Here is a 72,089-nt window from a genome sequence, read left to right as displayed (position 1 = left end):
ATTTTCCCATTCAGATGGTTGTTTCTCTACCTTGTTGATGACATCTTTTGCTGAGCAAAGCTTTTTAATTTGATGTAGTCCCATTTATTTATTTTTGCTTTTACTTCCCTTGCCTTTGAGGTCAAATTCATAAAATCCTGTTTAAGTCCAAGGTCCTTGATTTTAGTTCCTATGTTTTCTTCTATGCATTTTATTGATTCTGGTCTTATATTTCGGTCCTTAATCCATTTTGAGTTAATTTTGCAGATGGCTTTCCAGTTTTCCCAGCACCATTTATCGAAGAGGCTTTCCTTTCTCCATTGTATGTTTTTGGCTTTTTTGTTGAAAATTATTTGCCCGTACAAATATGGGTTTACTTCTGGACTCTCGATTCTGTTCCACTGGTCCATGTGTCTGTTTTCCTGCCAATACCATGCTGTTTTGATTACTGTTGCTTTGTAGTATAATTTAAAATTAGGCAGAGTGATATATCCAGCCTTGCTCTTTTTTTCTCAGGACGTCTTTGGCAATGGGGTCTTTTTGCTTCTATACAAATCTGATGATTTTTTTTCTATTTCTTTAAAAAATGCTGATGAAATTTTGATGGAGGTTGTATTAAATCTGTATAATGCTTTAGGTAATATGGTTATTCTAGCTATGTTGATTCTACCAATCCAAGAACACGGAATATTTTTCCATTTCTTTGTATCTTCTTTGTTTTCTTTTAATAAAATCTTGTAGTTTTCATTATATAGGTCCTTCACATGTTTCATTAAAATTTATTCCTAGGTATTTTATTCTTTTTGTTGCAATTGCAAAAGAAATTCTTTTTTCCACTTCTTTTTCTGACACTTTGTTGTAAGAGTTTAGGAATGCTATGGATTTTTGAACATTGATTTTGTATCTAGATACTTTACTGTATTTGCTTCTTGTTTCTAGTAGTGTTCTTGTGGAGTCTTTAGAGTTTTCTATATAGAGAATCATGTCATCCACAGATAGTGACAGTTTGACTTCTTTGTTTCCTATTTGGATGCCTTTTATATCTTTCTCTTGTCTGATTACACTCACCAGGACCTCCAATGTTATATATTGAATAACAGTGGTGATAGTGGACAGCCTTGCCTTGTTCCTGATCTTAGAGGGAAGATTTTTAGTTTGTCACCATTAATTGTAATGTTGGCTGAGGGTTTGTCATGTATGGCCTTTATTATGTTAAGGTACTTTCCTTCTATACTAATTTTGTGAAGTGTTTTGATCATAAATGGATGCTGTATCTTGTCAAATGATTTTTCTGCATCTATTGATATGATCATATGATTCTTATTTTTTAAATTTGTTTAAGCAGTGTATCACATTAATCAATTTGCATATATTGAAACATCCCTGTGCCCCTGGGATGAAGCCCACTCAATTGTCATGTATAATCTTTTTAATATGTCGCTGTATTCAGTTCATTAGCATCTTATTTAGGATTTTTGCTTCTGTGTTCATGAGAGATATCGGTCTGTAGTTTTATTTTTTGTGTTATCTTTACCGGGTTTTGGTATCAGTGATATTGGCCTCATAAACTGAGCTGGGAAGTATTGCCTCCTCTTCGATTTTTTGGAAGAGTTTGAAAATAGGTATTAAATCTTCTTTGAATGTTTGGTAGAATTCACTGGTGAGCCCATCTCATCCTGAACTTTTACTATTTGGTAGGTTTTTGATGATTGTTTCCATTTCCATACTGCTGATAGGTCTATTTAGATTTTCCATTTCTTCTTGATTCAGTCTAGCAAGTTTGTATTTCCCAAATACTGATCCATTTCTTCTAGGTTACTAAATTTGATGTTATATACTTTTTCATAGTATTCTTGTATGATCCTTTGTATTTCTGCAGTGTAATTTCCCCTATTTCATCGTTGATTTTGTTTATTTGTGTCCTTTCTCTTTTTTCTTTAGTGAATTTATCAAGGGATTTGTTAATTTTACTAACCTTCTCAAAAAAACAGCTCTTCTTTTGTTTTCGTTTGTTTGTTTCCAATTTCATTTATTTCTGCTCTAATTTTGATGATTTCTTTCCTTTTGCTAACTTTAGGCCTCATTCGTTCTTCCTTTTCTAGTTGTTTTTTTTGTTTGTTTGTTTTTTGTTTTTAGATGAAGCATTAGGTTGTTTATTTGGGCTCATTCTTGTCTTTGGAGATAGGCCTGTAATGATATGAACTTTCCTCTTCTGACCACTTTTGCCGTGTCCCAAAAGTTTTGATATGTTGTACTATCATTATCATTCGTTTCTGTGTATCTCTTGATCTCTCTTTTTAGTTCTTCTCTGACCCAGTTATTCTTCATAGTATGTTGTTAAATTTCCATGTATTTGTGGTTCTTCCTGCTTTCTTTCTGCAGTTGATCTCTAGTTTCAAAGCATTATGATCAGAGAATATGGTTAGTATGATTTCAACCCTCTTATATTTCTTGAGACTATCTCTGTGTCCCAGTATGTGGTTGATTCTTTAGAATGTTCCATGTGCACTAGAGAAAAAAGTATAAGCAGCTGTTTTGAGATAGAAGGCTCTGTAAATGTCAATTATGTACAGTTGATCTAGTGTGTCATTTAAGGATGTTATTTCTTTATTGATTTTCTGTTTGGATGATCTGTCCATATCCAACAGTGGGGTGTTTAGGTCCCCTGCTATGATGATGTTTTGGTCTCTTTCTCCCTTTGGTTCTGTTAGTAATTAATTGCTTTACATATTTTGGGGCTCCCTAATTGGAAGCATAGATATTAATAAGTGTTATTTCTTCTTGATTCATGATTCCCTGTATCATTATGAAGTGTCCTTCAGTATCTTTCTTTACTTTTTTTATTTTGAAGTCTATTTTATCTGATATTAGTACTGCCACTCCTGCTTTTCTCTGAATGTTATTTACTTGAAATGTCATTTTTCACCCTTTCACTTTGAGTCTGCATTTGTCTCTGGAGCTGAGATGTGTCTCCTGGAGGCACCATATGTTTGGGTTTTGTTTTTGATCCATTCTGCAACTCTGTGACTTTTAATTGGTGAGTTTGGTCCATTTAATTCAGGATGATTATGAAATATAAAGTCTTCTTATAGCCATTTTATGTTTTGCTTTCTGGTAGCTCATTGTTTCTATTGCTTCTTTACCCATGAGTATCTGTTTTCTTTATTTTGGTTGACTTTTGTGGGGTTTGCCTCTGGTCCTTCTTGTTTTATGTTATATACTTCAGTTCTGAATTCTTGGTATGTGGTTACCATTATGAATATGAAAAGGATAGGTATAAATATACAGTCGTGCATTTTCTTCTGTGCATGACTTATCTCCATTCTCCTTTATGAATTTGGATCTTTGAATCCTCCTCTTAATTGTCATTGTTGTCTCAATTTGTCCTTATGTATGCTGAATGTTCATTACTACCTTGTTATAACAATTCACTTATTATTATTATTTAAGCTATAATGCCTTGTTCTTAATAAGGGTTGCACTCCTCTGCTTCTTTTTGCCTGATAGTCACTTACTCCTAATTATGCATTTTTGTTGTTGTTGTTATTTTGTTTTAGGTGAGCTGACCCTTTTTAGTATTTCCTGTAGTGCAGGCCTCATAGTGGAGAATTCCATTACTTTTTGTACATCTGGAATGGTCTTAATTTTTTCTTCATATCTAAAGAAGAGCTTAGCTGGGTACATTATTCTAGGCTGGTAGTTCTTTCACTTAATAGTTTAAATATTTGGTTCCATTCTTTTCTGGCTTGTAAGGTTTGTGCTGAGAAGTCTGATGATAATCTAATGGGCTTTCTTTTATACATTACCATTTTCTTTTCCCTGGCTGCCTTGAGAATTCTATCTTCATCATTGATTTTTTTATAACTTTAGTACAATGTATCTTGGCAAAGACCTTTTTGGGTTGAGATAATTGGGTGTTCTGTTGACTTTTTGAATTCCAAGCTTCAGCTCATTCCTTAGATTTGGGAAATTCTCATCCACTATTTGTCTGAAAATGCTTTCTAGTCCCTGCTCCTTTTCCTCGCCTTTGATAATGCCTATTATTCTTCTTTCGTTTCCTCTCCTGATAGTATAAGCTAGTTCTTGTATTTCTCTTTCATTATTTTTCATTCTTTGGTTTCTTTCTTCTAGCTTCTGATGCGTTTCTAGATTTCTGTCTTGAATATCACTGATCCTTTCCTCCATTTGGTCCACTCTATTTCCCAGGCTTGCTATTTCATTTTCAACTCTTGCAATATGCTCTTCATCTGCAGAATATTTATTCTGTTCTTCTTGAGGAGTTCGATCTCCTTGCTCTGCTCATCTCGTTGTTTTTTAATTCCTGAAGTTGTTGATAAGATTTGTTTTGGATCTCAATGAGTTTTTTCAGAAGTACCATCCCGAAGTCTTTGTCATTTAAGTCACATATTTTTATGTCTGTAAGCTTATTTTCTGGAGATTTTTCTCTTTCTTTCTTAGATGCTTTGTCACTTTGGTTGTTCATGGTGTTTAATGGACTATTTCTCTCCCTGCGCCTTAATGGAAGTGTATTCTGTTGTTTTTCCAGAAAGATCTATTAAATAAAAGTATCTGTTTAGCCTGCCGCAAAGAAGGTGCTCTTTTTTTGGTTTCCACAGGTGATGTCTAAACCTCTTGGATCCCTAGCAATTTCAGTAGTGTTTGCTCAGATTCTCCTGGGACTCTGCAGGGCTTCATCTGAGGGTAGGGGGTGAGTGGCCCTCTCAGTCGTGGGGTAGGGTCTGTGGCTCAGCCTCCATTTTGCAACTGGGGCCAGTAAAAATCAGCTGTTCTTTCTCTGCAGTCCTGCCCTGCTTCTCTGCTTTCTGCCCTGATTACCTGGCCTTCTGGTCAGCTGCGTACAAGCCCCAGCACTTCCAGGTATGGTTGTTCAGGAAAGTCACAGCACCTTCACCCCTCCTCCTCCTCCTATAGGGAGCTCCAGCGGCTGTGAGAGGCAGCTTTTTATTATTCCCAGTCCCCCGCCCAACACCCGGGATTCTGACCTGAGGTAGCTCCTATGCGCAGATCCCATGCTCTGATGTTAGGTGTTCAGTTTTGGTGTTTTGTTGTTGTTGTTGAGTTTTAGATGTTCAGTTTATTGTTGTCACAAGGGGAAAGATCTAGGGACATCTCTCACCCACCATGTTTCCACTGAATCTCTTAAATTCTTTTTTGAAAAAAGGAATTTGCATCATTTGCAGCAACATGGATGAACCTGGAGGACGTTATGCTAAGTGAATGAGCCAGACACATAAAGACAGATACTGCATGGTATCACTTATATGTGGAATCTAAAAAGTTGAATCATTGATATTTATTCATTTTCTTTATATGTATCTCTCTCACTTTTTTTTTTTTTGTTCATTCTTCATCTGATGGACATTTAGGTTGTTTTCATATTGTGACTATTGTGAATAATGCTGTAATGAACAGGGGAGTGCAGACATCTTTTTAAGATCATGATTTCATTTCTTTTGATACATATCCAGAAATGGGATTGCTGGATCTTATGGTAGTTCTTTGTTTAATTTTTGAGGAATCTCCATTTTGTTTTCCAGAATTTATCATTTTATATGCCCACCAACAGTGTTTATGGTTTCCCTTCTTTCCACATTTTCATCAACACTCGTTATCTTTTGTCCTTTTTATAATAGCCATCCTAACAGGGTGAGCTGATATCCCATTGTGGTTTTGATTTTGACTTCCTTGATTTGTGAAGTTGAACATCTTTTCATATACTTATGTGAAAGATCCATAAAAAATAATTAATTAACTAGACTTTATTAAATTGAAAAACTTTCGTTCTGCTAAAGTTAAGAGAATAAGACTGGGACAAAATATTTGCAAAAGACACATCTGATACAGAACCATTATCCAAAATATACAGAGGACTCTTAAAATTCAATAGTAAGAATATAAACAAACCAATTAAAAATGGCCGGAAGACTTTAATGGACATTCCACCAAAAAAGATATTCAGATGGCAAATAAGCACATAAAAAGATGCTCCACATCATTTGTCATCACATAAATACAAATTAAAACAACAGAGAGATAGCACTACATACCTATTAAAATGGCCAAAATCTGTAACACTGACAACACCAAACTCTGGCAAGGATATAAGTAAGGACTCATTCATTGCTAGTAAAAATGCAAAATGGAACAGTCACTTTGGAAGATAGTCTGGTGGTTTCTTACAAAACTAAACATACTCTTACCATACAATCCAGCAATTATTATCCTTGGTATTTACCCAAAAGAAATGAAAACTTATGTCTACACAAAAACTTGCACATGGATGTTTATTGCAGCTTTATTTATAATTCCAAAAACTTGAAAGTAACCAAGATGTTCTTCAGTGGGTAAATGAATAAATAAACCATGGTACATCCAGATGATGGAATATAATTCAACACTAAAAATAAATGATCAAGCCATGAAAAGACATGAAGGAAAGCTAAATACATATTACTAAGTGAAAAAAGCCAATCTGAAAAGTCTACATACTATATGATTCCAACTATATGATATTATGGAAGAGGCAAAACTATGGAGTAAAAAGTAAAAATGTCAGTGTTTGCTAGGGTTTGAGGGGGGAGGGATAAATAGGCAGAGTTTAAAGGATTTTTAAGGTAATGAAAATACTCTGTATGATACTATAATGATAGATACTTGTCATTATACCTTTGTACAAACCCATAGAATGTAATAATAAACTGCAATGTAACTATGGACTTTGAGTGGTTATGATGTGTAGGTGTAGGTAAATCAATGTAAGAAATGTACCACTCTCATAGGGATGTTGGTAATGGAGGATGCTAAGCTTGTTTGGGTCAGAGAGTACAGGCATAGCTCGATGATACATAGTTTCTGTTCCAGACCACCACAATAAAGTGAACACCACAATAAAGTGAGTCACAAATTTTTTGGTTTTACAGTGCATATAAAAGTTATGTTTAAATTGTACTGTAGTCTATTAAGTGTGCAATGGCATTTTGTCTTAAAATGTACATACTTTAAAGAATAATTTATTGCTAAAAAATGTTAACCGTCCTCTAAGCCTTCAGCAAGTCATAATTTTTTGCTGATGGAGGGTCTTGCCTCAATGTTGATGACTGCTGACTGACGAGGATGGTGGTTGTTGAAGATTGGGATGATGGTGGCAACTTTTAAGAATAAGATAACAATAAAGTTTTCAGCAGCAATTGAACCTTTCTTTCATAAACAATTTCTCTGTAACATGATGCTGCTTGATAGCATTTTACCCACAGAACATTTTTCAAAATTGGAATCAATCCTCTCATGTCATTGTTTTATCTATTAAGTTTATGTAATATTCTGAGTCCTTTGTTGTTATTGCAGTAATCTTCATAGCATCTTTACCAGGAGTAGATTTCATCTCAAGAAAATACCTTTTTTCTTCATCTGTAAGAAGCAAGTTCTCATCTGTTAAAGTTTTATCGTGAGAGTGCAGCAATTTAGTCATATCTTTAGGTTCCACTTCTAACTCTAATTCTCTTGCTATATTTGCATCTGCAGTTACTTCCTCCACCAAAGTTTTAAAACTCCTCAAACTCATCCATGAAGGTTGGAATCAACTTCTTCCAAACTCCTATTATTATTGATATTTTGACCTCTTCCCATTAATGTTCTAAATGGCATCTAGAATGCTGATTTTTTTTCCAGAAGATTTTCAATTGACTTTTTCCAGATCCATGAAAGGAATTCTCTCTATGATGTTATAGCTTTACAAAATGTATTTCTTAAATAATAATACTTGAAAGTTGAAATTACTTCTTGATCCACGGGTTGCAGAAAGGATATTCTGTTAGCAGGCATGAAAACAACATTAATCTCATTATACATCTCCGTCATAGCTCTTGGATGACCAGATGCACCGTTGATGAGCACTGTTCTGAAAGAAATGTCTTTTTCTGAGCAGTAGGTCTCAACAGTGGGCTTAAAATTTCAGTAAACCATGTTTTAGATAGATATGCTGTCAACCAAGCTTTGTTGTTTCATTTATAGAACACAGACAGAGTAGATTTAGCATAATTTTAAGGGACCTATGATTTTTCTGAATGATAAAGGAGCATTGGCTTCAACTTAAAGTCACTAGCTGCAATAAACCCTAACAAGAGAATCAGCCTGTGCTTTGAAGCCAGGCATTGACTCTCCTCTCTAGCTATGAAAGTCCTACAAGCCGTCTTCATCCAATATAAGATTGTTTCATCTACATTGAAAATCTGTTTGTTTAGTGTATCCAATTTCATTAATTATCTTAGCTAGATCTTCCGGATAACTTCTGGCAGCTTCTATACCAGCACTTGCTGCTTCACCTTGTACTTTTATGTTACGGAAAAGGCTCTTTTCTTAAATCTCATGAACCAACCTCTACTAGCTTCAAACTTTTCTTCTGCGGATTCCTCGGCTCTCTTGGCCTTTATAGAGTTGAAGAGAATTAGGGCCTGTCTCTGGATTAGGTTTGGCTTAAGAGAATGTTGTGGCCGGTTAGATTTTTCATCCAGACCATTAAAATGATCTCCATATCAGCAATAAAGCTGTTTCACTTTATTATTCATGTATTCACTGGAGTGGCACTTTTAATTTCCTTCCAAAATTTTTTTTTTTAATTAACAACTTGGCTCATTGTTTGACACAGAAGGCCTAGCTTTTGACTTATTTTGGTTTTTGACGTGCCTTCTTCACTAACCTTAATGATTTCTATCTTTTTATTTAAAGTGGGAGACATATGACTTTCCTTTCACTTGAACACTTAGAGGCCATTGTATGGTTATTAATTAGCCTAATTTCAATATTGTTGTTATTCAAGGAATAGAGGGGCCTGAGGAATGGGAAAGAGATTGTGAAATAGTGATTGGGGAGCAGTCAGCCCACACACAACATTTATTGATTAAGTTTGTCATCTTACATGTTCGTGGTGTCCAAAACAATTACAACAGTAATATCAGAGATCACTGAACAAGATCACCATAACAAATATAATAATAATGAAAATATTTGAAATATCATGCAAATTACCAAAATGTGACACAGACACGTGAAATGAGAAATGCCTTTGGAAAAATGGTGCCAACAGACCTGCCTGATACAGGGTTGCCACAAACTTCCATTTGTAAAAACCTGCATTGTCTGTGCAATGCAGTGAAGTGAAGTGCAATAAAACAAAGTATGCCTAGTGTGTGGAGAAAGAAAGATAGTCGTAGTCAGGCTCTCTCCCAACACCCGCAGCTAACTTCCTAGTGGAGGAAACTCAGCACTTCTCCACTTATGAGCCCAGAACCCGAGTATGGGCTTCTAACTTGGCAGTGTGCCACTATTGTTTAAACTGTGTATAAAAGGCGCCGCCACCATGCGAGGCTGGCCGTGCCCTTGCTGGATAACCCTGCCACCCTGAGCAGTTGGCTGTGCCCTTGCTGGAATAAAGAGCTGTGTCACAGTGCCTATGGCTCCCTGCATTTTCTTCCAACTGCCCGAGCCTCGTACCCTTTACCCCAGAACAGTGAATCTGCAGCAACACACCTATATATGTAACCTCTGTACCTTCCTCTTAATTTTGCTATGAACATAGAACTGCTCTAAATATATAATCTTAATAATTTTTTTTAAAAAAGCTGAAATTTAGAGTGACCACGAAAGTTCAAATTTTCCACATCCTTGCCAACACATATTATCTGACTTTTTGATTGTAGCCATTCTAGTGCATGTGGTTTTGACTTACATTTTCTTGATGACTAATTATGTGGAGCATCTCTTCATGTGCTTATTGTCCATCTTTTTTTTCTTTTTGAGAAATGTTTATTTAGGATCTTTTATTATATTCAGAATTTTTTAATTGGGTTATTTGTCTTTTTGTCATTGAGTTGTAAGAATTCTTTATGTATTATACATACAAGTCCTTTACTGAATATATAATGAATAAACATTTTCTCCCATTCTTTTCACTTTCTTGATGATGTCCTTTGAAGCACAAAAGTTTTTAGTTTTGATGAGGTTCAATTTATCTATTGTTTCTGTTGTTGATTGAGCTGGTGTCATATTTAAGAATTCATTGGCAGATCCAAGTTCATGAAGATTTACGCCTATGTTTTCTTCTAAAAATTTATGTTTTGCCTTCACATTAAATTTTGAACCATTTTGAGTTTATTTTTGTATACAATGTGAGGAAATGGTCTAATTTAATCTTTTTACATGTGACTATCCAGTCATCTCAGTGCCATTTGTTTAAAACCCTTATGAAGGTCTTGGTACACACAAAAAAATCAGTTGTCTTTAGAGCAATTGGTTTATTTCTGGACTCTCAATTCTGTTGCATTGATCTATGTGTTTATCCCTGAGTCAGTACCACTAGATTGCCAGTGCTTTGTAGTAAGTTCTAAAATCAGAAAGTATGAGACTTCCTGTTTTATTCTTCTTTCTCAGCATTGTTTTTGGCTACTCTGGTACCTTGCAATTCCACAAAAATTTTAGAATAAGCTTGTTAGTATCTACAAAAATTTAGCTGAGATTCTGATAGAGATTGTGTTGAAAATCATTTTGATGAGTACTGCCATCTTAACAATGTTAAATTTTTCAATCCATGAACATAGGATGTTTTGCTATATATTCAGATATTTTTAAATTTCTTTCAACAATATTTTGTATTTTTTGAGTGTAAGTTCTGCATTTATTTTGTTAAATTTATTTCTAAGGAAAATTGACAAATATAATTGTATATATTTGAAGTTTACAACATGATGATTACATCGTAGAATGGTTACCAAGGTCAATATAATTAACACATTCATTGCCTCACATAGTTAACATGGTTAACTCTTTGTGTATATGTGTGTGTTATAAATGCTTAAAGTCTACTCTCAGCAAACTTCAAGTACACAATACTGTACCATTAACTATATACAACATACTGTACATTAGTTCCCTAGAACTTATTCTTTTTAATCGAAAGCATGTACACTTTGACCTACATCATCCTATTTCTACTTCCCCCTAGCACCCCTGTCAACCACAATTCTGTTCCCTGTGTCTATGAGCCTGTTTTTTTTAAGATTCCACACGTAAATGATATCATATAGTATAGTGTCCTCTAATTCTAGTCATGTTGATGCGGTTAGCAGGATTTCTTTTTTTATGGCTGAAAAAGATATACAATAAGATTTATTATCTATCATCTATATCTATATTTATATCTACTTATATCTATCATCTATTATCTATCTATCATCATCATTATCGTCTATCATATTTTCTCATATATACATACCTCTATGTCTTTTAAGTTAAATCATTTACTTTTAGAATAATTAGTAATAGTTAGAACTTACTATCATATTTTAATTGTTTTTTGAGTCTTTCGTAGTTCCTTTGTTCTTTTCTTCCTTTCTTGCTGTATTTCCTTGTGACTTGAATTTTTGTAATGTTATGTATCATTTGGTTTTATCTATTATAAGTTTTTGCTCTGTGGTTACTATAAGGCTTTTATAATACATTTTGTGGTTATAACCATCTATTTTAAGCGATAACAATGTAAATTTAATTGCATAAAAAGTTCTACAAATTTACCTGCCCTGTTATTTATGTTGTTGTCCCAATTTATATCTTTTTATTTATGAATCCATTAAAATAATGCAGCTACAGTTATTTTTAACACTTTTATTTCTTAACCTGTATGCTAGAGTTCAACATGATTTACACACCACTATTGCAATATTGAAGTCCTTTGAATTTGACTATATAATTTCCTTTACTAGTGAATTTTATACTTTCATAGATTTTCATATTACTAATTAGTATTCTTCCATCTCAACTTGAAGAACCTCCTTTAGCATTTCTTGTAGGGCAGATCTAGTGGCGATACGTTCCTTCACCTTTCATTTATCCAGGAAAGTATTTCTACTACATTGTTTGAAAGGTATCGTTGCTGGATAAAGTATTCTTGGTTGACAATTTTTTTCTACCACCTTGAATATATCTTCCCACTGTCTCCTGTCCTACAAGGTTTCTGCTGAGAATCTGTTGATAGCCTTATCAGGAGTCCTTTGTGAGTGATGAGTCTTTTTCTCTTGCTGTTTTAAAATTTTTCCTTATCTTTGAATTTTGAAAGCTTGATTATAATGTGTCTCAGTGAATATCTCTTTAGATTAAAACTATTTGAAGCTTCATGCACCGAGATGGCTATATCTTTCCCCGAATTAGTAATATTTTTAACTACTATTTTTTTAAATCAGTTTTTTTTTTGTCTCTTTCTCTCTCTCTCTCATTATTCTCAGACTCTCACAATGTTCATGTTGTTTCTTCTGATGGTACTCCATAATTCATGTAGGCTTTCTTTATTCGTATTCATCTTAATTTCTTTATTCTCCTCTGATCGTATAATATCAAAAGGTATGTCTTAATTTTAAATGATTCTTTCTTCTGCTTGGTTGAGCCTAATATTAAAGCTCTCCATTGCATTTTTTTAAATTTTATTCATTGTGTTCCTCAGCTCCAGAATTTCTGTTTAATGCTTTTTCTTCTTTTTAATTTCTACCTCTTCGTTGAAATTTTTATTTTCTTCATGTATGGTTTACTTGAGCTCATTGAATTGTCTGTGTGCTTTTGACTCTTACTGAGCTTTCTTAAAATAATTATTTTGAAATCATTTTCAGATAACTTGCAGATCTCCATTTCTTTGGAAGCAATTACTGGAAAGTTATTGCATTTCTTTTCTGGTGTCATGTTTCCTTAATTTTTTATGTCTCTGATGGCTTTGCATTGATGTCTCAACATTTGAGGGCACAGTCAGCTCTTCTGCCATTTTAAGCTTGCTTCAGTGGGAAAAGACTTTCATGTGAAGATGGCTGTGATGGTGCCAGTTGAGTGGGATGCAGCATCTTGGTTCCTTGGAAAGTACAGTGGAAAGTCCCTGTGCAAGTCTGCCAGCTTAGTTCAATGTCAGCCATTCTGTGGTGGTTTTCTGTGACCAAAATTTCAGAGGTTCTGTGGGTGGCAGTATCGGGTAGGGCTATTGGTATCCACAGAGGCAAAGGCTTCTTGGGTCTTTCTGACTTCCTTTTTGCCCATACGTAGAAGTTCTAGTTTAGTATCCTTCTTGGTATCTGCTGTAGTCTTCTGTAACTGAGCTAGGATTTGGGGGTCAGCTATATAAAGAGCTAAATAAAGAGTGTCCTGGGGCACATATGAGTTTTTTGAGGCAGTGGCACTGATTTCTAAGGTGTGGATGTGTGTATGTGTTCTATGAAATTGGGATCTGGGTCTCAGGGGCTCTCTGCAGTGATTCTGACAGCTCCAGAGCAGACAAGGGTGTTATACAGAAGCAGCATGAGTACTTGGATGACAAGGTATAGCAGTGGTGTGGCCCCAGGGGGCAGGGAGCAGTACCACAGCCTGGGGATAGTGGATCAAAGATCTAACTCTGGCCTTGGAGGGATTCACAAGACAGAAAAAACATGCTCTGTTAAAACTATGTGTCGGGACACTTGGAGTGGGGGCTTAGGGCAGCAACAATAGTACTGCCAGTAATGATGGCTCAGAGAGGCCACCTAGGACAGGGGTCGTGCTCAGGGCAGTGGAGGCTTCTCTGATAATGGGACAAAGTCATGATCTGGGGCTTGAGTGGGGTGCAGAGCAGTGAAAACTCTGGTCTTATATATGGTGAGGTGCCATGGTATGCTGATAGCAGACAGTGGGGCACAGCAGTAATTGGGGTCCCTGAAAACAGGTCTCCCTTCAGTGACAGCTTCAGCCCTGGAGAGAAAATGGGGGAGAGGAATTCCAGGTGGCTTTGTCAGCTGGGATCACTGTTGGCGAAGGCTGTGGGAGACCTTTGTAGCAAAGGCTGCAAACATCCACACTGATGAGGTTTAGTGGGGTTCTCCTGCTCCTATCTTCCCTGTGGAGTATACTTTCTCTTGAGAGATCCTTCCTGGCACCAAGCTGCTCTGGACTAGGTAATGGGGTGACATAGGTAAAATTCTTCCTATAGTTTTCTATATAATCATCCTTGATTTTTGAGCTCCGCAGATTCTTTGTTGTATTCCAGAATTTTCTCTGAACTATTTTGGTTGGTCTGTAGTTGTTTATTTATTGTTTTTGTGGGGAGACAAACATTGGTACTTCTTAACCCTCCATCTTACTGACATCACCCCTCTCAGTGTCTTAAGGTGCAAAGTTAAATTATCGATCTTCAAAATCTTACTTCTTTCTTAATGTAGACATTTACAGCTATAAAATTTCCTCTAAGCACTGTTTTTATTGTATCCCATAAGTTCAATATATTGTGTCTTCATTTTCATTCATCCAAAGTATTTTCTGATTTCCCTTTGATTTCTTACTTGACCCATCGGTTATTTAGAAATGTGTCGTTTAATTTCTACATATTTATTTCATTCTCCCTGTTTGATTTTTAATTTTATTCTATTGGGGTCAGAAAATATATTGTGTAATATTTCTATCCTTTTAAACATGTTGAAGTTTGTTTTATCACCTACCACATGGTTTACCCTGGAGAACGTTTCATGTGCACTTGAAAAGAATGTATATTTTGTTGTTGGGTGGAATGTTCTACAGATGTTGGTTAGGTCTGGTTGGTTTATAGTGTTATCTAAGTTTCTATTCCTTTGTTAATCTTCTGTCTAGTTGTTCTCTCCATTATTGAAAGTAAAGTACTGAAGTCTCTAACTATTATTTTTGAATTGTGTATTTTTCTCTTAATTTTTGTCAAGTTTTTACTTCACGTATTTTGGTATTCTGTTATTAGCTGCATATATGTTTGTAATTGTTATATCTTCCTGATAGAACAATGTTTTCATCATTATAAAATGTTCCTTTTTAACTGCTGTAAGATTTTTCATTTTAAAGTCTATTTTTCCTATTAGTATAGTCATCCTAGCTTTCCTGTGATTGCTGCTTACATGATATGCTTTTTTCTTTTTTTTTTTTTTTGCTTTTAATCTATTTGTGTCTTGAATATAAAGTGTCTCCTATAAACAACGTACAGTTGGGTTTAAATATGCCATTTTATTTTTCATTTTCTATGTCTCATATCTTTTCGGTTCCTCTATTGCACCTTTACTATACTTTTACATTGAGTAAATATTTTTTAATGTAGCATTTCAATTAAATAATGGCATATATATAATATATTTATCAGTGATCAATCTAGTGTTTACAGTATACATATTAACTTAAAATAATTATTTTAATATTATGCTAGCTTAATTTTAGTAATATGTAGAACTGTTCTTCCTACAAAGCTCTACTCCCTTCCCCCCTATTATATTGTATTTTTGTTATGTGTATTACATCTATTTATGTTGCAAACACAGTGCATTTCTGTAATGATTACTTTAACATCTGTCATTATTTCCTTAGCCTGGTATAGCTTTGCTCCCACCCATTTTCTTTGTGTTGTTATTGCCAAATATATTTCTGTATATAACTATTATAAACCCATAGAATATTATATGTTTATTTTTTGCATTTATTTTCAAATCGGTTAAGAGAAGGATTGAAAAAAACTTTTATAGGTAATAATTACATAATTACCTTTAACAGTGATATTTGTTTGTGCAGTTTCAAATTACCATCTCCAGATCTTGCTTCACTTGAGGAACTTCCTTTAGTCTTTTTTGTAAAGCTATATATTTGAAAAACATATTACTTTACACCCAAAAAATAAAGGTCCCATTCCGTGATTCTATGTTAGGTAGCAAAGAGTGCTAACAGTCATTCCGGCTAACTCCTGAATGACAACGAGCACCTCAATAGTTTCAACAAATAATATCCTTGTTTTACTTGTTAAGAAATGCTTGAAAAAGAATTCAAAAAGGACTAATACTTTTATTAGTTTATATTATTTGGTCATATTAAAGAAGTATTTTTCTTTGGATAATTAAAAATGTTATCCTTATTTTTTTTATCGAAGTCAGTTTTCAGGCCATTCCCTTCTCCTTCCTGTAATTATTTTCAGTTGCTGAAATAATTAATGACAGTGGAATAAAAAATTAAGTGTTTATTTATATTATCATATCCCAGGAACCAGTTAGATGTTAACATGGGAAATCATGTTATTCAGTCTCTTAATTTTGCTAATGAAGAAATAGAAACTCAAAAGAGTTTCATTGGACCAAAAGTATAGATCAGGTGTCAGAATTCAGATCTCATGACAGTGAACACAGTGCTTTTTCCACCATATACTATCTATTAACTAACTGAGCTCCAGAGTAATTCTGATTAAATGAAATATTGCTTTGTATTGGAGGGATATTGGAAAAGGAAATATTAAGTTGAGGGTGTGAAATCTATAGAAAGAAAGTTCACTCAGTTTTAATTCCAGATGCTCTTCTGAGCTCAGATAAACTTATATTTTAATTTCTGGATTTTGGACTTAGGCAGAACTGGGTTTGAATCTTAATAATTATAATTTTATATCTCTTAAACTCACTAATTCTTGGTATTCTATTCACTTATTAATTAATTGATCAGATATTTACTGAATGCTAAGAACTACTCCAGGCGCTAAAGATTCAGCAGTTAACAAAAATGCAAGTCTGTCATGATTATTAATTGAAAGATAATACATCTAGAAATATTAGAAGTACTTCTTCACTAGAGCAAAATAATTTCTATGTTATATGACTTCCTCAAATTGTCCTGTGAGAATCAGTAGGTAGGATCACAGGCTTTTCCACAATTACCATCTCATTCACCACAGGTACTTATGCATCATCACTAGCAGTGAGAGATTGGCATCATAACCATTTCTTTCTTTCTTTCTTTCTTTCTTTCTTTCTTTCTTTCTTTCTTTCTTTCTTTCTTTCTTTCCTTCCTTCCTTCTTTCCTTCCTTCTTTCTTTCCTCTTTCCTTCTTTCTTTCTAAATTATTTATTTATATTATTTTTATTGGAGTGATATTGGTTAATAAAATTACCTAAGTTTCAAGCATACAATTCTAGAATACATTATGTGTATGGTGCATTGTGTATTCACCACCCAAAGTCAAATCTCCTTCCGTCACCATGTATTTGACCCCCTTTACCCTTTTCTAACTTCCTTCACCCCTCTTTGCCTCTGGTAACCACTATAGCATTGTCTGTGTCTATGAGTTTTTCTTCATTAGTTTGTTTTGTTCCCTTGTTGCTTTCAGTTTTATACGAGTGAAAAAATAAGCAGGGACTTCCCACAGGTGCATGACAAATATCAGGTACCCTCCCCTCCCCCACCTAACACTAAATACTTAAATCCTCACTTTCCATTCTGCTTCACAACTATAGAATGTGTGTGATTTTTGTTTTTGTTTGTGCAAATTCCGGGTTTTGTTTTGTTTCTGGTCTTCGCATGGCAATTAATTTCTTTCCATTAAAATAGCTGTTCCTCTCACTACTTATTGGTCATCCTGCCCCTTTTCCACCTTCCCCTCAAGACCTGAGATCAAATCAAACTATCTTAGTAGATACTTCTGCTAGAGATGAATGATGCTGCTTCACTTTCTATTTCTATTGGTTGAAGAGAAAGGGGGATGAAGGGACGGGGATTTCCAGGAATGCTTTTTATTTTTAAAATGCCTCAATGCAAAAATCTGGAATGTCTTCTCAGAAAGGAATTAATCTGAACCTGAATTAACTGATGAGGCAGATTCTAGGTTTGAGGGCTTAGCCTGTAAGTGCTATCTCTGAAAAAGAAAGAAGATGCATGCTTTCTAAAAGGACTCTTTCTCCTCTTCATTGAATGATATATTTCCTAGCACAATTTTGAGAGAATTAGTGCTCAGCAAATCCATTCTGTCACTTCCTAGACTCGTAACTACACTGGGATTACCAAAGTGAATTTTTGGTTCATTTTCATCTACAGATATATAATTCTTTTGCTTTGATGGAGGTGATTCTAATGTAGGAAGGAGGCAAGAAAACTAAATGTTAAATCAAGCTATATTCAGAGATTGCAATGTACTGATCAGCCCTTCGGCCAGACCACAAGGAAACCCACAGAACAAAGGAAGATTTCTGCTGGGATTGCTAATAAACCGTTTAACCATACCGTGAAGGGAAAATAGGAAAACAGTTTTTAAGTCCCACCCTACACAAAATAAATACAATCATTCCTTCTCTATGTCTAAAACCATCCCGGAAACTATAGATCTAAGGCTGGGAATTGCCAGCAGGCCTTTCTCACTACATACTCTTATCCTTTCACATTGTATACCCACACCATCAAAGGAAAATGGGTAAACAAAGTTTTTAAACTGTAATTCATAGAAACTAAGCACGATATGTAAACTGAATTCCCTGAACACTTGGGGTTCCTCTCAGTGTCTTTTTCTCAGTCTCTCTTATTGTCTCTGTCCCTCTCTCTCTGTCCCTCTGAGTCTCTCTCAGGCTCTCTCATTCTTTGTCTCTGAGAGGAGACCATGCTCTGTCTACGGAGTGTTAACTTTTCTCTAATAAACTTTCTTTTTGACTCTAACTCTGGAGTGCACTTGAATTCTTGGCTGCACTCAGTCAAGAACACTTCCTCTCTTATTGAAGCGTTACTCGGGGAATTTGCCCTGTCCTGCATCAGTTCCCCTCCTTATATCTGTTTCCATTTCTTAAGAAAGGCTTTCTCTCATATCAGCTAAACCTTTCTCCCTGCCTGCATCTTTTTCATTCTTTGTTTTCTCTACCTGTCATTGTATTATCGGGTTTTTTTTTTTTTACCCCTCTGCTCCCTTAATCAACCTGAATTATATTCCTTTTCCTCTTTTTATGAATCTTAACTTTCTCACATACACAAAGAACTCCAATCTTTAATTTTTAAGGTTCTTATAGAATTGTAAAACATTTTAACAATTTTTCCCATTTTTGAAAATTAGTGGCTCTACCATGCTATCAATATATGTTACAAACAAATTTATTAAAGCTCTTTTTGCAGTTTATTATAGCAAGATTATGTAGACTCTGAACTCAGAGGAAATAAGACTTACAAATCCTATTCCTCCTTGTAACTTGAAGAACGCTTTGCATAGTTGTAGCACTAATACATTTTCACTAAATTTATATTCCCCAAAGAGAATATTTTTTTTTCTTTTTGAAGTCAGGATATAATCCTCACATTTCTACTATCACTTCCAAAATGGCATAAAATATTATTTGCAGAGCTGTTATAAAGATTAAATGAGATAACCGAAAAAGGTCTAATCAGGGCCTAGAGTTATCGATTTTGATTTCATTCTTCATCATTGTCCCTCTACTTTCTCATGATAACCAGCAGGTAGAGAGATGGCCCTCAATGTCTTTCTCTGCCCCATTCCTTCTCCCTTTTTCTTTCTCCCCTCTCTCCTCTTAACATTCTCCTCTCCACAGAGATTAATTTTCTGCCAGCATGAGAGGCTAACATCATAGCAATTTCCTTTTCATTTAATCCTGGCCAGGTGCTTTCCAACAACGCCTGAAAAGAAACATGTATCTTAACATAGTATTCTATACTCGTCTAAACAGGCTTGAAAACTCAAGGGGGGGGGGGGGTTGAGGAACTCATATAGTCATATCCCATTTCCTCACACAAACTCCAGATACTAGACTTTCCTCTCACTGTGTAATTCACAACCCGCCCCTACTCCACTTTCTCATAGGATCTTGAAACTAGACTAATGCTAGGATTATTGCAGTAACATTATTTGGTGGAGACTCGTGACGTTACTTAACCCATTGGTTGTATAGGAAGGAAACTGCTAAGTAATAGAAACATTCATAAAGTGACTTTGTCCAGAAAATTGACCTGCTCCATCCTAAAAGAAAGAGTCAAGGACCCAGGATAGAGAAACGATCTGGGATTCTGAATCTTTGGAAGCTACTCCTGAAAGAAAAAAAGGGTTCTATCAAGACCTATATTTTCTTTCCCTGCTTATCCAATAGCTCAAGTTTGTGAAGACACAGGGCAGTGAGTAATACAGCTCTCTAGTCTCACTGTCACTGCCCTAGTCTTGACGCTCTTCTTATACTTAGGTCATGCCAGGCTTACCAACAGCTGATTTTGCTGCTTTGCATTTGTACATTTCTGTTTTTTTCTTTTTAATGTTTAATTTGGGTTTTATTTTTATTTTTTAATTAGTTTATTGGGATAACATTGGTTAATACAATTATATAATTTTCAGATGTACATTATAATTTAACATCTATATATTCTATTGTGTGTTTACCATCCAAAGTCCACTTTTTCACATATTTGATCCCCTGTACCCACCCTCTCCTTACCCCCCTATATTTGACCTCCTTTACCACATCTACCTCCCCGCTTCTACCCCACCCCATATCCTCTGGTAACCACTAGTCTATCGTCCATGTCCATGAGTCTCTGTTTGTTTGTCCTGTTCCTTTGTTGCTTTTAGGTTTATCTCCTACATATAAGTGATATCATGTGATTTTCAACTTTTTCTGTCTGGCTTATTTCACTGAACATGATTCTCTCGAGCTCCATCCATGTCGTTGCAAATGGCAGTATTTTATCTCTTCTTATGGCTGAGTAATATTCCATTGTATATATGTACCACAGCTTCTTTAGCCAATTATCTATCGTAGAACACTTCAGTTGCTTCCATGTCCTGCCCACTGTGAATAATGCTGCTATGAACATTGGTGTGCAAATATCTTCAGATATGAGTTTTTAAGTCTTTGGGGTAAATATCCAGTAGAGGGATTGCTGGATCATATGGTAGATCAATTCTTAGTTTTTTGAAGAAACTCCATACTGTTTTCCATAGTGGCCGTAACAATTTGCAGTCCCACCAACAATGTATGAGGGTTCTTTTTCTTCGCAACCTCTCCAGCATTTGTTATTATTAGTCCTGTTGATTATAGCTATTCTAACAGGTGTGAGATGGTATCTAATTGTGGTTTTGATTTGTATTTCTCTAATAGCTAGTGATGTTGAGCATCTTTTCATATGTTTGTTGGCCATTTGTATGTCCTCTGGGAGAAGTGTCTGGTCAGATCCTCTGCCCATTTTTTGATTGGATCGTTTGGTTTTTTTGTTGTTATTGAGTCATATGAGTTCTTTGTGTATTTTGGATATTAGGCCCTTATCGTAGACATTGCTTGCAAATATATTTTCTCGTTACCTTGTTGACAATTTCTTTTGTTGAGCAGAAGCTTTTTAGTTTGATGTAGTCCCATTAATTTATTTTTGCTTTTGTGTTCCTTGCCTTTGAGGTCAAATTCATAAAATCCTCTTTAAGTCCAAGGTCTTTGAGTTTAGTTCCTATGCTTTCTTCCATGAATTTTATTGTTCCAGGTATTCTATTCAGGTCCTTAATCCATTTTGAGTTACTTTTGGTATGTGATGATAGACAACAGTCTAGTTTCATTCTTTTGCAGGTGGCTTTCCAGTTTTACCAGCACCATTTATTGAAGAAACTTTTCTTTCTCTACTGTATATTTTAGGCTTTTTTGTCAAAAATTATTTGCCCATATAAATACAGGTTTACGTCTGGACTCTTGATTCTGTTCTACTGGTCTGTGTGTCTGTTTTGCCGCCAATATCATACCATTTTGATTACTGTTGCTTTGTAGTATAATTTGAATTTGAGCAGAGTGATGCCTCCAGCCTCGTTCTTTATTCTCAAGATGGCTTTGACAATTCGGTGTTTTTTGTGATTCCATACAAATCTGATGATTTTTTGTTCTATTTCTTTAAAAAATGCCAATGGGGTTTTGATGGACATTACATTAAATCTGTATAATGCTTTTGGTAATATGGTCATTTTAACTATGTTGATTCTTCCAACCCAAGAACATGGAATATCTTTCCATTTCTTTGTTTCTGCTTCGATTTCCTTTAATAGAGTCTTGTAGTTTTCATTATATAGGTCTTTCAAATGTTTCATTAAATTTATTCCGAGGTATTTTATTCTTTTTGTTGCAGTTATGAAAGGAATTCTTTTTTCCACTTCTTTTTCTGACACTTCGTTGTTAGAATATAGGAACACTATGAATTTTTGAATGTTGATTTTGTAACCGGAAACTTTACTGTATTTGCTCATTATTTCTAGTAGTGTTCTTGTGGAGTCTTTAGCATTTTCTATATAGAGAATCATGTCATCCGCAAATAGTGACAGTTTGACTTCTTTGTTTCCCATTTGGATGCCTTTTATATCTTTCTCTTATCTGATTGCACTCACTAGAACCCCCAATGATATATTGAATAACAGTGGCTATAGTGGACAGCCTTGACTTGTTTCTGATCTTAGAGGGAAGATTTTTGGTTTTTCACCATTAAGTATAATGAGGGTTTGTCATAGATGGTCTTTATTATGTTAAGGTATTTTCCTTCTATACTGATTTTGTGAAGTGTTTTGATCATAAATGGATGCTGTATTTTGTCGAAGGCTTTTTCTGCATCTATTGATATGATCGTATGATTCTTATTTTTAATTTGTTTATGTGATATATCACATTGAAACATCCCTGTGCCCCTGGGATGAAGCCCACTTGATCGTGGTGTATAATCTTTTTAATGTGTTGCTGTATTCGGTTCATTAGTATCTTATTTAGGATTTTTGCATCTGTGTTCATGAAAGATATTAGACTGTACTTGTGTGTGTGTGTGTGTGTGTGTGTGCGTGTGTGTTATTTTTACCAGGTTTCGATATCAGAGTAATAGTGACCTCAAAAAATGAGTTGGGAATGAATATGATCCTTTGTATTTCTGCGCTATCCATCATAATTTCCCCTTTCATCCTTGTTTTGTTTATTTGTGTCCTTTTTCTTTTTTCTTTAGTGAGTCTAGCCAGGGGTTTGTCAATTTTATTGACCTTCTCAAAGAACTGACTCTTTGTTGCATTTATTTTACTATTGTTTTTTGTTTGTTTGTTTTCAGTTTCATTTATTTCTGCTCAAATTTGATTATTTCTTTCTTTTTGTTGACTGTAGGCTTCACTTGTTCTTCCTTTTCTAGTTTTTAAGATGAAGTGTCAGCTTATTTATTTGGGCTCATTCTTGTTTTTGGAAGTAGGCCTGTAATGATATGAACTTTCCTCTTATGACCGCTTTTGCCATGTGTCAAATTTTGATACATTGTACTATCATTATCATTCATTTCTATGTATCTCTTGATCTCTCTTTTTAGTTCTTCTCTGACTCAGTTATTCTTCAGTAGCATGTTATTTAATCTCCATGTATTTGTGGTTTTTCCTTATTTTTTTTGTGTTGATCTCTAGTTTCAAAACATTATGATCAGAGAATATGGTTGGTATGATTTCAACTCTCATATATTCGTTGAGGCTATTATGTCCCAGTATGTGGTTGATTCCTGAGAATGTTTCATGTGCACTAGAGAAGAATGTATAAGCAGCTGTTTTGAGATGCAAGACTCTGTATAGGTCAATTATGTCCAGTTGGACTAATGTGGCATATAAGGATGTTATTTCCTTATTGATTTTCTGTTCGGATGATCTGTCCATATCCAGCAGTGGGGTATGTAGGTCTCCTACTATGATAGTGTTTTGGTCTGTTTCTCCCTTTAGTTCTACTAGTAGTTGCTTTACATATTTTAGGTCCTCTGATTGGGAGTATAGATATTAATAAGTGTTATTTCTTCTTGGTGCATGATTCCCTTTATCATTATGAAGTGTCCCTCGGTATCTTTCTTTACCTTTTTTATTTTGAAGTCTAGTTTGTCTGATATTAGTACCACTGCTCTCACTTTTTTTTTTGAATGCCATTTTCTTGAAATATCATTTTCCACCCTTTCACTTTGAGTCTATATTTGACTTTGGAACTGAGATGTGTCTCCTGGAGGCAGCATATGGTTGGGTTTTGTTTTTTGATCCATTCTGCAACTCTGTGCCTTTTTATTGGTGAGTTCAGTCCATTTACATTTAGGGTAATTATTGGAATATGAGATCTTCTTATAGCCATTTAATCTTTTACTTCCTGTTAGCTTGATGTTTCCATTGCTTCCTTGTCCATGTGTTTCTGGGTCTTTTTTTTATTTTTTATTTTGGTTGACTTTTGTGGATCTCGCCTCTGGTTCGTCTTGTTTTATGTTATATACTTCAGTTCTGAATTTTGGTGTGTGGTTACCATTATGAATATGAAAAGGATAGTTATATATATATATATATATATATATATATATATATATATATATATACAGTCGTGCATTTTCTTCTGTGCATGCCTTGTCTCCATTCCCCTTTGTGAATCTGGATCTTTGAATCCTCCCCATTTTAGTCATTGTTGTCTCTATTTGTTCCTATGTATACTGAATGTTCATTACTATCTTGTTATAACAATTCATTTCTTATTATTTAAGCTATAATGCCTTGTTTTTACTAAGGGTTGTACTCCTCAGTTTCTTTTTGCCTGATAGTCACTTATTCCTAATTATGCATTGTTGCAGTTATTTCATTTTAGGTGCGTTGACCTCTTTCAGTATTTCCCGTAGTGCAGGCCTCATAGTGGAGAATTCCCTCAATTTTTGTATGTCTGAAAAGGTCTTACTTTTTTTTATATATCTAAAGGCGAGCTTAGCTAGATACATTATTCTAGGCTCATAGTTCCTTTAACTTAATAGTTTAAATATTTGATTCCATTCCTTTCTGGCTTCTAAGGTCTCTGCTGAGAAGTCTGATGATAATCTAATGGGTTTACCTTTATATGCTATCATTATCTTCTCCCTGGCTACCTTAAGAATTCGATCTTTGTCATTGATTTTTGATAGTTTTAATATGATGTGTCTTGGTGAAGGCCTTTTTGGGTTGAGATAATTGGATATTCTGTTGACTTCTTGAATTCTAAGCTCCAGCTCATTCCTTAGATTTGGGAAATTCTTATCCACTGTTTATCTGAAAATACTTTCTAGATCCTGCTCCTTTTCCTCATCTTCAATAACGTCTATTATTCTTACATTTCCTCTCCTGATAGTATCAGCTAGTTCTTTGTATTTCTCTCTCATTATTTTTCATTCTTCATTTTCTTTCTTCTTCCTTCTTATTGATTTCTAGATTTCTGTCTTTGATATCACTGATCGTTTTCTCTATTTAGCTGATTCTATTTCTCAGGCTTGCTATTTCATTTTCAACTCTTGCAGTGTGTTCTTCATCTCCAGAATATCTATTCTGTTCTTCTTGAGAGTTTCAGTCTCATTGTTCTACTCATCTAGTTGTTTTTTCAATTTCTGAAATTGTTGATATGATTTGTTTTAGATCTCATTGAGTTTTTTCAGAAGTACCAACCTGAAGTATTTGTTATTTAAGTCGCATTTTTCTATGTCTGTAAGTTTATTTTCTGGAGATTTTTGTCTTTCTTTCTTAGATGCTTTGTCATCTTGGTTGTTCATGGTGTTTAATGGACTATTTCTCCACCTGGGCAATAATGGAAGTGTATTATGCTGTTTTCCAGAAAGAAGGTTTATTATATAAAGGTCTGTCTGTAGTTTGTTGCAAAGAAGGAGCTTTTCCTTTGCTTTCCAGTAGGTGGCGTCTAAGCCTCTTGGATCCCTGCTTTATATAATGCCTTAAAGTGCCTGTGGTAGCTCTTACCTGCAGATCCCATGCTCAAATGTACTGGTGTGCAGTTTGGGTGTTTTTTGTTGAGCTTTAGATGGTCAGCTTATTGTTGTTTCAAGGGGAGAAATCTGGGGATGTCTTTCACACTGCTATGTTTTCCGTTGAAACACAGCTCATAGCACGGGTTGGCCACTGGGAATTGAAATGTAGTTTACAGGGCTGGCCACTTTTGCTGCCATTAGAAAGGCCACTCACAACGATGGCCACCTGGCTGTGAACACTTGGTCCTGAATTACTTGGAGCTGAGCTTGGCAGCAAGCCAATAACAATGCCCTAGGCAGTCTGCAGGTTGGGTGGGGCAGGGTCTCAGAGAGACAGCGGCAGTCAGATCAATACTGCCTCAGTCTTGCTGCAAATTTGGTAACTGTTGTGAGTTCCCACATCAGACCCAGGTCACAGCAAGATGAGTTGCTGTCTCAGGCTGGCCCACAAGTCCTTGATATCTGCCCAAGTTCGTGATGGCACCAGCGATCTGCCTACCCCTACTGATGAAGTGAGGCTCACAGCATTGGTTGCCTGCATCTTCGATGTGCCTCCTTTATATTATCAGGTGTAGGTGTTATGATCAGCTGGACATCAGGTGATTCTCCACATTGATTATTTTATAATTTGGTTGTAATTTCAATGCAGTCCTGGGAGGAGATGAACCCTGCTTTTATCTAGTCTGCCATCTTCCTAGGCTCCACCATTACAAGACCTGTTTTGTTTTGTTTATGGTATTCTTGTATTGTATTGAAGAAGCTGACCAGAATTCTGCATTGCTTAGAGTTCTTAAGATTTGTTTCTCTTTCCTTCTTTGTTATATGACCAGGCTCAGGATAGGGGAAGCAAGTTGTTTTCCTGTGGTGCTTCTCAAAGTCCTTGCCCTCGCCTTGCCCCTCTTTTAAGAACTAGGGCTGAGACTTAAATTTTTATCATTCATAGATGGGTAGGTGGAGTAAGATTTAACAAGAAACCAGCACTGGCAGACACTAAAGTCTGCGTTTGTACATTTCAGTTCCTCACCTTCGTAAAGAAGTATTTGCCTTGCTCAGCCTCCAAGGCCCTTTATATCAGTCCCTCTCTTCATAGCTGCTCTTATCCCATACTATTCTTTAATCTGAATATTCACTTTGGTCAGTCAGAGCTTCTCTTTATATTAATTCACCCCCACCTGGTACTACTCTTGGTCATGAGGTTCGAGATTGTTTCTTTTCCTCTGAATCATATCTTCCTATGTCTCTGCTTTAAGTCTCACTTCTGCAAATAAACTACATTTTCAATTTTCCTATGTATACTCTAATCTATATGAATGTGCACTATTTATACTATTTTAAAATCTGGTTATTTTTAAATTATACCCATTTGTATTTTCACTGTAATTTATAATGCCTATATTTATCCTCAATATATTATTTATTAATTTGACTATTAATGATTACATACTGTGAAACAGGCATTTCTCTAGGAGCTGAGGAGACAATGGTAGACAAAGAACACAAAGTCTCTGACTCATGTGTGTTCTATGTGTGTTTCTTGCTTTCCTGGTAGTTATTGATCTTCCTGAGATCTTTATTTTGGTATTTCTAATCTCTGGCATACTCTTTTGAACATAGGAAGTGTTCAATGAGTGTTTTCTCTTTGAATCTCATCAGTTGTATTCCATGCTTCTATATTTCACAGAGCACTTAGCATAATGCTTGACATTCATAGACGATCAGGTAAAATTTACTATAATTGATATCATTGCATCAAGAGAAATTAAGATGGATATTAAAAAAGAATTTCCTTTTCTGACTTTGGAAATGATGGTTAAGGAGGTCATCTTTGCCATACCACTCTTCCCTCCCCCTCTTCAAATTTGCAAATTTCAGTTAGTTTATCACCTTCTTGAAGTTCATTTTGTTTCTCAGATTTAACTGCTCCTTTCCCTTCGGTGATTCTCAATGCATTTGAGGATGTGCTCCTCTGTCATTCTTCTCCGCCCCCTACCCCTCCCCTATTCTCAGATAGTGGATCTCAGCTCGTGAGAGTCTTCCAGCATCAGCATGATATGCTCATTGAAGGTTTTTATCAGTTTTCCTAGGACATCCCATGACACTCACTAGTCATGCTCAACAATTCTTACCTTTCTTATTTAAATGTTATAATTGTGACTACTGGTTAATCTTTGTCTTTACGACTAGTAAACTTTGGATTCTATTTTAAAAATATTTTTTTTCTTAAAGGTCATAAAGTTATTTTCTAATATTATCTCCTAAAGCCTTTTTTTTTTTAAAGAATAGAGGGGTTAAAATTTTATTTTATACTTAGAACATGCATAAAAATCATCCAGAAGATATTTGGAGTATAATTTTTAAAAATCAATAAATTTCCACCTGAGTGCTTGGATAGCATCCCTTAGTAAAAATATTTGAGACTAGCAAGAAAATCAGCAAAATAGTTATATAATATTCTAATTCATACTTCAAATTACCAATAACTAAAGTCTGTAGTGAGAGGTGGGGGGGACTACATTTTACTTTTTCTAAGTAGATCAGACCATTCAAGTATGTTATCAGCAAAAAGTATCTTATTGTCACCATATGGGTGACACTAAGCCTAACTTTTTATTATTATTATTTTATTTTATTAATTTCAAGTATACAATACATTGGTTAGACATTTATATAGTTATAAAATGATCCTCCTTCTCCTAAAGCCTTTATTGCATTGCTTTTTACATATAGAAATACAATTTTACTGGAATTAATTTGTGCATTGTGTGAGATATGTGCCAAATTTCATTATTTTTCTCAATAAAGATATCCAACTTATCCAGCAGCATTAATTGGCAAGACCATCTTTTCCTGGCTACTCAGTTAAAAACAATTAAGTCACAAAAAGGCACAAAAGAGAACTTACTGTATGATTCAATTTATATAATTCTACTAAGCATGTTTAGAGATAATCATCAGGTTGAAGCAAGGAAGCAATGGCTATAGTTGTCTGGATAGTGAGTTATCTCAGTGGAAGAGGTACACTATGGGTTTATAGGGATGTTGGCCCAATGTTCTGTTTCCTGATCTGGGTGGTGGTTCTATGAATATTGGCATTATAATAACCCATTAAGTTGTACATTAATGCTTGCTGTGTTTTTCTATATGTGTGCTCTATTTCACTATAAAGTGTTACAAGTGTTAAACATATTTGCTCTCTTTATCAAATCCAGTAATCAATCTTTATTGAGTATTACTAAGTGATCAGCATTTTCAAAGTGCAGCATTTAACTGAAAATATACTGTGATACAGTATACCTATTACAAGGCTATGATGATAATTAAATGAAAGAAAGTATCTGAAAGTACATAACTCAGAGTCTGTTAGAAAATAATTGATAATTTATTATTTTATTTCCCTTGCATTTATTTGTACATAAACCCATGACAACCAGAGTTGGACTAATAGATCTCTTTCAGTCTCCATCTCTTTTATGACAGTGATAACAAGGAGCTACCAGCATTCAGAGCTTTTTACTTGTGCTTTTTAATCATAGCCAGGGATTTACATAGGTTTGAAAAATCAGGCATCATTTTTCTGTCATTCTAAATGCCCAGCTCCTCCAATCCCCACTCCACGTTTAGCTTTACTCTGCAAATAGGTCTTCCTCACTAACTCCTAAATACAACCTAATTTATTCTGCTAAAGGAAATTTTCAATCCTTCTTATCAACATCCAACTCAGTCATCCTATCTTTCCTGACTTCTACACAAGATTTTAAATAAGACCTTCTGGCCAAGGATATCTGCTGGAGAGAAGTGATGCTGTTTCATTCTTTATACCCATTGGTTATAGAAAAAAAAAAAAAAAACAGCTATCTGAGAACTGATGAGGATTTCCAGCGAATCTCTTCCTCTCCCCCTTCCTCTCTCCTTTTTCTCCAAAGTGTTTCACTTGGAAAGAAAGAAATATCACCGACACAACTGATATGAGTATTGATCCTTTGGTGTTACCCTTATTCATTGAATACCAGTTTTCAATGCATGCCTAAAAGCCCAAAATATGCATGCTATTCCTATCAATATAAGACATTGAAGACAGAAATTCACGAGGATACAAATAAATGAAATGATATACCATGCTCATGGATTGGAATAATTAATGTTGTAAAATTTAATTTATAAATCAATGAATAACAAATGCTGGCAAAAACGTGGAGAAACAGAAACACTCGTACACTGTCAATGGTATTGTAAATTGATGCGACACTATGGAAAACAGTATGGAGAATCCACAAAAATTAAAAATAGAACTGCCACCCTACCCAGCAATTCCACTTTTTGGTATTTATGTAAAGAAAAAAAAACACAAATTAAAAAAGATATATGCACCGTTATGTTCACTAAAACATTACTTACAATAGCCAAGACATAGAAGCAATCTAGGTGGGTGTCCATCAGCAGATGAATAGATAAAGAAGATATGGTAATATATACAATGGAATATTACTCAGCAATAAAAAAGAATAACATCTTACCATTTGCAACAAGTTAGATGAACCTAGAGGGTATTATGCTAAATGAAATAAGTCAGAGAGAAAGACAAATATCATATAATTTCACTTATATGTGAAATCTAAAAAAAAAATGAAAAATAAAACAGAAGAGAAACAATAAAACAAAAGAGAAACAGACTCATAGATATGGAGAACAAGCTGATCATTGCCAAAGGGTAGGGGGACAAGGAATGGGTGAAATAATAAAAAAATTAAATAATAAAGGCATTAAAATGTGACCATTGTAAAGCCTTGGGGTGGGAGGAAAGAGTGGGGCTGCAGAATGGCCTGGGTAGGCATCATTGAGAAGTTGATATTTGAATAAAAGCAGAAAGAGGAGGCGGGGCACATAGCAGGCATGCTAGAAAGAGCAGAGGAAACAGAAGAACCAATCTGTCCAAAAATGCTAGGGCAAGAGCATGACTGGGTGCTCCAACAACATGCGGCTAGAACAGAATCTTCTTTGGGAAGAAGAGATGAAGACAGAGAAATAACCCAGGTCCAATCATGTAGGCCACTGTTGCAGATTGTATTTCTAAAACATGATGATAGTAGTTAAAAAATGTAATTAACATTCATATACTGTATCAATTAGGACTTTAATTCACTTGTTAATAATCTTAGACATGAAACCCAATAATAGTTGTTTCAAAATTATATATTTTATTGAATCATTTTGATTTGTATCACATAATTTTGTAACAACACACAGCAACACATTGTTTACATTAATTTAATATATTTAACAAATTTCATTATTATAGAAGAAAATTATCTCTTTATCTCAGGCTTGGATCAATAGAGCACTCTGTCAAACATCTTCGCTGAGTTATATTTTTGTTTCATATACTGATCTTTTGCCAAGAGTTAATAAAAGATATGACTATTTTTAATGTTTGTCACTTCTAGAAAACAGGTATGTGGCTCTTCAAATTTGTATGTTGTTCACTGTGACTATAATATAAACCCATGAAATTTTAAACTTGGAGGATAAAAAATATCTGTTCAAGAACTAATATGTTTTCTTCGATATGGTAAAAATTCATGATTCATATATTTTCCTATTTTACTTGGTCCCAGAAATTTCAGAGCTAAAAATAAGGTACAGTCAGTAATTCTGTTATCTTTAGTTTTATTGTATTTATTAATATAGCTTCCCTACTTCTTTATATATATTCTTTTGTTAATGGTGGTTCAATCATAAAAATAATACATGCTTATTTCAATAACTTAAATACCTCAATAATGTCTGATTTCTAACATAAGTGCCCCATCCTGCAACTTCTAATCTGCTTTTTTAGAGGTAAGTATGGCTAATAGCTGGAGAGAAAACCCTTTCAGATATTACATTACATTTTTGGAGGAATAAGATAATTTTTTTCATGGTTCAATCTACTTCCTCAAATAATTGGACTTGTTGAACAATTATAAATCAATTCAAGAATAGGTTATTTTTCTCTTTGTTTGCAAATGATGCTTAAAGAATTTTAGCAAACAACCTAGGTACATTAATTCCCTTCCTTTATGTAAATGAGAAACTAGGTCTGTATTTCAGAATCCAGGGAAAATTAATTAATGTAATAAGTAGAAACCTGAAGTTGCTGCTCTGATTTTATAGAACTGTGAATTTCAGCCAGTAGTAGTTTTAAAAATAATTTCAATATTTAGCTTGCCCCTCTCAAATTAAGAACAAAACATATTTAATTCATGATATTTATGCTACTTTCTTATTTAACCCCACTCTCTTTCATTCCATAGTGTATATAAGATTTATTTTCCAATATCCTTCCATAGAACTTTTTTGAGCTCTTTCGCCTCTCCTGTCCCCCACAACTTCTTCAATACATTGGTGGACTAAATGCTCACATGATTTCTGGAGTTTCAGGCACAGTATCTCTGCTTGTTTCTTTTATTTTCTATTGCCAAATTCTGAAACCTGATTTACTAATGCTCCTCAGTAGCCAAGAGCAAAGGGAAGGGTGCATGGAAGAAGAAACAAGACAACATTCTTTTTCAAAGACAATCAGATTTCCCAGGCACCACGGTTATTCCTCTGTAAACGAAGGTATTACAGTTGTGGCAATAGAAGAGTCAGTTACAGAGATAAAGGCCCTGCCTGTCATCTATGAAATTCACAGTTCCATAAAATCAGAGCAGCAACTTCAGGTTTCTACTTATTACATTAATTAATTTTCCCTGGATTCTGAAATACAGACCTAGTTTCTCATTTACATAAAGGAAGGAAATTAATGTACCTAGGTTGTTTGCTAAAATTCTTTAAGCATTGCTTGCAAATAAAGAGAAAAAAAAACCTATTCTTGAACTGATTTATAATTGTTCAACAAGTCCAATTATTTGAGGAAGTGGATTGAACCATGAAAGAAAAATTATCTTATTCCTCCAAAAATGTTTAAAAGGGTAATGAGTTTTTAACTTCATTTTTTTGTATTGAAATGGATATTCACAATTATAAATATTTTGATAACCTTTTATATTTTTCTAACTTAAATCTTTATCATTTTATTCTCCAAAGGGCAAATTGTAAATTATAATAGTGTTGAACTGGTAAGATACATGTTTATTTATCATTTAAAATTTTTTTCAGCTTTGTTGAAATATAATGGAAAATTACTTGCTTGTATTTAAATTGTACAATTAAACGAGTTTTTCAATTATAGTTGGCATACAATAATATATTATTGTTGCACAGTATAGTGATTAGAGATCTATATAACTGACAAAGTGACCATCTCACTAAATCTAGTACCTCCTCTTCCCTTTACATATTTTTGACAACATTGTTAACTATTTTCCTTATGTCACACTTTATATTTCCATGTCTATTTTGTAACGATCCATTTGTACTTCTTAATCTCTTTGCTCCTTTTTGCTGTCCCCTTAACACTCTTCTCATCTAGTAGCCCTCAAAATATTCTCTGTATCTATGAGTTCGTGTCTGTTTTCATTGTTGTTATTTATTTAGTTCTTTGGATTTCACATATATATGAAATCATGTGATATTTGTCTTTCTCTATCTGACTTATTTCATTCAATGTAATACTCTCTAGACCTATCAAGGCAATAGCTTTTTTCATCCCTTTCTTTTTAGTCTGTGTGTGTCTTTTAACCTGAAGTGAGTCTCTTGTAGGCAGCATATGTAGGGATCTTGTTTTCTTATTCATTCAATCACTCTATCTTTTGGATGGAGCTCTTTATTTTTTTCCATTTGAGGTACTCTTTGATGGGAATGTAGTTATTACCATTCTTTACACCTGTTTTTGAGACATATTTTTTCTTCGTAAATAAGTCCCTCCAACATTTTCTATAATACTGGCTTGGTGTTGATGAATTCCTTTAGCTTATTATTGTCTGGGAAGCTCTTTATCTGTCCTTCAACTTTAAACAATAGCTGTGCTGGATAAAGTATTCTTGTTTGTAGACTCTAGGTTTTCACCACATCAAATATTCTGTGCCAAACCCTTCTGTCCTGCATGGTTTCTTTTAAAAAATCAACTGCCAGTCTTATGGGTGCTCCCTTGTAGGTAACTAACTGATTTTCTCTTGCTGCTTTTAAGATTCTCTCTTGTATTTAACCTTTGGCATTTTAATTATAATGTGTATTGGTGTGGGTCTCTTTGGGTTCCTCTTTCTTGGGGACTCTCTTAGTTTCCTGAGTTTGTATGTCTATTTCTTTCACCAGAGTCCCATAGGCTCCTTAAATTATTACTATAGTCTTGGCTTTTTTTTCTTGCCATTCTGATTGAGTGTTCTTGGCTTCCCCATCTTCTATATTGGTGCTTTGATCCTGTTCTTCTTCGTCTTTTTTTTTTTTCAACACACAACTTTTATTGCATCTTTAAAATACCACAGATAAGTCCAAGGAATCATACAACATCTTGGTGCTTCTGTAGCTGAACAACTTTGACCTTGTTCATCAGCCTGCTGAACTGTTCCTTTTTAAGAAACAGAGATACCATCCAAATATATTCTAATATCCTTGTTTTTCATTGTTGTGGCATGTTTAATCAAAGCAGCTGAATTTGATACAAGTCTAATGTCATTTCCTTCAAGAATTAACTCATCTTTCTGGGCTTGAGATACTGAACAAACAACATCTGACCTCATCTGAATCCTGCGAATGTATTTTTCACCCTAGAAATTTTGAATTTCCACAAGAGAACCATTCTCCTGAATAACAACGTTGATGGGAAAGTGAGTATACACAGACTTCATCTTGCAATGGAAGCCCAGTGCAACACTGTCGACTATGTTCTGTACATGATACAGATAGGGTAAACAGTAGTTAGTTTCTATTTCCCCACCATTTGTCAATGTGGAGCCTCTTCTTTTTCTTTCCAAGGAGACTGAGTTCTGCATCGATGTGATTGAAGTCCCTCTACAGGGGGCCCCTGGAACCCTTCACAGAAACTTCAGAGTGATACCCACATTTTCTGGAATGTCAACAGCCTGATTGTTGAGAATGGTCTTCATCCTCACTGTAGGTGCAGCAAAGAGCCAATTCTCTTCTTTGTCCACTCTATTCCATCTAATATACTCTTCATCTCAGATAATGTGTTCTAATTTCCATTTCTATTTTTATGTTTTTTATTTCCTTGTTAAAGTTCTCACTAAGTTCTTCTACTAAGTTCATTGAACATCTTTATAACCAGTATTTTGAACTCTGCATCTGTTAGATTTCTTGACTCCATTACTCCTGGATATGTGTTCTGTTCTCTCATATGGTTTCTGCTTCTTTGTCTTCCCATTTTGGCTGCCATTCTGTGTTTGTGTCTATGTACTAAGCAAAGCTCCTATACCTCTTGGTCTTATTAGTGTGGCTTTGTGTAGTAGGCTTCCAGTGGCACAGTTCTGAGAGGGGTTCAGCTGCAGGACAAGTTGAGCTGTGGGGCCACCTGTTAAAATTCAGTGAGCAATCCACATACTGCGCTTATAGTTGCTTTAAAAGGCCGTGCCAGAAACTGAGGTCAGCTGCCACCAGTGTGAGTCTTGGAGTTGACTCAGCAAGGAGCACTGGACTCACCAAGGACACAACTTGATAAGGCTTGGGTGGGGCCATGAGTTGTAGGAGGTGGAGTTTCAGAGAATCCTCTGGTCAGAGCAATCTCTGTTACCTAGTTTGATGATGTCTCAGCTATGGCACCTCTGCGTCTGCACACTGGAAGGGGGAAGGACTCAACAGAAGAACAACGAATATCGGCCAGCACTTCTGCCTTGGAGAGAGATCCTAGCTTCTGGCCCTCTCTCTGACAACTCAGTGGACCCCTGTAAGCTCCTGGTGCCCCACTAGCAGCCAACTGGGAGCTGGTGCTCAGAGCAAAGAAGTCGGTCACTATGAAAGTCTGGTCATGGACACGCCCCCTTTAAGAGGCATCTGCAGCAGCCCGCTGCAGCTGCTGTAGACTCTGTCCCACTCAGCCTCCCAGGTCCGGTAGCCTTGCATCTTTACCCCCTCCTACCTTCTACTGTTGCAGGGTGATTTCTGTAGTGCTTCTGTTCATCTAGATCTGTGTTTCTGTAACAACTTTGGTTGCAAGAGGGATGGACAAAGCCTCTATCATCTATGCCATTTTTCCCCCTATTATTTTATAAAAGTACAGACCATTGGACAAAAACAAAAAACTGAAACAATTAAGTAAATGTTATCTGTGTAAGCTTTTCTCTTATAATTGGTATTTAGATTGGCTAAAGTTGATGTTTTAAATGGTAACTTCTAGTATTAAGCGAGTGGTCCACAAAGATATAGAATGTGGACAGGAAATACTACAGCTGAATCATGTAAATATTTGTCATTCCTGGGTTTTGTTTGTTTGTTTTGTGCTTCTGCAAGTTTGGGAGTTCTTCACTGTTTCTATAATTTTGTGATCACTCTAGAAATAACACATACATAAAGTCTAAATAGAATCAGTATCTTTACCCAACTCTTGGATAACACATGGATCTTAGACAGATTTAACACTCTACTCTCAAATTTATATTATTGTTTTGGGGTACTTAATTATGTATTACTTTTAAGCTCCACAGGATAATCTTAGTATTGTTTTATTAGTTAATATATTTTGGAACAGCCCACATATTTACTCCTCTTTGTTCTTCATTTCTCATTTCATCCCAGACTTTCTATCTGGAGCTACTTTCTTCTGCCTGAAGTACATTCTTTAGAATTTTCTTCATTAAAATCTACTGGTGGAAAATGATCTGGATTTTTGTTCATCTAAAAATGTTTTCCTCATTCTCGAAACATATGGTCACGAAGTGTAAAATTTTAGGTGAGCAGTTATTTTTCTCGGGCACAATAAAACACCACTGCACTATTTCTGGTGTCCATTATTGCTGCTGAAAGCCAGCAGTTAGTCTAATTATCACTCTTTAAAGATAATTAACCTGCATTTAACCCCTCTGGTTGCATTTAGGATATTCTTTTTGTCTTATATATTCTGTTGTTTTACCAGGGTATGTGTAGTGTGTTTTATTTATACCGCTTGGAATATTTTGAGCTTCTTAAATATGTGAATTGGTGTTTCATCCATTATGGAAGAAACAGAAGAGGTAAGCATCATCATCAATGCTCATAAAGCATTCTTCAATATTTTCTGTACCCGCAAGTAGAATCTGGCTGGCTGTGGCATAGGTTCAGTTTTTACTAGAAGGACAATTCGCCTAGATTATCTGCCTATCACTACCATGGTGAGCACAGTAGAATTCTGCACCTTCTATTGAATGGTGATTGTATATAGCTGTAGGATTCTGTATACCAGGTTTCTCATGCACTGGGATAGCTCATGACCCATTTGAGGTATGGTGCTATAATGCTTAACGGCAAAAAAAAATTGCCTTTTGTGTTAATGGCTGTTTCTTTTCATGTTTGCCACATGCTATTGTGAAGATTGGAATATTGTGACTCTATCACTTTGAGGCAGTTTTATAACATAAACATCATCAAAATATATGATCTCCAGGGCTCTATATTTGAGATGGGAAAATGAATTGAAGATGATACTAAAAGACAACTTAACTTCATACTTTCCATAGAAGCTGGAGGTACTTATACAAAAGATTTCCTTTTACATAAGACTTCTTAACCTAGGGAACCCTTCATTACTACTAGAGATCATTTTTCAGTGGGTTTGGAGATAATATTTAACCACAGTTAGTGGTAATGTTATACCTACCAAGGATATTTTTCATCTTTCTGGTCAGATATACAGCAAGCTGATGTGTACTCTTTGTTGAACCTGTGCAGAGACCACTAGAAGTCACCTTATGGTCTCAAGGACTTTTCCCAAAATCTGCGAGATAAAATTTCTATTTTTAGATGTTCAAATGTGCACTTAATATGCTGAAAAACCTGAAATAATAATTGAGAACAATAGATTGGATTTAGGGATTTTGAGGTCACTATTATCTTTAATGAGAAAGAGACTTGTGCAGGAGCTATGGGTGTCATTACATAAGATAAATGCAAAATTTGTCATTTCCAAAGAAGAGTAAAGATGGCGATGAGGGAAATCTTTTGAAGGAACTAGAATTGCTATATAGTAGCTGCCTTGAATTATATAAAATGCTGTCATTCATTAAAATGAGTAGTCTTATTGATATGCATATTCATAAATTAAAGTGATAAGAATAGTTTTAGCATAAGGATATTATTCTCTTCAGAAATGACTGTAAGGTGATATGATGTACTGACTGAGCTTGTGGTCTTTGGAATCACAATTGCTTGCTCAGCCTGGAGTGTCCCGTTTACTAGTCTTGTTTCCTTACAAAGGTTGTTTAACCTCCATCATTTTATTTTTTCTATCTTTGCAGAAGAAAGGGGTACTTATTTCACTGAGATGATGTGATAATTAAATAAAAATATGATGTATAAAAAGCCCTTGATAAATCTGGGTACAGAGTAAAGTGCTCAAAATTGCTCATAAATTTTAGCAAATATTTTTTTTATTGAGGTAAAATTGACATATAACATATATTAGTTTTAGGTCTATAACATGATTTAATGTTTGTATGTTTCATTAAATGATCACCAGAATAAGTCTAGTTAACATCTGTCACCATATATAGTTACAAATATATTTTCTTGTGATGAGAACTTTTAAAATCTACTGCATCCTCATGACATTTATTTTATAGCTGGAAGTCTATGTATTACATCTTCATGACTTATTTATTTTACAGCTGGAAGTCTGTACCTTTTGACCACCTTTATCCATTTCATCCACTAAATTTTAGTCATTCTTATTTCAGCAAAGTGAGTATTCCATCACCACCGATATGAAGGTACATGAAGAACTGTGGTGGGTATGAATTCATGCAGAACTTTAGATATATATTTGTTCTTTAAAGTCCATTCATGATCTGAGACATTATATTTAGATTAATATAATGTGTATTTAAAATGATGTGATTACATCAAAAGATGTAATTCATAGTTTTTCCATAGTGTTCCTTCCATTTCCTGAGCACTCTGTAATGTATTTATTAGCCAAGTCTTCTTATATTTTTCCTTAGGATAAAGCGAGAAAAGAATAAATAAGAGGACGTGCCCTCCCAAGAAAATGAGAAAATCATAATAGGGACCAGGAGTAAGGAATTGAACATTTAGACAGTGGCTTTATCACATTGTAAGTGTAAGTGCAATACAAAATCCTCTGTTCCATGTAGATCGCCTCCTCTAAGCCCTTTTCTCTATGCGTGTTCTGGAGGTGCCACTAAACTCAGTGACAGCATCAGGAGACAAACCTGAAAAACCTTTCACTCAGGTTAATTTATTGACCAACTTTCAATTTTTTAGTTTATAAAAAACATCCCTCCCTATAAGGAAGTACAGACTAGATTCTCCAATCAACAGCTATAAGTCTGTTAAGTCATCAGTCGGCAAGGGAGACTGCTGCTTGAGGTGCTCACAGAATCACAACATATTCCAGTATTAAAATACCCAAAAGGTTGCAGTGCCCACATTTCAACTGTAAGAGGTTAAATAATTTCCCCAAATCTACAACACTGAGTTATGGTGCACTTAGGACAGATCGAAGGTCTCCTAACTTGCAATCTTCCCTCCACTCCCTCAGCTCCTAATGCACTCACTCATACATGTCAAAACAGTTCTGTCTTTAAATAAGAGAAATTAATGCTCCTAATAAACTCAAACTCATGAGCACATCACTGATGAGCACAGAGCTGGCTCACAATAGGGGCCAAGAAAATGTTTCAGATACAAGTGGATCAAACCCTTAAAGCACTGAATTAAAACAATCTTTTTAATGCAAGAAATTCTAAGTTTCAGAAGAGGTCTTTCATACTGAATCTTTAACCAGTAACTAATGATGCTCGTAACTTCTGATGCTGATTGGTTCTCCAAAACGGAGATTAACCAATCCAGTAACAAAGAAATGAGTTCCTTGGTTCCTATTACTTGGGATGTGGGTGGAGAGTCCTAGTCCTCACTACGTGAGATTTACCTGCTCCCCTCAATTCTGTCCTCTCTGCTCTCCAGCATGGTGTGTCTGTGGTTCCCCAGAGGCTCCTGGATGGCAGCTCTGACCGTAATACTGATGGTGCTGAGCCCTCCGTTGGCTTGGGCCAGGGTCACCTCATGTAAGTACACACATTATGGGTTAGCTTTGTGGGGGTGAGGAGGAAGGGAATTAGCTTTTTACTATGTCCAGGCCATGTTCCTTTGTAAACTGTGACATTTTCTTCAGTGACCACCTACATTTATCATTTGGATCTTCATTTCTTTCTAGAACAAAAGGGGCCTAGCTGTTTGCCCTCTGTGAGAACTGTACAAGCGACTCCATATATAGACCATTTCTTCTCAACTCTCTTCCAGTAAAATCTCTCCAGCCTTGCATCCTATTCACTGAGGAGCTGGGAAAATTTTTAAATAATAATGTTAAAATGATCCCCCATCCAGCAGTTCCATTTATTATGTTGGGTTGTGCCAAGAAAAGGGAAAGTTTCTCTGAAATTTTATAGGGAGTCAAAAAAGAATTAGAAGAGTCTCATCTAGAAGATCCCGTGTTATGGCCTCAACAAGATCTGTGACGTTGGTGCTACTCCCTAATATGTGAGGATGTATCAAGTGGCCTCCCTCATTATCTCCTTTCCTTGCTCCTTGAACCCCAATATTTATAAGGCCTGTATCCTGTGCTGGAGGTTCTCTGACAAAATTTTATTTGAAGAGATATGTGAAGCTACTGGAGAGTTACAAGGAGAGTCAATTTACATATATTTGAAAAAAATCGTTCTAGTTGCCACATGGAGCTTGTATGGTAGAGTTTCACAAGTGGAGTTAGGGAGACCATTTAGGAGCATGGAAGAGTTCTCCAAGGAAGACGTGCTTTTGGCTTCATTTAGTGTGGTAGCGACGAAGACAGCGGTAAAAGCAGATTTGAGATAGATATTTGTATGACTTGATAATGAATTAAAGGGAGGAGAGGTAGAAAAATCAGGCTTATCTAAGGATTTTGTCTTGAATAATTTGAATAAATTTAGTGGTGCTGTGTATTGAGATAGGGAAGACTGTGGAAGAAAATAATTTAAAGTGGGAGTTAGAAATAAATATTTTGTTTAAGTTTGAAATGATTTTTTTGACATTTATGCAGAGCTGTAAATAGGACAATGGAATATGTGAGACTGGAGTTCAGGGACTGGCCAGGGCTGGAAGTATATATGTTGGAGTTATTGACACATATACTGTTTAAATTGCAGGAAAATGGAGGTGGTTACATAATGAGAGACAGAGACAGAGCCAGACAGAGACAGACAGAGAGTATGTATGTAGCAGACGAGAAGGAGGCCTATCCTATCTTATCTGTAGCAATTAAAAACATACATGTCTATGGACTCTAAAATTCACATAGTTAGTGCTAGAACCTAGATTTATAGTCTAAATTTCAGAATCTAGAAATTTCCTCTCTTCTATGTTAGCACATTTCTTTTGTATTAGGTTCATCTATATTCCATTATTATAAACCAATGCATATGCGCTTATGTGTTCGAATTGGTGATTATTAATTAAAATTAGTTGAAGACAATTACAAAATGATGATGAAGATATTATTTGCCTTAGAAAGTTAAGAAATAGAAAGATCTTGTGAGCTTACATTCATACAAGGGCTAAAAATTAAAATAGCAATGTATTTATTATTTATTATGTGATTAGGACTAAGAAGAATCACTATTTAATTTCACACTACACTATATCCTGTGAGAAATATACTATCACTAAATTTACTTTAGTGATAAAGAAAAAAGACTCATGGGTCTTAAAAACTGACCCATTGGAAGAGCTCATGTTCAAATTTAGGGTTTCTAATTCTAGAATTTGGACTCTACCCACCATTAGTGAATAGTGTCTTGATTCGGTATGAATTATTGATGAAAATTCTGACGTTCATATATACCAGTGTGGGTCTTAGTGCTGGTGGTAGTGAGATGCAAAGGCTGCTAGTTCCAATAATTAGAAGAAATTTTTATTTATTTTGCACTTCTTATTTGAAAAGTTCCATGCAGCTTCACGGCTTCACACTATGTGCAGGCTAAGATGAACATATATTGAAGAACGCAAAGAAGTATCAAATACACTCCTCCTGAGATTTATTAGCAAGCTGGCCTAGGGTTCCCAAATAAAATTCGGGATGCCCAATTAAATCTGAATTTCAGTGAAACAACAATAATTTATCTGAAATCTAAAATTACTGGGCATCCCGTATTTTAATTTGCTATATCTAGTAACTGCAAGTTGTGCACATGAACATGGACTAACAGTGCTAACCATACAAGCTAACATACAAAATACACACAGAAACATGTAAAAAAGAACATTTTTATTTTTCAACTTTCTCATGGGTCAAGAAGGTACTAGAGAATTTGTGAATAGTAAAATATCCCTGGTATGATCGGAGTCCACTGCTCTCTGTCATCATTTCTAAGCAAAGGTCTCTAAGCAAAGTCTGGGACCTGATCATCTTTTGTAAACTGTCTCTATGAAAATGTCATCTTCTTTCAGTTTTACCCCTGCTGACAGGACCTGACTACAGAAGTGAAAGTTCTACACTTGGCCAAGGCTGGTTATTTGGCAATAACTGACATTTTGGGGATTAAGAGACAAAGTTAGAAATGAACACAGAGTTGGCTCACGATAGGGGCCCAATAAAATGTTTCCGATACGAGCGGATCACATTTTAAAAGACTAAATTAAAACAATTCTTTTAATGCAAGATATTCTACGTTTCAGAAGACTTTCCTATAAAATCTCTCACCAGTAAGTAAGGAGGCCAGTCACTTCTGATGCTGATTGGTTCTCCGACGTCTCGGTGCCTATTACTTGGGATGTGGGCGGGGGTGAGCCTTAGCCCTCACTGAGAGAGACTGGCTGTGGGACGAGAGGCGTGAGCCCTGAGTGTCTTTCGGGCGAAGGCGCCCAGGAGGAGGTGGAGCCGGGGCCAACCCTCCTCCAGCTCCCGCTTGGGGGTCTGCAGCCAGCGCGCAAGGCGAGCGGATCCCGGAGGCTCGGGATCAGAGGGGTGCCCCTCGCAGGCGGGTGGAAGATGACCCGTCGGCGCTGCTGGGTGGAGGTGCCGGTGTCTGTCCCCTCCGCGATGGGCGGCGTCGCCGTCAGTCTGTCCCCGGGAGCCCGCCCGGGTGACCGCAGCGTTCCTGTTCCCACAGCACATTTCTCGTTTCTGAGGAAGGCCGAGTGTCATTTCTCCAACGGGACGGAGCGGGTGCGGCTCCTGGAAAGATACATCTACAACCGGGAGGAGTTCGTGCGCTTCGACAGCGACGTGGGGGAGTACCGCGCGGTGACCGAGCTCGGGCGGCCGGACGTCGAGTACTTGAACTCGCAGGCGGACCTCTTGGCGCAGAGGCGGGCCGCGGTGGACACGTACTGCAGACACAACTACGGGGTTTTTGACAGCTTCGCGGTGCAGCGGCGAGGTGAGCGCGGCGGGGGCGGGGCGCGCGCGCGTGTGGTCGGGGGGCGCGACTCAGTCGGGGGGACCCCGTAGCCCTGTAAACGAGGGGACGTGGGACCGTCGCTGTCGGGGACACTGTGTGTGATGTCCGGCGTGACCGTGAGGGGTGCGCCGCGCCGTGAGCTGGGACAGAGGGTGTGTGGTGGGGGGTGCGGCTGGGGTCTGAGCGCGGGAAGCGGGGGATGCAGGAGGGGGAGTCAGGCGACTATGGTGGCCGCTGTGGGGCAGCTGAGTGGCGGCGGCAGCGCAGGGGCTGGAGGTGGAGGAAGCTTGATGGTGGGGCGGGGGGAGGTCAGAGATGGGGGAAGGGAGGTTTACGGTGCTGTCTGGTTGGGCGAAGATTTAGGGGAGCAGAGAAGAGAGGTGTGCGGAGGAGAGTCACGATAGTCTGTCTTGGCTTCACCCTTCTTGATTCCGAAAGCCCTGGAATAAGGACGCCTGTGTTTGTTGCATAAACATTTATCGAGACGTGTCAGACAATTTTTGAGGGTGTGGGGAGACATCTGAAACACCCCTGATCTTCCTGGGGCTTCTTTTAGGTCTAGATTTCTTGCTTTCTCCGCCCCTAAGTCTATATATTTTTACACAGTTGAAATGACTGTGAAACCAGCTTTCTGAGTTATAGTTTTGTTACTTAACATAACAATGTAACTATTCTTTTAAGTTAACGGTATTCAAGTAGTTATGTAACATTTCTTTTAATGGTTGAAACAATTTACCTCACATTCTCCTTTCTTATACCTTTTTGAAATTTTACATATTTTTAATTTTTAATTCCTTTTATTTCTAAGGCTCACGAAATTTTTTCACATATTTATTGCCTACTTATTGTTACTACTCTAAGAATTGTCTATTGTCTACTATCTCTAGGGTCCTGGTGTTTCAATAATTTTATGGGTTCTTTATGCAGTAAGGTTGTTAACACTTTGCTAATATTTGATTCAGCGTTTACCCCAGTTCGTGGTTTATTATGAGATTCAGTTCATTATTTTTCATAGAAATTTAAACATATTTAATTTAATGAAATATACCACAAAATCGTTAGCTATGATTTACCATCAATCTTAAGCCTACCATTTTGTGGTATTTAAAGCTGTGTTTACCCATGTTTCTCTTCTTTTAAAAAATTGTATTTATTGACTCTGTTCATATTGGGAATTGTCTCAGGCACTAAGCACAATTGTTAATGAGTCCCAGACCTTGCCCAGAGCTCAAATGTCAGCTTAAAAAGAGAGACAATTGAAACATGATAACAAATCAATAATATATATGCTTGTTTGCAAGGGAGAGGAATTGGATCAGCTGAGTATAAATACAAGAAATGAAAAAATGAATGACTGGTTTTTGCTCCTTTTCTTCTCCTCCAGGACTCATGCTTTCCTGGAACTCAGAGTTAGAGAGTCACCTGTGCCTTTCTTGTTGCCCAGGGTAGAACCATTTCTGTGGTGCTCTAAGCTGTGAGTGTAGCATTCCCAGGATATCATACTCTGTATCTCATCTTCCCCAAGCTGTTAACCAAATTACCCTCACTACTTGAATCATATTTTCTCTCTAATTAAGGATAACAAATAGCTAACAGACGTTGAAGGCTAAATCTCAGTTATCGCTTTAAATATTTTAGGTGCATTAATTCTCACAGAACCCTAAGAGATAATTTAGTATTTATCCCCCTTTATAGGTGAGAATGCTGAAGCACAGAGGAGTGTAAAAACTCCCTCAGGAGCAATCATTAAGAGGATTTGCACTCAGGCAGTCCTGCTCCAGAATTCATGCTTTTAATAACACACTACATGCCTTACAAAGATTTATAAACACTATTTATAAATTTATGACATTTATAAAAACAATGAATGACTGTTTCATGCTATGAAGAAAAAAAAGAACAAAAAAACCCCACAAACTTCCTCAACATCTCTCAAATCTGACTGGCCTGTGCTGTAAGGATTAGCTTCCAGGCTCATGGCAATAACTTCTGTATGGCCACATGGCCAGGCCTGAGGGAGGCTTGCCCAAGACTAGATCTGGAACCAGAGACTGGAGGTAGAAAAGCAGCCCACCAGGAAGACTTACTCTGTCTTCCTCTCATATCTCCTCTACCTTTTCTCTCCTAGTTGAGCCTACAGTGACTATATATCCTTCAAAGACCCAGCGCCTGCAGCACCACAACCTCCTGGTCTGCTCTGTGAACGGTTTCTATCCAGGCCACATTGAAGTCATATGGTTGCGGAATGGCCAGCAAGAGGATGCTGGGGTCATCTCCACAGGCCTGATTCAAAATGGAGACTGGACCTTCCAGACCCTAGTGATGCTGGAAACTGTTCCTCAGAGTGGAGAAGTCTACACCTGTCAAGTGCAGCATCCAAGCCGGACAAGCCCTATCTCAGTGGAATGGAGTGAGAAGCTTTCTGACTTCATAAATGCCTCACCTACCATGAGGGGACTTAGCTTACCCCTGAGTGTCAGGTTCTCCACTCCCCACACTATATTTTCATTTGCTCCATATTCTCCTCTCCTTCAGCATAGGTCCTTGGGGGTAGCCCTGTGATAATTTTTATAAATATCTGTAGCTCCTGGGAGACAATTATGGATGACAGACAGAAAAGAGATTGTTCCTATTTTGAGCCTTCCCATGAGATCACAGGTCATGGTTCTCCCTTGGCCCCGGGATCAGTCAGTCCCCTATCTCAGGCTGAGCCGGTACTTCTGCACTGTTTCTCTGAGTTGTTCATTGTGATCTGAGAAGAGGCACATCCTCTACAATGTTAGGGACCTTCCTGACATGAGCGGCTCCTGTCTCTGCTCTGCCTTCTGTTAGCTCTGTTACCCTAGACAAGCTACTCAACTTTATTGAGTCCCAGCCTCCTCCTCCATCAGATGTTGAAGAAGTAGTCTTATTTCAGGGCTGTGATATTTAAAGGAGTTCAATGCCTGAAACTTGTACCTCCTCAATGTGATTTTTAAGTCTCTTTTCTAGAAATGGCCAATTGTTCTGGTTCTTCCAAGGTAGCCTTCTTCTCCTATTCTCAAAGCTCTCAATCCTAGAGTCTCAGCTACAGAATTTAGATTTGGGATAAAAATGACTAAAACTACCTTCTTCTCTCAGGAGCACAGACTGAATCTGCACAGAGCAAGATGCTGAGCGGAGTCGGTGGCTTCGTTCTGGGTCTGCTCTTCCTTGGGGTGGGGCTGTTCATCCACTTCAGGAATCAGAAAGGTAAGGAACATGTTGGCAGCTGAGATTCCTCATAGACTTAATGAGGGAAGAAATATGACTTTGCTCAAGTTAATTCTCAGCATATCAGAGGCCTACCTAAAGCCTCTTTATCCCGGTCAATCTCAAATTTCCTGGAAATCCAGAAATAAACAGTCCATGGTTTGAAACATAAGGAGCTATGGCTTGTAGAGGTAAGCAAAGGGTTAACATGCACGGAGATCTTGGGTCAGGATCCTGGGGCAAATGAAACAAGAGCCACTAGAGCTAATGACATAACAGTAGATTTGTGTGACAGAAGCTTCATGGGTCACTGCTTTTAGTTTCTTCTCTCCTCTCATGTGATATGAATTCATGTGATATGAATTGTTCTGTTAGAGAAATCATAGGAGGGTGGTCTAGGGGCCTGGAACATTATGTTTGGGGACAGATTTACCTCTATAATTTATTATTTCTCTTCTCTTTCCCAGGACACTCTGGACTTCAGCCAACAGGTAATGCCATTTAATTCTCTTTTAGAGACACTCAGTTTCCCTAGAAAAGAATGTAGAAGTGACAAGACAGGAGACAGAAATATTGGGAAAGACTTTGGATCTGACTTCTGATCAGGCAGTCTGCAGTAAAGCTTCTTCTCTCCACTTAATAAAAGGCCTGCTCTCTAAAGTAGCTTTGGCTCAGGGTGACGTAAGAATTTTTTTCCTCCTTACTTCAGTGGTATAACATGAGATCCCAAGGGAGGGGAAAAGAGGATGCTTGTTGAGTTAGGTCTGGATACAACACTCTTTGATCTTCTGCAGGACTCCTGAGCTGAAGTGAAAATGGTGACACTCAAGGAAGAAAGAACCTTCTGTCCCAGATTCTTCGCAGCATGAAAAGGTTTCCTGCTTGGCTCTTATTCCACAAAGGGTGTTCTTCCTCAGGATCTGGTTTGCTCCTGGTTCAGTGACCCTACAGAAAATGTCCTCCCCGATGGCTTCCTCAGCCCCTGCTCTTGACCTGGAAGTTCCCAATACTGATTGCAGTATCTTGTCTTCATTCTTTCCCTGTCCCCTTTGTATCCAACCCTCAGTGCCGCCTGTGTATGTGAACTGGCCTTTTGCCCACATTTCTTTATGAAAATTTTCTCAAATAAACATGAAGTAAAAATTGCCTATGTCATACAGCTTTAATGACAAGAAGTAGAAAAAAAAAAAAAAGAAGAGGTATTCCATGACAATTCAACCATGGTTTTCATTTATATTCCTGAATTTTGGTCATTTGTGGATCTGGAAGGTTTCTTTGTTTTCTTCCGTGCCTTTTCATGACTTTTTAGTATTACGTAAGTAGTCATGTTTTCCTGAGCTAGGAGAAAGCCCTTAATGAACCCATGTCATGGTGGTATCCTACATCTTTGTGTTTCCAAAGACAAACACACAGGTCCCTTCACACAACAAGATACAGAAAGGGGACACGAATATAGGAAATGCAGGTAACTCGTAATGTTATGCCTTCAAAATTTTATAAAGATGTTCTTTTATCTCTTTTTCTCTGATATTTTTTAAAAAGAAAGAATCTAAACCTGAGTACTCTCCTTTTCTTAAATTAAGGGTGGGCTTCAACACTTCAATCTTTTTTTTTTTTTTTTCCTGTCTCTGAGGTAAAAATTGCTGGCATGCTGACTTTTTGGCTCGAAATATACCCTTCCCCATTAATAGGTCTTGGAATAGGCCAACAGAACAAAGTAACAACTTTAGTAGAAAAGATGCATTTCTGAGACCCTCCAGATTGTGTGACAAACTTACTGTCTGTCACAGGAAAATCCTGTATGGATCTTACCTTAGCAGAAACCAGAGGCAAAGTTGGGAGAAAAAGGGGAAGGCATGGATACACTGATGTTCATCCGAACAATGAGACGCTGTGCACTGGAATAAAAACTGAGAATACTGTGCTATGGAACAATTCCAAAATGTATTTGGAGCAAGGTACAGGAGTGTTTGTATAGTATTAAACATTTAAAAAAGATAACATGGAGGAGGAGAATAAGAATATATGGCTAAACTCATTCTCTCTCTCTCTCTCTCTCTCTCTCTCTCTCTCTCTCTCGCACATTTATCTTTGTAAATAGAAACAATGGAGAATTTTTTTAAAAAAATGCTTGCCTGTAGAGAAAATAGGGTTGAGAGAGAGAGCTAAAAGCTAGACTCCTCTAAATATATCTTATTTAATAATAGTTTTATCTTGAGAAACATTCAAATATTTTCTATAATAGAAAGTTTAAATCAAAAGTTTAAAAAGGCAATGCATAAAATCTGAAAACAAACAATGGAAATAAAATTGACGAAAAGTATATAATGAGAAGCAAGTTAGAAAAGTAAATCAAACTTTCGACTCGCACAAAATATTGTGAAACTATAATTATAAATCAGTATATAGTTTTAAATTTCACAGACTTTAATAACAAAAGAGTTGGTTAGATTTTAGAGAAAGGTAATTAATTTGTTAAAAAGATAATGGGTGCTATTGTGTTTCATCTGAATAGTCAGTTTCAAAGTTAAATAAAATATAAGCAGATAATTCAGAAGTTTATTTCAAAGGAATAATCATATGAACACAATTTTCTGCTGTCAGAGAAAACTATTATTTTATTTTCACACACATTCAAAGCTTATTTTATGCATATTTTAATTCTGTTATGTGAGACTGGTTATCATCCTATAGGAATTTGATAAGTGATGATAACATCTGCCATATGCAGATGTTTTTTATCTGCAAGTTGAGATAAATTCCGTGTAATCCCAGGGTTGTAACTTTAATTTCACTTTATTCTCTGAGATGAAAAAATGAGTTGTCTCATTTTATTTGAGAACTGTGGTGTGAAATTATAGGACAAAATGAAAGTATATGGCATAAATATTTAAATTTGCTTTATTCTTCCTTAACGTATTGTCTCACTTAGCAGATAGACCTAATGTAGGACACCTCCAGTGTTGGTCAATTCACCAGGCCATTGGCATCACCAGTGATCCTGAGGCTTTGCCTCTCATCTTTTTATCATACACCGCATGTCAGCATTCTTGAGATGGTAGTAGGCTGCCTATAGCAACTTTAGTCTTCATATTCTCTCACAACGACTTCCAAAGACAGGAAAAGAGAACTATTTCTTCTTATGTGATTTTCATAAGGAGCAACTGGACTTTACCAAGAGCCCTCCAAGCAGACCCACTTCCACACATACTAGGAGCACCCTGGGCTTACAGTGGTAGGCTCAGCAAAACCATGATTCACCTTTTGTGGAGTGGGCCTGCCTTCCTTGATGCATATGAGAAGAAAAGGAGCAAAAGTATATTTTTTAGAAAGAAATGGTAGATGGGGTAGGTGAGAATGAATTGAGAGTACATAAACTATAGTTTCTGGTACCATTAGATTGTTTATATTTTAATTATTTCCTCATGAAGTGTGATAGATTCTTGATGGGCAGCACCAATTCAAGGTTGTGAGGTTTGTTTTTTTAACTGAGTATTAAATTCCAGCCATACATCTAATTACAACAAACAGATAAGCAAGCAAGAGGATTATTTATTCATTTTAAAACTAATTATGCTGATAGTTAATTTTATGAGGAAAAATATATTTTCATGGAAATTTTTGAAAAAAGATAATAAAAATGATTAGCTTTATAAAATGCTAGAACCTAATATTCATTAATTTTAATAAACACTCTCTGATTAATTATTGGTTAAATACATCAGTAAAACAGAGTTCACAATTACGTCCTTGAACAGTTGAGGCTTAGTTTAAGATAGGGTTTCAATTGTTGGTAAAATGTATATTAAACTCATTTTAGAAAATGAATCCTGGGTGATTAAAAACAAAATGAGAAAAAATAACAAAGAAATTAAATATGAGTTATTTCCATTATCATCACTAATGTTATATGTTTGGGTATAAAAAGCCTTTTTAAAATCCTGATGTATTGTTGATGGGAGTATATAATTTATAATTAATCTGAAAAACACGGGCAATTTATTTCTTTTTCAAATTAAATTATTGGGGTAACATTAGTTAATAAAATTACATAGGTTTCAAGTGTACGATTCAATAATATGTCATCTGTATATTGCATTGTGTGTTCACCATCCAAAGTCAAATGTCTTTCACAACATATTTAACCCCCTTTACCCTTATTTACCTCCTCTTTTCCCAATCTTTTTCCCTAGTAATCACTAAACTGTTGCCTGTGTCTATGAGTTTTTGTTTGTCTTGTTTATTTGTTGTTTTCAGTTTTATATCCCACATATAAGTGAAATTGTATAGTTCTCAACTTTTTCTGTCTGGCTTGTTTCACTTAGCATGATCTCAAAATCCATCCATGTTGTTGCAGATAGCAGTATTTCATCTTTTCTTATGGCTGAGTAATATCCTATTGGATATGTATATCATATCTTTTTTATCCAATCATCTATCAAAGAACACTTCCGTTATTTCCATGTCTTGGCCACTGTGAATAATGCTGCTATGAACATTGGTGTCTTCTTCAATTTTTTAAAAAATGCCTTGCTTCACTAATTTTATTCTTAGGATTTTTATTCTTTTTGCTGCAATCCCAAAAGGAATTTTTAAAAATTTTTTTCTGAAATTTTATCGTTAGTGTACAGGAACACAATGGATTTTTGTGCATTGATTTTGTATTCCGCAACCTTATTGTATTTGTTTATTGCTTCTAATAGTTTTTTGGTGGAGTCTTTAGGATTTTCTATATAGGGAATCATGTCATCTGCAGAAAATAAAAGTCTAGGAACATATGGCTTTACTAGTGAATTCTACCAGTCCTTCAAAGAGGACTAATATTTATACTTCCTAAACTCTTTCAAAAACTGAAGAAGAGGCAATACTTTTTAACTTATTTTAGGAGGCCAACATTAGTCTAATACAAAAACCTGGCAAGGATAAGACAAAAAAATATATTACAGACCAATATCTCTAATAAACGCAATACAAAAATCCCAAGCAAAACACTAGCAATTCAAATACAACAATACATTTAAAAGATCACACATCATGATCAAATGGGGTTCATTCCTGGGACACAAGGATGGTTAAACACATATCAATCAATGTGACACACCACATAAATAAAATGAGTATAGAAGGAAACTACTTCAACATGATAAAGGCCACATATGAGAAATCCTCAGCTAATATCATACTTAACTATAAAAACCTGAAAGCTTTTCCTCTAAGATCAGGAACAAGAACTCTTATTCAATATAGTATTGAAAGTCCTAGTTAGTGCAATCAGGAAAGATTGGGAATGAAGAAGTCAGATTGTCACTTTTTGCACTTAAAAAGTTAAAAATACATTTGCCGTATGACTCAGCAATTTCTCTCCTTGAGATCTACCTAAAAGAAATGAAAACGTATGTCCTCACAAATATATGTATGTAAATGTTCATAGCATTAGTCATAATAGCCAAAGACCTGAAACAATACAAATGTCTATCAGTTAAGATAAACAAAATGTATTATATTCATATAATGAAATAATACTATTCAGTAATAAAAAGTAACAACTGAAAAACCTGAAAAGAAGAAAATGATACATGCTACAAAATAAACAAACTTAAAAAATGTTACACTAAGTGTAAGAAGCCAGACACAAGAGACTATGCGAGATTTCATTTACATATTATATCTATAACTGGCAAATTTGTAGACATAGAAAGCAGATCAATGGGTGCTTGGGATGGGGGTAGAGAATAACTGTAAGCAGAGAACATTTTGAAGATGATAGAAATATTCTAAAACTGGATTGTGGTGATAGTTGCACCACTGTAAGTTTACTAAAGCCATTGAATTTTACATGTATTAAGAGTGAATTTTGTGGTATGTAAGTTACACCTCAATAAACTTGTTAAAAACAAACTTTTTGAAAGGAAATCTTTCTAAGGAAGACAAAATCTGAAAGACGTAGCAGAAAAAAATTATTTGATTAACAAATTCTTTACTTGAAAAAAATAAAATTAAAACAAATATGTAAAGCTCAGGAAAAAACTGTGACACACATGTAGACATTAGACCTTCTTATTATGTAAAATTTCCAACAAGTCAGTAAGTTAACAGAAACCCAAAAGATAATTGGGCAAATTATACTGACCATTTACATAAGAGAATATACCAATGGTCAACTAATATAAACTATTTATCAAAATTCACCAAAAAATGCAAATTCAAATGACAATATGATGAAATAGTCCTTCTTCCAAATTGACAAATATGTATTTCTTTTTTAAATCATGGATTTAGAAGAGTCTGTGAAAATGGATTCTCTCATATACTGCTATTAGGATAGTGAATGGGTGGCTGCATGGGAGTATCTATTATAATTAAAAATGCAAATGCTATGTGACTAACAACAAAAATTCATTTTTAGATATCTATATTAAAGAAATGATATTACGTGAGCTTGAGCAGACATAAAGCAGAATGTTTGAAATAATAAAAACATTTTCAAATTCTGAAAGAAAAACTAAAATTTGTCTTGCTTGTAAAAATTCTATACATCAAAATATTATAAAACATATGAATGACAATATGCCACAAGATGATGTTTAAGTATTATGAATGGCAATATAAGCATAAATTGGTATACCCTTTCGGTAGTTTAGATAATCCAGTATCTCCATCCCAGGTGTTTACACTCCAGATAAATTCTCACATACATGCCCAAGATAACATTAAAAATGTAATAGAAAAGGAAAGAAACAGTCTGAATTTTCAGATAGAGAACAGATAAACTATGGGATAATGATACAAAGAAATAATACACAGAGCTCTAAATAAATGAACTAGCACTATCAACATGGTTAGGGAATAAATTATAGTGCCAGTTAAGATGATGAAAATTACAAGGTCCATCACTGCCACCATAAAAACAAAAAAAAATGTTTCAACTAAACCAAACAGATAAACTGGATAAATATTATTTTTAAAGACTTCAAAGGGCTTTAGATACAAAGAATCCAACAATGCCAAATTCTGGAGATGAACAACTTCTGCTTAGGTAAGCAGGGACAAGAGCACACTCTTCACCCTTGAGTCATCTGTTGAACATCAGAATGTGTGAGAAATTGGGCCTGGCACAGAAATGGAGATTGTGATGTGGTAAGGAGAAATCAGATAAGTTTTAAATAACTCCGTGGACTTGCGTGGAATCTATAGAGGCCCCTAAAATAACACACGCTACTTATACCTGCCAGTTGATTTTCCTTCCAGAACTTTTGCTAAGTTTATGGTGTTGGGGTGAGAACTTAGGAGGTAGTGATATAAGGCAGGAAAACTTCTTTACAGTGTCATGCAAATAAACATTGGTAAGGAAATCAGAGATATGAACAATACTTCAACTATCTCAGTTTAATTAGCATTTGTAATTGACATATACATTGATTATGTCCAATAACTACAGGATAAATAATTAAATTTCATGAAGAATATCTATGAAATAGGCCATATGTTATGTACATAAAGCAAGTCTCAATAAATTTGACAGGATTAAAATCACACGGAATATATTATTTTATTTGACCATAATCTTATTAAATTATAAATCAATAAGATTGGGACAATGGCCAAGTTTTTGGAAGTGAAATAATACACTTCTAAATAATCTACTGTCTATCAAAGAATAGTCAGATGAGAAATTAAATATTTTAAAATAAGGGGAAAGATAAAATGAGAGAATATTGACTTCTGGTCAGGATGGATGAGTAGGTAAATGCTGTGCTCACCTCCTCCCATGACCACATCAAAATTACAACTAAATTATAGGATAACCACCCTTGAAAATCATCTGAAGACTAGCTAAACAGAACTCCTATGACAAAAAATATAATAAAGAAGCCACACTGAGACTCATAGGTGGGGCAGAAAAACAAAACAAACAGGTTCACACACCCATGTGTGGTGGTTAAAAATTGGAAGAAATATCTCGGCTGTAGAGGTTGTCCTCTAAGGAGCAAAGGGTCTCAGCCTCACAGTGGGCTCCCCAGCCCAGAGCACCAGTGCCGGGAAGAGGAACCCCTACAACATGTGGCATAGGAAATCAGTGGGTCTTAGTTTGAGTGAGATGGAGGCCTGCTATAAACACAGGTGTCTTCTTAAAGGGCTGAGCACAGACTCACTCACTAGCAAACGCTCAGGCTAAGCTCCAGAGAAGGAACTCAAAAAATGCCAGAGACACACTAGGAGGACCTGAACTGTCTGACTTCGAGGTAAGGTCTGGAGGGGCAGCTCTGGCCGTGAAAGAAGTGCCGGCAGGTGCCGTTGTTCCTTTATTAAGCCCTCTCCTCACACACTGGCAGGAGCAGATGGGCTCCATTAACATGGCTAATACTGGTCGCCCCATCCTGGTGATTTCCTGAGAACCTGCCTCACCCAACCCATGGAAAAGCCTGAATCTCTTTCATTGGCTGTTCCTCACAGGCTACTGGCCTTGGCTTATGCTGTGGATTTTCTTAAAATTTCTCAAAGGCCCATGATCCCTAAAAAACCACAGCTGGCCTTTGCATGCCCTGTACCAGAGGTCCCTAAGTCCTGGGCCACAGACCCGTACTGGTCCGTGCCCTTTTAAGAACCAAGCTGCACAGCAGCAGGTGAGCTGCAGACCAGAGAGAGAAGCTTCATTTGTATTTGGAGCCGCTCCCCAGCACTAGCATCACTGCCTCTGTTCCACCTCATACCATCGGGAATTGGATTCTCATAGGAGGACCAGTCCCTGGTGTCAAAAAGGAACCGCTGCCCTATACCACTCACTACATAGCCTCCAGCCTGTCACCAGTGGCAGCCAGCCTTGGCTCACAGCATAACCTCTCCCAGGTGCCTCCAATTCCAGCACAGGCAGATACCAACCACAGATTATGTTATATCTCCTACCAGGTGGACCCGGGCAGGGCACAGGCAGCAGCTAACCACAGCCTGCACCAAAAACCCTTCCAAGGAGCCCCAGAATCAACAGAACCAGTAGCCAACTTCAGATCACACCAGAGAACCACCTAATTAACTCCAAAAATGACACACCCAAAGAGCGGACTCAGCAAACAATAGAGCCCCACTAGGGAGAATCCCTCTTTGTGGGGTCAGCCCCTGTACAACAGCTTGTCCACTGTAGTCATGGCCATTCCTCACAGCCTGTCATCCTGAAGGTCAGTGCCACCACTGACATGCCAATAGCAATCAAGGCTCAACTATAAAGGGACGGCACATACAACCCACACAAGGAATACCCCTGGAGCACCTGGTTTAGGTGACAAGGGAGTCTGCACCATTGGACCCTACAGAAACCCTACTACATAAAGCCATACAGACTGGGAGATGTAGTAGATCTACATAATACATAGAAACAAACATAGAAAGGGGAAACAAACATGTCCCAAATGAAAAAGAAAGAAGAATACTCGAAAAATGAGTAAACGAAATGGGAGCAAGCAACCCTATCAGATACAGAGTTCAAAACACTGGTTATAAGGATGATCAAAGAATTTAGTGAAATTTTTTTTTAAAGCATAAAAAAGGACATAGATTTCATAAAATAGAATCAGTCAGAAATGAAAAATATAGAGGGGTGTGTGTGGAAATAGCGTAGATGATCGAGGCTCTGTTCATCCCTCCAGCGACAAAATCAAAGTTGTGACAGAAACAAGGAGCAAACAGCAAGGAAAATGGCCTGGAATCTAGATGAACAAGCCCTACAACTAGAGAGAGAACTAAAAATTCATCTTGCAATGGCAGAAGGTAGGACAGGACGAGGACATGAGACTGTCCTGTTCAGAGTGACTCAGTGGGACAGAGGCTACACCATTGGCAGCCAGCAGCTGCACACCACTCTTACAGTGTCTGCAACTGGGCTTTCATGGTGATAGACCTGCTTTCTCTGAGCACCAGCACCAGGTCAGCTGCATAGGGGACACCAAGGACTTACAGGGAGACACTGAGTTGTCAGAGCAAAGGCCGAGGGCAGACTCCCTCTGTACAGAAATGCCCGTAGTACACACTATTCCTCTGTTGAGACCACCCCCCCCCTTCCAGTGTGTGGACTCAGTGCCTCCATAACTGAGACAGAGTTCATCAAACTGGATAACAGAGGTTGCTCCACCCAGAAGATTCCCTGAAACTCTGCCTCCCCCAACTCGCAGCCCCACTCAAGCCATATCAAGGTGTGTCCTCGCTTAGTCAGGTGCCCCTTGCCAAGCAGCGCCTAGACTCACACTGGTGGCAGCTGGCCTCAGTTTCTGATGTGGCCTTTTGAGGCAACTATAAGCACAGCATCTGTGGATTGCTTGCTGAATCTTAACAGGTGGCCCTGAAGGGGTAGAGGCTTGGGTTAAGTTTGGCCTGCAGCAGAAACCCTCTCAGGACTGTGCCACTGGACACTGACTACACAAATCCACACCAATAAGACAAGAAGACTTAGGTGCTTTGCTTAGTACATAAAAACAGGCACAGAAAGGTGGCACAAATGAGAAGACAAAGAAGCAGAAACCATATGAGAGAACAGAACAGATATCCAGGAATAATGGAGTCAAGTAATCTAACAGATGCAGAGTTCAAAACACTGATTGTAAAGATGCTCAATGAATTTTTGGGAAGTGTGGATAAATTCAGTGAGATAAAATACATAAAAATGGAAATGGATATTATAAAAGGAAACCAGTCTGAAATGAAGAACACATTATCAGAGATGAGAAGTATATTAAATAGAATAAACAAAGGAATAAACAAAGTGAATAAAGAAGAGAATGGGAAATCTAAGGACACACAATCAGAATGACAAGAGTAAAGGTGCCAAGACTATAAAAATAATTTAAGGAGCATATAGAACACTATTAAGGGTCTAAATACCCCTCTGATCGGTGTAACTGAAGAAAATTGAGATGTTGAACAGCTGTTTGAAGAAATAATGATGAAAAACTTCCCTAACCTGGTGAGAAAAATGGACATAAAACTCCAGGAAGCTCAGAGAATTCCAAAAATCAGGGATCCAAAGAGGCCCACGCCAAGACGCATCATAATTAAAATGTCAAAGGTTAGATACAAAGAGGAATCTTAAAAGCAACAAGAGAAAAAGATAGCTACCTATAAGGGAACACTCATAAGACTGGCAGCTGATTTCTCAAAAAAAAAAAAAACAAAAAAAACTATACAGAACAGAAGAGCTTGGCAAAAAATATTTGACAGGATGAAGACCCAGGATCTACAACCAAGAAAACTTTATCCAGCAAAGCTATCATTTAGAGTTGAAGGACAGATAAAGAACTTCCTAGACAAAAATAAGCTAAAGAAATTTATCACCACCAAGCCAGTATTACAGGAAATGTTGGAGGGACTTCTTTAAGAAGAAAAAACATGCATCAAAAATAGGAATAAAGGATGGTAACAGCTACATTGAATGAAAAGGAAAACAAGATGCCTACATGTTGTTTATAAGAGACTCACTTTAGATTAAAAGACACAGACTAAAAGGAAGGGGATAGGAAAACATATTACTTTGATAGACCTAGAAGGTATTTAAGTCAGATAGAAAAAGATAAACACTAAATGATTTCACTTATATGCCATATCTAATGAATAAAAAGAATAAACTAATCAAAAACAGATTCACAAATATCATGGACAATTTGGTGACAGACAGAGGGCAGAGGGGTTTGGGGGCTGAATAAGTTAAAGAAGTACAAATTAGTAGGTGATGGATGGTCACGGGGATGGGGAGCATGGCATAAGGAATGCAGTTAGCATTCATACGGTGGCTAGGTGGAGGGTCAGGGGAGGGAGAGAGCATGGGGGGGGAGGTCGTTTTATGAACTATAAATGTCTAACCAATGTGCTGTATTCTTGAAACTAATTTAAATAAATAAATTTTAAAAATACAATTATGAAAAATTTAAAAAACTAAACCAAAAGAAATAAACAAAAAAACATGATATCACCTCACACCTGCCAGAATGGCTATTATCAATAAGTCAAAGAATGACAAGTATTGGTGAGGATGTGGAGAAAACAAACCTCTCATACACTGTTGCAAATTGGTACAGCCACTATGAAAAACGGTCTGCAGTCTTCTCAAGAAAATTAAAAATAGATATACCTTTTGACCCAGAAATTGTACTTCTGGGTATTTATCAAAGAATTCATAAAGATCTATGCCTATGTTCATGGCAGCACAATTTATAATAGCCAAGATATTGAAGTAACCTAATGCCCATCAACAGACAATTGGATAAAGAAATTATGGTTCATATATATAATGGATTATATTACTCAGACATTAAAAAAAATGAAATCCTATTATTCACAACATGGATGGACCTAGAGATTATTATGTTAGTGAAATAAGTCAGACAGAGAAAGACAAATATCATATGATTTGACTTACATGCAGATCTAAGAAACAAAAAGAACAAACTAATCAAAAACATATTCACAAATATAGAGGACAATGTGGTGACAGACAGAAGGCAGAGGGGTTTGGAGGGCTGGGAGAAAGGTGAAGGGTTAAAAAAAGTACAAATTAGTAATTGATACATGGTTACAGGGTTGGGGAGCGTGGTATAGAGAATACAGTTAGCATTAATGTAATGGCTAGGTGGAGAGCCAGAAGAGAGAAAAAGCAATTAGGGGGATCATTTTACAATCTATATAAATGTCTCACCAATGTAACGTATACTTGAAACTAATTATAAAATAAAATTTTAAAAATAAATGAATGGAGACTATATTTATCAGCTGAAAAACTCAACCTAGTAAAGATGCTGATTCTCCTCTAAATTGATATCCTAGTTTACTCTCATTTCAGTCAAAATCCCAGCAATAATTTTAATAGTTGCAGACAAAGTTATTCTAAAATTTATAAGAAAAAGCAAAGGAATTAGAATAGATAAAACAAACTTGATAAAGAAAATTAAGTTGAGAGATCACTTTAACCACATTTAAGACCTTTATATAGCTACGGTAATCAAGACTGATGGATATTGTGCAGTAATGGACATAAATTGATGGAACAATATGAAGAATCCAGAAATAGATCCACACCAATTCATTCTGACAATGGTGCAAAGCTATCGAATGAAGTCTTTTCAAATGGTGCTGGAAGAAGTGAATATCCATGGGGGAGTGGGGAGAGAAAGAAAAAAGAAGGAAAGAAAAAGGGGGAAAAAAGAGACCAAGTCTCACACTTTATTAAAAAAATTCACTCAAAATAGAACAAATATTTGAATGTAAAATGTAAAACTTTTAGAAGGAAACAGAGGAAAAAGATCTTTGGGACCTAGAATCTGGTGAAGAGTTTTTAGACATGACACTAAAAGTGGAATTCATAAAAGCAAAATATCAATAAATAGCTTTATCAAAATTAACATTCTATAAATATTCTGTTAAATGAATGAAAAGATAAGCCACATATAAAAAATATTTATAATCCCTAAATATTACTAAGGACATGTATTGAAAACCACATAATATCATGTATATGTGGGATATAAACTTAAAAGCAACAAATAAACAGGACAAGCATCAGAGACTCATGGACAATAGACTAGTGGTTACCAGAGGAGAGGGGGCATGGGGAGGGGGACGTAGATGGGGTAAAAGGGGCCAAATATGTGGTGACAGAAAGAAATCGAACTATGGGAGGGGAATACATAATGCAAAATATATATGCCTTATTGTACACCTGAAACTTGCTGGGTTTCATTAACCAATGTCACCATAAAAAATAAAAATAATTTTTTTAAAAAGGGCTTGTATATAGAATATAAAAAGATTCTCAAAACTACACACTAAAAAAAAAAATCTAATTACAAAATGGGCATAAGACATGAAGAGACATTTTATCCAAGGGGATATCCAGATAACAAATGAGCACATTGAATATTTAATACAAGTAGACATTAGACAAATGTAAAATAAGAACATGATAACATGCCACTATAAAAACAGCTAAAATATAAAAAATAAAATACTGAAAATTTTAACTGCTAGTGAGAATGCAGACAAACTGGATCTTTCATACACTAAGGGTGAGAATGTAAAGTGCTACAGCTTCTCTGGAAAATAATTCTACAGTTTCTTTAAAAAGTAAATTTTCCTTAAACATGATCCAGTAATTACATTTCTGAACACTTATGCCAGAGAAGTGAAAACTCGTGTTCACACAGTAACCTTACACAAATGTTCAAAGCAACTCTTTTGGTAATGGTCTCAAACTAGAAACAACCAAAGTGTAAGTGCTTGTTAGATGTTAGAGGGATAATGTCTGGAGGGAAGTGGTTGTAACTATAAAAGGTAGCATGAGAGAGATCTCTGCTGCAATGGAATGGTTCTGTGCTTGATTGTGGTAGTGGTCACGCAAATCCATAAATGTGATAAAACAAACATAGGCATAAAACTATATGTACACATTGTACCAATGTCAGTTTTCTAGTTTTGATATTGTACTACAGCTTCTTAAGATATAATCACTGGGGGAAAATAAGTGAAGGGGTCTACAGGATCTCTCTATACTGTCTTTGCAACTTCCTGTGAAAATATAATTAGCTCAAACAAATAATTTTTGAAATTGGATATCTAGCTAAAATTCAGAACCCTAAGAACATCAAATATTAGTACAACAGGGACTTTCATTCATTTGTGAAAGAATGCAAAATGGTACAGTCACTTTGGAAGACACTCAGACAGTTTCTTAACAAAGCTGAATGTACATTCCCCCCCCCCCCAGGCTTTACGGAAATATATTAGAAAATTAGTTGCTCATGTTTACATATTATATTGGCACACAATAATATATTAGTTTCAGTTGCACTACATAGCGATTAGAGATGTATACAACTCACATAAGATCACCCCACAAAATCTAGTACCCTTCTTCCCCCTTACATATTTATTACATTATTAACTATTTTCCTTATGGAACACCTTATATCTCAATGTCTATTTTGTAACTATGCATTTGTATTTCTTAAACCCTTTGCCCTTTCTTGCATCCCCCCAACACCCCTCCCATCTAGTAGCCTTCAAAATATTCTCCATATCTATGAGTTAATTTCCATTTTTTTGTTTATTTTGTTCTTTAGATTCCACATGTATGTGAAATCACATGATATTTGTCTTTCTCTATCTGACTAACTTCATTCAGTGCCATACCCTCTAGGTCCGTCAAGGCAATATCTTTTTCTATCCCTTTCCTTTTAGTCTGTTTGTGTCTTTTAATCTGAAGTGAGTCTCTTGTAGGCAGCATACATAGGGATTCTGTTTTCTTATCCATTCAGCCACTCTATTTTTTGGTTGAAGTACCTCAAATTCTTTTCCATTTGAGGTACTTGTTGATGGTTATTACCATTCTTTATTCATTTTTCTGACATATGTTTTTTCCTCTTAAAGAAGTCCCTCCAATATTTCCTGTAATACTGGCTTGGTGTTGATGAATTCCTTTAGTTTATTTTTGTCCGAGAAGCTCTTCATCTGTCCTTCAACTCTAAATAATAGCTTTTCTGTTAAAGTATTTGTGGTTGTAGATCCTGGGTATTCATCATGTTAATATTTCATGCCAAATTTTTCTGTCCTGCATAGTTTCTTTTGAGAAATCAGCTGCCAGACTTACAGGTGCTCTCTTCTTGGAAACTTACTGGTTTTCTCTTGTTGTTTTGAAGATTCTCTCTTTGTATTTAACCTTTGGCATTTTAGTTATAATGTGTCTTGGTGTGGGCCTCTTTGGGTTCCTGGTTTTGGGGGCTCTCTTAGCTTGCTGAGTTTGTATGTCTATTTCCTTCACCAGATTAGGGAAGTTTTTCATCATTATTTCTTTAAAAAGCTCTTCAATTTCTTGTTTTCCTTCAGGTACCCCTATGACATAAATATTTTTACATTTAATTATTCCACACAAAAATCTTAAATTACTATTCCAGTCTTGGCTTCTTTTTTCTTGCCATTCTGATTGGGTATTCCTGGCTTCCCATCTTCCATATAGATCCTCTTCTTCACCCACTCTGTTGATTCCCTCTAATATACTCTTCATCTCAGATAATGTGTTCTTCATTTCTGCCTGGTTCCCTTTTGTAATTTCCATTTCCATTTTTATGTTTTTTATCTCTTTGTTAAAGTTCTCACTGAGTTCATCTACACTTCTCCTAAATTCATTGAACATCTTTATAACCTATTTTTGAACTCTACATCTGTTAGATTGCTTGACTCCATTATTCCTAGATATCTGTTCTGTTCTCTCATATGATTTCTGTTTCGTTGTCTTCCCATTTGGGCTGCCATTCTGTGTCTGTTTCTTTGTTCCAAGCAAAGCTCCTAAGTCTCCCAGTCTTATTAATGTGGTTTTGTGTAGTCCAATATCAGTGTCCAATAGCATAGTCCTGAGAGGGGTTCAGCTGCAGGCCAAGTTTAGTCCCAGCCTGTGTTACTCTGGGGCTACCTGTTGAGATTTAGCAAACAATACGGATGCTGAGCTTATAGATGCCTCAAAAATGCCCTAGAAAACAAGGTTAGCTGCCACCAGTGTGAGTTGAGGCGTTGCTCAGCAAGGAGCGCCAGACTTGATGAGGACACACTTAGATGTGGTTTAGGTGGGGCCGCGAGTTGGGGAGGCAGAGTTTCAGGGAATCCTCTGGGCAGAATAACCTCTGCTATCCAGTTAGATGACATCTCAGCTATAGCGGCTCTGGGTCTGCACACAGTGAGGGGAAGGGCTCAACAGAGGAGCAATGGATACCACCAGCAGTTCTGCCCAGAAGAGAGCCTTACCTCCTGTCCTCACTCTGACAACTCAGCTTCCCCCTGTAAATTCCTGGTGCCAACAGTGCAACCCACTCTGCGCTGGTGCTCAGAGCAAACAGGTCTGTCACCGTGAAAGTCTAGTTACAGACGTGGCTCCTTTATGAGGCATCAGCAACTACCAGGCTCTGCTGCCATAGCCTCTGTCCCACTCAGCCACCTGGCTGTCTCCTGTCCTCACCCTGTCCTACCTTCTACTGTTGCAGGTTGATTAATTATTCCTCTCCTTAGTTGTAGTGCTTCTGTTCATCTAGATCTTGGGAGACTTTGCTTGCTGTTTGCTCTGTGTTTCTGTCACAACTTTAATTTGGTCACAAGAGAGATGAACAAAGCCTCTATTATCTACGCCATTTTTTTCCGGAGTCTGGCATACTCTTACCATATGATTCAGCAATATGTCTCAGGGATTTACTAAAATGAGTTGAAAACTTTTCCACACAAAAACCTCTACACAAATTTTTATAGCAGCTTTATTATAATTACCCAAACTTGGAAGCAACCAAAATGTCTTTCAATAGGTGGATGGATAAATGAGCTGTGGTAAATCTATATGATGAAGTGAGATTTAGTGATAAAAAGAAATAAGCTATTAAACACATAGAGAAAACTTAAATACACATTGTTAAGTGAAAGAAGTATCTTAGAATGAAAAAGTTATTTGATTTAATTATACGACATTCTAGAAAAGGTAAAACTATGAAGATGGTAAAAAGATCAGTAGTTTCTAGTGTCCAGGGAGAGAAGTGGAAGGAATAGATGGAGCACAAGAAATTTTCAGGTCAGTGAAATTAGTCTTTATGACACTGCAATGATGGATACATAACGTTATCCATTGTCAAAAGCCATTGAATTGTATAATACTAAAGTGAACCCTAATGTGAGCTATCGACATCCATTAATAACAATCTGTCGATATTAGTTCATTAATTGTAACAAATGCACCACACTACAGTAAGATGTTAATTATAAGAGGTACTATATGTGGAGCGGGGGAGTACTTGGGGATATGTATAAACTCACCTACTTTCTGCATATCTTTTCTGCAAACTTAAAGCTTCTCTAAAAAGGAAAGTCTATTCCAAAATGCATTTTTACATGGTAAGATATAGATTTACTTTTTTTTCTTTTTTTAAGTTAAATTTATTGAGGTGACATTGGTTAATAAAATTATAAAGGTTTCGAGTGTACAATTTAATAATATGTCATATGTATATTGCATTGTGTGTTCACCACTCAGGATTAAATTTTTCTTTTTTTATTCCATACTTGTCTGAGTTTTAGCATAGTTTCTTTTGTGCATAGACATATTTTATAACTAAAAAGTGGAACTCTGTAAAAGAAGCATCTGAGCCTATTATACATATCTTCATTTTTCTGAAGACTTTGATATTATAAACCATAAGTAGAGAAAATTGCTACTTACAGTCTTGTAGGATTGTTAAAAGATTAACTGGGGAACACTAAAATATTTGAGGGTTTATTTTAGCAAACATCGATTTAAATCTGGCAGCACCAAATAAAAGCGGTTAAAAGAGTTCTGCCATTAGGAGCTAGGAAAAAAGCTTTTATAGAAAAGACAAGGAAGCTATAGATTGGCTATAGCATTAGTGAATGCCTTACTTTAGTTGGCTCTTTATGATTGATTGTTCTTAAATTTTGTGTTCTGAGATACGAGTGCACTTACAGGAACTGACTTCATCTTCGGTTTGGGGTTGTTAATGTAGGCAACCAAGGCATGAGGATCTTCTCAGTCTAATGCCTCTTTGTTTAATTACTTTAATAATTCCCCCCTTTTGGTCATCTTCTCACACATGAGAAACTGACTAAAACTTTACTACTACCACTGCTTTCAGTCAGCATCAGGGTTAAGTTGTTCATGTTTTGCTGGGAAACTCATAGGTTAAGATGTCAGATTTGTGGAAGGTTTTCACTGTTTATCTCATTATTCATCTTGTTGCTGTTTTTTCAAACACAGTAAGATTATCTAATGTACTGCTGATGGCTGTGAACACAGCTCATCAGGTAGGCTGCAATGATGACTATCAGGGGGACGATACCAAAATAACTAAAGTATGCTTCTTATCTAGGACCCTATGAAACAAACCATTTAGTAGCAAATATATCAAAGAATGTACCTAAAGAGGCATCAATCTGTTTTAGCCAAGTGGCACGTTTGTTTATTCCTTGTATTCGAGTTTCTATAATACCAGATGTGTTAAGCTGGGTAAAGCAGGAGGTGTTTACTATGGCACAGACACTTCCTTTTTCAGCAAACAAGTGATGTAAAGCAATTCTATTATTTAAAACCACCTTATCAGCTCAAGATAATCCTTATGCCGAAAAGGCATATGTCGGGGTGGCATATTTTGCTACCCTTCAACTCATGCTTCTTTGGTTTGTGCTTATTTTGTTTTGTTTCTCTTAGATTTTTTATTACAAGCTATAGAAACTTTTAGGAAAAATAATGAAATTTACTATTTTGAATATTGCTCATAAGCATGGTACCTAATTACATTTCTTGCATTTCCTTTAATTCTCATAATAACTAAATATGGTAAAAATAAGTATCAGTATTTTCATGAAAGAAATCAGGCTAAACTGAGTTACATAAGATACCAGTGAATATATAGCTAGTAAATGATCAAACCAATACGAAGCCCAAGTCAAATTCATTTCAAACACATATGCTAGTCTACCACATTTGTCATGGATAATTAACCTTTACGGTTTGGGGTAGTTTCTGGTAACTATTTTAGAAATAAATATCAAGTAATAGTTTCACAGAGAAGTGAGCAATAGGTCACTGTATCTCAAACATTCTTTCCTCCCACTTAATACCATATTCTCTCCCTGCTGCCTTTACTCAGTTTTTCCACTGAGGGACACATTCCAAATACAAGACGGTTACAAAAATAAGTCATATTATTCTCCTGGTAATGAAACAGGCTACCAAGACTATGTTGATAAAATGAGTAATGTTAATCTTCAGTGTTTAATCTCATTCCTCATGGAGCCTGGAATGGGTGATGTTGATTTGTAAATTCTGTAATATATATATATATATATATATATATATATGTGTGTGTGTGTGTGTGTGTGTGTGTGTGTGTGTGTGTGTGTGTGTGTGTGTATATTCTATATATATTCTGCTTCTGACTCTAACCCCATTTTTTCTACACCATTTTTCTCACCTACTATGAGACCAAACACTAGGCTTTACGATTCACCCTACTGAAGATACAGATATCTCATTGAATTGCAGGCTCAAGAATCAAAACCAGATTCTGAGTTGGTTGCTCAGTAAAGATCTCCCAACAAACTTTAATCTAGAGTTTTTCAGATGAAGACTGGACCACAGCAACTGGATTGCTTACAGATCCTCTGAATAAGATACAGCCCTAATAAACCTGGATATTTTTAATTAATAATAAGTTTATAAGACATATCCAACATTTTGACATTTCAGGATGAATTGGCTCAGACACAAAAAATTCCACCTAAGGCTCATTCAATAGTTTATTATAGTCATAAAAATCACAATCACAGTTTGAAGAAACCTCAAGCAATAAGTACAAAGGAGATGCTCCCATAGAACATTTTTAAAGTTTCCATAGTGAAAAAGGATCTTATGGGGCCTATTTTAGAGGCATTGCATGCCAACAAAAGATAGTGGGAAATGGAGGGAAAACAGATACAGGAAGGGGTAATAGACAAGGAAGCTAGATGTTAGAACATGGAGAGATCTAGAAGGCATCATCATTCACAGAGTGACTAAAGGGCTGGAAAGTGCTGAAGAATGGTTGTCTTCTCTGAGATAAATGACTGAAGTATTGTCAGGTTTGTAAAGATATTAAAGCAGAAATCTCTTCATTGATCTTTCATTCTTCTCTCTAGGAAAGTCCATTACCTGTAGCCAGATACACATAGTTACCAAAGAGTTTAAAATGAATATTTTGAGAACTTACCTTCAGATTCCTTCCTCTTCTCCCTTAATCCTTTGACTTCAGAAAAGTCTCTTAGTATTCATCTGACCTCTAGTAAATACAACCTTTCCAATATGAAGTGCTATGAGCAGACCGTGCTTTACCTTCTCTTAAAACTTCCAACATCACTTTTTAGATTGAAGAAGCAAAAACAGACGTTGGTCTCCAAGAAATTTCCATTTCATGCAAAGAATCTACACTAACCCCAAAAGAGCCAAGTTCTGAAAGTGCTTTTTGACCCGATGGCCTGCCCAGAAAATATAAGCCAGGAAGTACCCAAATCTTGAAGCTAACTTTCCTAGATCACTGGATCCAGTATTCTAATGTAAAACAATAGTCTTAGGCACTGGAGATAATTTCCTAGACTGAAAGTCTAGGTGCACAAATATAGACAGAAATAAGAGACCTTGCAGCTTAGAGTTACCAGACAATGCCAGTGTCTGATGCTGTCTTAGCAAAGGTGACTCAAGAGCCAAGGCTTTTCCTACTTTTTCCCCTTAATGGCATCACATGTTTCTCTCCCTGCTCTGTTTCCTTCCCTTTATAACTACATATATGTCTTGCACATCAAACCCACCTGCAAGTGCCTCACAGAGGACCTCGACGTTCAACAGCATTGCCTTTGCGCACTCCCTTGATGATGAAGATGGTCCCAACAATGATGCCCACCAGACCCACAACCAGGCCCAGGGCGCACACCACATTCTCTTTTGTCTCTGGGAGTGGGGTTCGTGCTTCAAACTCTGGGGAAGTATAAAACAAAGTATAGAAGTAATAAATGTAGTAGGGAGGAGCACTTATGACCAAATATCAGGTACTAAGTTAAAAGAACAGTTATTAATCAGTTAAAGAAGAGGAAGACAAAATGATGTATCAAGGGAATTATAAGCTAAGAAGTGAGAAAGACTGGATAATGAGAGAAAACAAGGAATAGGAATTGTAGAAGTTCTTATGAAATAGTTAAGGTACTTCGGGTCCCAAAGTACCCAACACATGCATCACAGGAGGAAATCATAAAATAAAAGAGAATGAAGATTGGTTCATACCCCAGTGCTTGAGAAGAGGCTCGTCCAAACCCCAGTGCTCCACCTTGCAGTCATAGACATCCTCAGTTGAGGGCAGAAAAGGGAGATAGTGGAATTTGCGGAAAAGGTGGTCTTCTCTTGGCAGGAAGACTGTTTCCGACACTCCAGTGGTGACAGGTTTTCCATTTTGGAGCCACGTGACATTGACCACTGGTGGGGAGAACTTGTCGATGAAACAGATGAGGGTGTTGGGCTCTCCCAGTTCCACAGGTTTGTTTGGGAGCACAGTCACCTCTGGAGGTACTGGAGGACATATGACAAAATTAGCCATCTATGCTTAGACATGGCTCTGCCCTTCCACTAAAACTGAAAAGCAGTTGAGATTATGCCCTGAGAAACAATGCCACAGTCTCAGACACCTATCTCTGATACCTTCATTGTGAATTGGAACCAATATTAAGGTAAAGATGTCTGAGGACCTCATTCCTGGCTCCCCCAGCATGGATTCAGGGAAATAACTTTACAAATGACTGTGGATGGCAGAGACAAGATGTGAGAACATCAAGAAATGAAAAATCCATGAAGTCTGGGTCTGTAGCATAAGAATTTTGGGCTTGCTTATGGCAAAGTTAGGCCCCTAGAAGAGAAAGTCAGTCAAAATAACATGACACAAAGAGCCGAAACATCTATTTTAAAGGACGATTCCCACATCTGCAATGGAGAGAGTTACCATTGGTGTTTGGGGTATGGTTGGAGCGCTTTATCATGATGTCCAGGTTGGCTTTGTCCACAGCTATATTGGCCAATGCACCCTGAGCTTCAAAGCTGGCAAATTCACCAAATTCTGTAAGCCGCCAGACTGTCTCCGTCTTTTTCATATCCACATGGAAAATCTCATCACCATCAAAGTCAAACATAAACTCAGATGATGTGTCAGGGCTCAGATAGAACTCAGCCTGGATGATCACATGATTCTCTGAAAAGGTAGAAAAGGGAGTTAGGGTTGGAACAAGCAGAGGAAGATGCAGAAGAACCCAGGACGTGAGACACAAATTGTGGGCAGGGGATGGTGGAATGGGATAGGGCTGAGTGGAATGGAGGAGTGATAGAGCATAGGGATGAGTGGAAAGATGAGGCCTGAGTGGAGGACATCAGTGTTGAACAGAGGTTGAAGGGAAGAAATCAGGGAGTTGTATTAGAGAGAGTAGACTGGAGGAAACAGGGTCTGAAAACTCAGTCTTGTGAAATGGTTGTTTTTCTCATTATTACTAGCCAGAAAAATGATTCCCACTTTAGAAATCCAGCAGCAGCTCCTAAAAGATTGGTTTCTGAACTCTGAAATCAAATTAAATTTAAATTTTCTATTTAGCTACTTACTATCCTAGTGATCTTGAGTAGATTAGTTTACCTACTTATATGTAGTTTTCCTATTATTTTCTTCTGTGGTTTTGCTTCTATGATGAAATCAGACAAGTAAGCAATTTCTTAGTTTATCATCAGGCCTATAACAAGGACTTTAGAATCAGAAACTGCTTTACATTTAAGGACCAGACCCATGGAAAACATAACTGGGGGCCGAAGTACCTAGGAAATTAAGATTGAGACCTCGTAGTGTTGTAGAATACCCACTTTCCGGGATCTATATCCCTATGAGGGAAGAATTATATTTGAATTGACCTCAGCAACATACCCTTATATCTTAAACTTCTTAAATTGAGACTATCATTATGGAACCTATTTTATTATGATTGATACTGAGAATAATCTATACCAAGGAAATCATCAACTTGAAATAAGAAAGCTACAATTGAAGAATGTACAGCCTCTGTGGTGTATGTAGATGAGAGGGATATTTTAAAGTCTGACTGTATATTGATAAAGCCACATACTGGTTTAGCATTTGTTACTATTTGTGCACACACATACATGTGCACATGTGCACACATACACACACACACACACACACACACACACACAAATATCTTGGTTGCTCCTTTCCAACCTAAGGGAAGAGACTGTCTTTCCAGGTATGCATCCCCGCATATGTGTGGCTCTTTCTGAGCAATAGAAACCTACAATTCCCTTCATGAATCTAGGAGCCGGGTTATTGCTTTATGTATTTTCATTCTCCCTACAACCCCCTTTGGGGGTCACCTGCGTGAAGAATATGGTTTCACAATACATCTTCACAGCAGCACAGTGTTTGCTCAGGAGATGGCAAAGAACATCAGACTCTTTAATTCATTACTTATTTTTCTACTCTCTTATGAAAATCACTAAGTAACCGTGACTAAAGATCATTGTAAGATTCACTGTAGAAGGGCTATCACTGTCCCAAAAGGCAGTAAATTAAATTCAATTCATATCAGCACATCCACTCTTCCCCTCCTCATGGGTAGTTTGGGAATTTTTGGTGACTTTCCTTTCTAGTGATCAATTTTATGTCAGTGCTCAAAATATGCTGACAGAATTTACATGCCAAAAACAAAAAACCAAAAGCCTCCTATGTATTCACCAAACTTCTTGTATTTTTCTTATTTAATCCTCACAAAATTATGTGGGGTTTTTAATTTTCCTAATTTTCTAGAAAGAGAAATCAAAGCCCACAGAGGTAGCTTGTTAATGCCTGTCAGAAAATATTTCCCCCTCAAGTTCAGCTTACCACAAAGTCAATGGCATTGATCAATATACAACCCAGTTCTATTCCTCTAAACTAAAATGGACTTATTTCAAACTGTGATGAGAAAAGAACTCTTCCATCCACAATTTATACTTTTAAATTTAGACCTGCATAATAACTATCACACATTTCTTTCAATCCAAAGATTGTCTTGCAGATGTCCAAAGTTTATTTCTCCAATGCTCTCAGAGCTTTATATCCCTAGTTTTGATTTTCTCAGTACTTACCTGTGATAGCCCATGATTCCTGAAGTTTCATCAGGAGAGCTGTGATGAAAAATCCAAACATCGGGATTCCAATTATGGCCATTTTTCTTCTTGGGTGCTTTGATGGATGTCAGTAGAGCCTAAGAGTGGGGCAGAACAGACAAATAAGTGAAAAGAGAATTTAGGGTATGATAGTGTCTTGACTGATTGAAATTCAAATCAGTTGAGCTGCACCCAATTAGCAAAATATTTTGAGATGACACATCTGTTGCTAAGGAAAGGACTCTTACAATGGGTCCAGGAAAGGAAATACTTTCTTTATTGGATAAAAAAATAAATAAATAAATTCTTAATCAAGCAAACGAACACAAAACAAACAAACAAACAAAAACTTTTTGAGAATTTTAGGCAATCACTCACATTATTCCATCCCAATCCAAGTTCCGGAATGGGATATTTCCCAAAGCACTTTAGTGAGACTATAATCAATGCAACAACCATAAGTGAGAGTTAATTTCAGACCATGTCTCTGTGCTGTGACAGCTGGGGAGTTTATTCAAGGGACAACAAATCATCTAAAGAGAAGTTATATTGTCAGGCTATGGAGAATGCCTGAATCTTGGCAGTACTGTGTGATAGAGCTTCACTTAAAAAGTCTCTTATTGCTTCAGGCTTCTGCTCCACTCTCCTAGACTCAAAGTGGCCAACTCTACCAGAACTTAGGATCCCTGGCACGATACAATATTTAGGAAAAATCAGAGGAGAAACTCTGAGTTTCAATACTCCTCCAAAGAGAGAGTGATAGAAAGCCACCCCTTGGAAATGGGTGGGATGGTTACTGGAAACAGTGGACTGTTAAGGGGGGTACCTTTTACTAACGCCTACCATAAATATGGCTAGACATTAAAGTAAGCTTGGTGACACACCTCACTCATCTCAGGTCAATAAATAGGGTGGAATAAATTGGGCAGAGCTTATTTTCTAGAAACCCTGGAGATAATAACCTGCAGGAGTGCTTTGCCATCACTCTCTCATGTTGTATGATTATTGAAGTATTGATCCGAAGAATTAATTTTGATATTTACTATTGAGAATACTGAAAATTAAGACTTACCTGCATGT

General features: G+C 36.4%; 2 protein-coding genes and 1 pseudogene across 2 annotated transcripts; 1 reads left to right on the top strand and 2 right to left on the bottom strand.

The window, feature by feature from the left end:
• Positions 1–12,972: 12,972 nt before the first annotated feature.
• Positions 12,973–34,549, bottom strand: LOC118612917 (annotated as a pseudogene).
• Positions 34,550–39,683: 5,134 nt separating this feature from the next.
• Positions 39,684–47,148, top strand: LOC107506765 (H-2 class II histocompatibility antigen, E-S beta chain). Its single transcript, XM_016137622.2, has 5 exons — positions 39,684–43,021; positions 45,171–45,452; positions 46,163–46,273; positions 46,741–46,764; positions 47,068–47,148. Exons 1-5 carry the CDS (start codon positions 42,631–42,633, stop codon positions 47,079–47,081), a joined length of 822 nt encoding a protein of 273 aa, XP_015993108.2. The 5' UTR covers positions 39,684–42,630; the 3' UTR covers positions 47,082–47,148.
• Positions 47,149–66,564: 19,416 nt separating this feature from the next.
• Positions 66,565–71,147, bottom strand: LOC107506766 (HLA class II histocompatibility antigen, DR alpha chain). The gene is made up of 5 exons (XM_016137623.2): positions 70,989–71,147; positions 68,812–69,057; positions 68,103–68,384; positions 67,634–67,799; positions 66,565–66,980 (listed from the first exon to the last, which is right to left on the bottom strand). Exons 1-4 carry the CDS (start codon positions 71,068–71,070, stop codon positions 67,645–67,647), a joined length of 765 nt encoding a protein of 254 aa, XP_015993109.2. The 5' UTR covers positions 71,071–71,147; the 3' UTR covers positions 66,565–66,980; positions 67,634–67,644.
• Between the last annotated feature and the right edge of the window lie 942 nt (positions 71,148–72,089).

This window comes from Rousettus aegyptiacus, unplaced genomic scaffold, assembly GCF_014176215.1.
Source record: "Rousettus aegyptiacus isolate mRouAeg1 unplaced genomic scaffold, mRouAeg1.p scaffold_m13_p_1, whole genome shotgun sequence".
Taxonomy (NCBI): domain Eukaryota; kingdom Metazoa; phylum Chordata; class Mammalia; order Chiroptera; family Pteropodidae; genus Rousettus; species Rousettus aegyptiacus.
The sequence above is the reverse complement of the archived record's forward strand: the minus strand, read 5'-3'. Positions and strand labels throughout refer to the sequence as shown.

Bases quoted from the DNA above. Each gene is read 5' to 3' on its own strand.
- LOC107506766 (XM_016137623.2), bottom strand. From the start codon at position 71,070: ATGGCCATAATTGGAATCCCGATGTTTGGATTTTTCATCACAGCTCTC. The intron at 69,058-70,988 runs GTAAGTACTGAG...CTACCTTTTCAG, and splicing joins GGAATCATGGGCTATCACAG to AGAATCATGTGATCATCCAG. The intron at 68,385-68,811 runs GTAACTCTCTCC...TATGTCCTCCAG, and splicing joins CCATACCCCAAACACCAATG to TACCTCCAGAGGTGACTGTG.
- LOC107506765 (XM_016137622.2), top strand. From the start codon at position 42,631: ATGACCCGTCGGCGCTGCTGGGTGGAGGTGCCGGTGTCTGTCCCCTCC. The intron at 45,453-46,162 runs GTGAGAAGCTTT...TTCTTCTCTCAG, and splicing joins CCCTATCTCAGTGGAATGGA to GAGCACAGACTGAATCTGCA. The intron at 46,274-46,740 runs GTAAGGAACATG...TCTCTTTCCCAG, and splicing joins CCACTTCAGGAATCAGAAAG to GACACTCTGGACTTCAGCCA.